The sequence below is a fragment of the Gymnogyps californianus genome, unplaced genomic scaffold (genome assembly GCF_018139145.2).
Source record: "Gymnogyps californianus isolate 813 unplaced genomic scaffold, ASM1813914v2 HiC_scaffold_36, whole genome shotgun sequence".
Taxonomy (NCBI): domain Eukaryota; kingdom Metazoa; phylum Chordata; class Aves; order Accipitriformes; family Cathartidae; genus Gymnogyps; species Gymnogyps californianus.
The window spans coordinates 837,447-909,535 of NW_026114246.1; the positions used below are offsets into that span (position 1 = coordinate 837,447).

Here is a 72,089-nt window from a genome sequence, read left to right on the forward strand (position 1 = left end):
GATTTAGTGTGAGAATAATGTTGATAACACACTGATGTTTTAGTTGTTGCTAAGTAGCGCTTATCTTAAGCCAAGGACTTTTCAGTCTCCCATGCTCTGCCAGCAAGCAGGTGTGCAAGAAGCTGGGAGGGAGCATAGCCGGGGCAGCTGACCCGAACTAGCCAAAGGGGTATTCCATACCATGGAACGTCATGACCAGTATATAAACAGGGGGGAGTTGGCCGGGAGGGGCGGATCGCTGCTTGGGCATCAGTCAGCGGGTGGTGAGCAATTGCATTGTGCATCACTGGGGTTTTTTTGGTTTTGTTTTTTTTTCCTTTTTTTCCCCTCTTCTTTTTTTTGTTATATTCCTTTTCATTACTATTATTATTATTATTATATTTCATTATTACTATTGTTAGTATTATATTTTACTTTAGTTATTAAACTGTTCTTATCTCAACCCACGAGTTTTACCTTCTTTCCTGATTGTCCTCCCCACCCCACTGGGAGTGGGGGGGGAGTGAGGGAGCGGCTGCGTGGTGCTTAGCTGCTGGCTGGGGTTAAACCACGACAATAGGCAACTGCGAATGGAAATTGATGCCTTCTCTATGTTTTAGCTGTTAATACATAAAAGAGCACAAACATTCATGTCCTAACATCTGGATGAGGAACTTTCATGCTCTCTCACTTCTTTCTTTCAGTTTGGAACTTGTGGGGTTTTTTGTTCACACTACCTCAAAATATCATAACAAAGAGAAGGAAGAAAAATACATTTAGACAGTGAATTTAATATAAAAGATCTTCTTTCACACCTTTTGACATACAAAATGTATGCAGGGCCAAATTCTAAGCCTTGTTAAATGTGAAGGCATGTTGAAAAATAATTTTAATTTTTAAAAAAATGTGAATAATTTATATGCAGATAAATTGCCAAATTGGTCAGATGAATTACTCACAATGAATAATTCATCCAACTCCAATAAATAATTTTAAATTATTGAATTTTTATGCCAGGCTACCCAGATGTCTCTTCTAAAATCATAATCACTCTAAAATGATTTGATCATCTGTAATATTAGTTCTGAGTATTTAAAACATACTTTTAACCTTTTGTCCCCAGTATGGGATTAGGAACTGCATGTATATAAATCAGGCTCTTTCCACTAAAGTGAAATAAACTGAATTCCCCAGGAAGTGCAGAACTGTCTTATGTTCTTCATTTTTAAATGTGGGTCCTCATTTGTATCACCAGAACTGCTAGATCATACTACAGATGTACTTGGTCATTCAGTTCAGTCATGTACAGCTAAAAGAGCAACCTTTCCTTGTTTCTTCAGGAGCTCACCCTACCTGTTCTCTTCTAATTGAGCAAAATTACCCTGGGAAAAGTATTTAATACTCTGTCTGGCAGGTTAACGGGCACCTTGCTGAAAAGCTGAATTTAGTGTAGAAAGCCTCAGCGGCACTTGTGATGTGTGGCAACTGGTAGGATCAGGCCTTTATTTTGTCAGGACACCATCTAACCCCGAGCATTACAACATTTAATTTAAAAATATATCAGAGCTAAGCCAGTTCCTGTTTGCTAGCAAGAGTCTTTTCAAACTTACTCAGCATTTTGTGTCAGATGCTGAATGTCTGTGGTCATAATCTCAAATTCCTGTTTATTTTCAGTGAGTCAGCTTTTTTTCCTTTTTCTGCCATAAAAACAGGTGGTTTCACAGGACTCGGTTTCCCTAGACATTGTACTTGTCACAAGCAACAGGGCATAAGTCACTTCTTGTCTTCCTTGATCCTCAGGTCATGAAAACCACTCTGATCACTCATTTCTCTCCTATTTCCTTCACACTGAATGTCCTTCAGAGCATATCTGAGTATTAATGGCTTATTTCACAAATATAAAAAGTGCAAAAGCCACTCCCTTCTTGTCTTGCAGAAGAATTCAGTGTGGAGGAAATAGGGAAGCTAAACAGTATATGGGAACACATGTATTTTTGAAAGGTTGGCTAGCACAACTCATTGAAGTAAACTCTATAGACTGTGAAGCCACTGGGATTATATATTCTCCTCTATCATCCTTTATCAGTTTAAGCATTTCGTCTGTGTCTTTTCTCTTTTTTGACAATAAACAGAATCCTGGCCTGATTTTATATGAGGAAATCTCCCTGGGGACTTCGTACACCCACAGAAGATGGGGCTATTGCTTGCTGTGACATGACAATATCAGACCAGTGGAATATACAGCTGCAAGCCACAGGGCACTACTGTTTCTGTGTTGTAATCTCTTCCAGTGGAGTCTTCCAGTGCACAGGGAAAAATCTCTCTTTTTAAAAAGGCTTAAGGTTTTGGAGCTTATGTACTTAAACATAGGGTCCAAGAACTCAAAAAAGTTATGTGAAGTGGTCCTGTCTCGTGTTGTACCAGCTGTGTACTGAGGGTTAGCATTGCACTGAAGTACGAGGCATACAGGTCATGCTAGCTAGACCAATACTAATGAATTAAATAGTGCTGTGGGATGTGCCTAGGCAGTGGCACTCAATGCTGTTAGATCATTAGAATAATCCTCAGCAAGGTTTTGGTCCAAGACAACAAACTGACTCCCAAAATTTCCTAGACATGGTAATTTCTAGTTGTGGCCATCATGTTTGGGAAGGCAAGGGGGGTTAATAGATAGGCTGTGAGCTCTCCTAAGAGGGTCAGCCTCTATGCCGGGAAAAGATCTGTTATGCTTAATTTATCAGCATAGATGTAATCACTAAGTTGAGCTCTTACCTCGATGATTTCTATAATTGTGATCTTCAGATTTTATGATTACAATAGCTGGTATCTACAAATGATACTATGGACCCTAAACTTACTCCAGAGGATGCACAGCACAGCAGGTTAGAACCCATCACTGTAATGCCTTGCTGTCTGCAAGTCTCCTGACCTAACATTGGGTTAAATTCAACTTTTCTGTCTTCCTTCTGAAGTTGATGCAAATGATGTGAGACCTTCTTACTCCACCAGCACCTTCCACTGGAACACCGGAACACCGGAACTGATAACTGCACAGGTGGGACTTGGGAGCCCCAGCACACGGCTTTCTGGACAGCTAACACAGGAAAATGGAACTTGCCTTTGGAAAAAAATTGAAGCAATGACAAGTTCTTGTGCTTTTGGAATGAAATTTAAAACTAATTTTTCCTGGATGGGAAGACAGAACAAATACAGTCAACAGCAGCTCAATCCAATGAAGCCAATAGGAGTTCTGTTGTTGATATTTTTATGAGCAGACTGCATATATGAAATAAATCATTCTTATAAAAATTGGTTGGATGGTTGCTGTTTTTTCAAATTTTGCTGTTCAGCTTTTCAGATACAATTGTAGCAAACACTCTTTTAATGACCTGTCTTATGTCAGAATACAGCAAAGGGGTGCAAGTTTCAGAAAAAGTGAATAGCATGTAGACAGTCATCATTAGTCATTGCATCATTCACCTAAATCAACAAGGGTCCTATAGAAATAAATAACTTTTAAAAATTAATAGAAAAGGACTACCTTATTCTTTGTGCACTTTGAGAGTGCCTTATTATTTAAGCAGTTAGACAATGATCTTTTCCACTTTCATTTCCCCCCTGTGTTTCCCTTCCATTCTTTAACCCTACATCAGATCACGGAAAAATAAAATTGAAAAGGAGAGGTGCCTGTGGAACAAAAGGGAAAACAAAACACCATGGGTGGGGAAGACGGAGGGAATCTGCAACAGTGGATTCAGCTGTAATTTAGTGCAGTTTCTCATCTTTCCAGACTGTCCAGCAAGAGGCCACATTGCCCAACTCAGCATGTTTCAATGAAAGAGAAACCCATAACTACTGCAAACAGGAAATGTTGACATAATTGAGTTACTAGGAAAACCTGAATGTTAGTCATTCTCCATACTAGACACATTGCAGGCAAGGTTGCATAAGCATTATTCATACTAATACCACTGCTTTTTTGTCTTGACAATGGTCTATGACAATCAGGCAAAATGCTTTTTTTTGTCATTGCATGAAATGAAACAGCATTTTTCACAAATACATTGAAAAGAAACATGTTGGGCCTGTAGCATGGTTGTATCCTGTGAATAGAGAACAGGGTTATTGCAAGGAATTGGGACGTTGCAGAGAATCGCCAGAAGGACAGATTCAGACACGTGTGGGTATCTTCCTCCTCCAGTTGCTATCATTATTACACTTCTAATAGAATTTAAATGCCCATGAAGAAACGTTAATCCTGTATTCAAGAATTCTATCTTAACATTGAAAAGTCTGAACAATGAACTGCCTATGAGACTACATCAAGACTACATCACACTTTGAAAAAGAAAATGTCATTACTAGAAGTCACAGTAGCTGGATATATGGAAGACTGAACCACTTAAATTCAATTAAAGAGAGTTACTGTTGTAGGCAAGGGCTCTGTGGCATGAACCAAGGAGGTGAAAGGGAGAGATAGCTGTATAATTTGAGCAGGATGAACAAGGCAAGGAGAGGGATGGAAAAAGGCATGAGCAGGTGTGGGACCTGATAGAGTTTTGGTGGTACAGGTGGGTTCTTCCCCCTGTGGTGGGAAAGGAGGGGGTGGGTGCCATTGCAGGCCATGGGACTGTCTGCATGCTGCACATCAGGGCGGTTTGCATGAGAGGCAGTGAGGATGCAAGTTGCGAATGCAGTACAGTTGAGCCTGTACACCTGCCTTTGCATCCCAGTTCACTGCTAAATCTCTTGCAGGGACCTTTGCTTTCAGACCAGTTTTTATTCTTACTCATATGTTCCCCTATTAGCAGCAATTCACTTTCTATGATCTCCCACTTTCCCAAGACAGGAATATGGCTGAATTCCATTGCTTTATTCAAAATAAAGAAAGATCTCAAAAATCCTTTAAAAAAATGTTAATATATAAATCTTTGTGTCAGTTCGGTGAAGATGAAGATTCTTGCTCGGTGTCAAGAAATTTGGGGCAAACAAAAGATAAGGCATAGGTGTTTATTTAGCCATTGTTTTTTTGATACCTTCATTTTTAGGCCCTGAAGATGTGTGCAAATGGTCCCCCCACTAAAGCACTTCATCTAAAGACCTTGACTAAATCAGTGCCAGTTAGGATTAGAAGCCAGGATTTCTAAAATCTTGATCTCCATATTTAACTACCTCTAATTATCTATTTCCTCCTTTTCAGAGCAAGTGATCACAGAGGAACCATAGATCTACACATTTTGCACATGATGTTAAAATTGTGAATTGTGTTGGGTTTGTGTAGCGGGGGAGGGGCTACAGGGGTGGCTCCTGTGAGAAGCTACTAGAAGCTTCCCCGGCTCCAACCCGGACCCGCCTCTGGCCAAGGCTAAGCTAACCAGCAACAGTGGCTGCGCCTCTGTGATAACATATTTAAGAAGGGGAAAAGAGTGCTGAGGTAAGGGGGAGAGGAAGAAGAGGAGTTGTAGTGGAGAGGGATGTGAGAGAAACAATTATGCAGACACCGAGGTTAGTGAAGAAGGAGGGGGAGGAGGTGTGCCTGAGCAGAGGTTCCCCTGCAGCCTGTGGTGAGACGGCAGGCTGTCCCCCTGCAGCCCATGGAGGTTAATGGTGGAGCAGAGATTCCCCTGCAGGCTGTGGAGGACCTCATGCCGGAGCAGGTGGCTGGGCCTGGAGAAGGTTGTGACTCCGTGGGAAAGCTTATGCTGGAGCAGTTCGTGGAGGACTGCAGCCCGTGGGAAGGACTCGCGTTGGAGAAGCTCATGGAGGGCTGATTCCCGTGAGAGGGACCCCACGCTGGAGCAGGGGAAGAGTGTGAGGAGTCCTCCCCCTGAGGAGGAAGGAGTGGCAGAGACAACGTGGGACGAACTGACCGCAACCCCCATTCCCCGTTCCCCTGTGCCGCTGCGGGGGGAGGAGGTAGAGGAATTGGAAGCAAAGCTGAGCCCGGGAAGAAGGGAGGGGTGGGGGGAAGGTGTGTTTTTAAGATATGGTTCTCTTTCTCATCATCCTACTCTGATTTGGTTGTTAACAAATTAAATTGGTTTATTTTTCCCCAAAATCGAGTCTGTTTTGCCTGTGACCATAATTGGTGAGTGATCCCTCCCTGTCCTTGTCTCGACCCACGAGCTTTCGTTGTATTTTCTCCTCCCCATCCTGCCGAGGGGGAGGAGTGAGCGAGCGGCTGCGTGGTGCTTTGTTGCCGGCTGGGCTTAAACCACGACAGAGTATATTTGGGTTTTATATTGAACTGATATGTGAAGAACGTAAGGACAAAAATTGAGTTGCTTCCCTTCTATTCCTGCACGCTGTTAAGCTTGAATCCTCTACTCTCTAGTTGATCCTAGAATAAGAAACGTCCCTTTTGTTTAAAAAGGACATTAGTACATCAACTTCAACTGAAATAAGCATGAATGAAACAGAAGCTTATATTTTCTTGTGAAGCAAGTGACCATCAGTAATTTCTGGGTAATGAAAGGGGTAAGTTTCACGATGGAGAGATCTCAGGCAGAACTAACCACAAGTATGTGTCATTCATTGTTCACTGTGAAGTTGAGAGGGGAAAGCTAGTTTGTCTTTAATATTTGAAAGCTAAAGGTCACATTCAAAATATTTTCAAGTTATTAGTAAAATTAAGGTTCTTACATCTGCTATAAGCCCCAAACATAAATACTCTGCTTTGAATATGTCAAAATATACAGTTCTTGCCATTATCAATGTAATCTAAGTGTTTCAGGATGTTGAAAAACACCCCATTTGGAGTCTCTTATCTTTCTAACTGAACTGCAAACAGGTTTGTGTTGGGATTGTATTATCTAATGACTCTCAAAAGCATAATACTACTGAATCTAATTTAAATTCCACTCAGAACAGGTAGATAACCCACTACAAATCTGTTCTTGCTCAAAATAATTTTTGTTGTTAATTTGTGGTTTAAAAGAATTTCTTTCTCAAATGTGATTTTATTTTGCTGACATACCATGTTTGTTAAGATACTGCATATTTTTATCCTGGAAAGGCTCGCCCTTTTTACTACTTAGGCTGCAACCTAACAGTATTCTTCTCCTGTTATTTCCCCTATTGCAATAGTTTGCATTGTTTTCACCCTAACAGTTCAACACTGCTATTTTGAATTGTGATAGTTAAAGGATAAGTAAGCTTTATAAAAAGGTATCAGCTTGTCTTTATTTGTATTTTGTCTCACTTAATTTGACAAGTGCATTTAGGAATCTCAGGACAGGCATACAGCACCCATCATGGGGGGCTTAATATTAGAAATACAGCAATACTGAAAACTTGACATTAGGGACTCTCACAACACTTTTGTCTGAAGAAAAAAAAAAAATAAACAGAAACCCTCCAGGTTGGTTGGATGGGGCTTTGAGCAACCTGATCTAGTGGAAGGTGTCCCTGCCCATGGCAGGGGGGGTTGGAACTAGATGATCTTTAAGGTCCCTTCCAACCCAAACCATTCTATGATAACTCATTAAAACTTGAAAACAAAGTAAGCATTGTTGCAAAAGCAATGGGGAAAATGTGTCTGCCAGGTAACTGCTGTGTGACAGTAAAATGGCAGAAAAATTGCTTTGCCTGAGACTGCAAAGACAGACATGATATGATTTCTGTGGGACTTTATCTGAAAACAGAAAACAAAAAAATAAAAGAAGTTGTAAAACAATGGGGGGGGAAAAAATCCTGTCATTAACATCTAAGGGCAGTTCTCTGGAGAAGAAAATTTATGCAATGCCTTTATCCTAGAGGATTTGAATGCTTAGACAACACCACACTGGGAGTCAGTGGCTTTATATAAAAAAATTAAAAATAAAAATTGCAAGCTAGTGAGACACACAAACACATCCACACAGTACTAAGAAGCATTAGATATCTGAAAAAGGTTTTTCCTAGTAGCTAGTGAAATGTGCCTGGAGCTGCCTGAGACAACCAGTAGGAAGGAGTAAGGTTTGGATTGTGAAAGAGAGGTTGCTTCCCAGCCTCAGGCTGCAGGACAGGGCCAGTGCCCACTCAGCATGGTCTCCCAGTGCTCCTTGGTCAGTGACTCAGGTAACAGCTAAACCAGCTCAGCTGTTTTCCCCAGAAAGCCTGGAAGGTTCCCCTATAGGGGAACATACTTTTCCCTTGCTCTTTACACACAGTAGTGGAAAGGTCAGAGCACTCATCTAATTTACTGTAGTGTTGACTCCAGTTCTCTGGAAAACACCCTAAATGATGGTTTAGCCTCTGTCTCCTTGCTCATTTGATATTTTTGCAAAGAGCACCTATGGCTCACAGCTTTGTGCTCTCTCCAGGGAGGGGAGCAGGGACACCTTTCTCAGTCAGAGAGGAAGAAGGTTTAAACCTGGATTTCCCCAATATTATATGAATGCCCCAATCACTGAATGTATGGAAACCATCCCTACCTGCCACCACCAACTCTTTCCCAGAGTGTGTGGGGTTTGTAAACACAGTGGCAAGGAAGTATGTAGTTTAGTTTATTAATCCAGCCAAGGTGTAGGCTAGAGCAAGGTGCCAAGACTTTGCTTACTCTTTAGCAGCTGTACATATATGCCCAGTGGCAGAAACAGGACTATTAATGGATTTTGGGCCATACTACAGCTGTCTAGCTTAATTGTCACAGCTGCACTGGGGGTTAAATTTGGCAGAATGATGAAAAATTCAGATCATTTGCTACCCTGATTTGCCAGCCCTGGGCTCCCTATCCTGTCACTGAGGGGAGTATAAGTCTAAGGCAAGTCCAAAGAACAACCAGTCTGATTTCAGCCTCTCCCAGCCAAACCAGGCACTGCCAGGACTCTGGCTAATAGAAGTGTTGAAGGTTTTGTAAATGGTGATGTATGTCACTCTCTATTGGAGGTGCAGTGATACCCAGGTGCTTTTTGTGATTTACCTCGGAGTGAAAGAGCTCACTAGATGTTCTTCCTTTTTATCAGTGGCTATGACCAGCACACTGGATTTCACATGCTGAGCAAAATCCTGGTGCCAACAGTGTTCACTCCCATTACATCCCCCCCCCACACCCCCATCTCCCATGAGAGACCTCTCAGAGCTAGGTTTGAAGGAGAAAATTGGCACAGAGAAGTCACTTCCAACCAGCCAGGCTACAGATCCACTGTGTAACTGTGTGCATTTCCAACACTTTTACATTATTTTCAAAGGATGTAGGTGTCCTGTGTGTCTGCCCTGAAAGCATGAGAGACCATACCGTTTCCTGTGTCTGGGGAATCTTCAAAGGCAGATTGCAGAGACTTTGAGTCAGGCATCTCCTTCACTCCTAATCACATGCTTGTGTAGAAGCTATTAGTCACTTGTGTCACCCATTCTAGCAGGGGACAAAAAGTTGAGCTCAGTGGAGTACTTTGTAAATATAAATATCTCCTAATAGAAAAACAACAACTTCTGTTCCTCTATGGAAACTTTAAGCAAGAAAATAGTTTCTTGAGATACTTGCTAGATCCACCTTTGGTGTTTCTTAAGCACATGCTGTCAGTATAACCAGTTGGATATTTCCCCATACAGTATCCAAAGCACATTTCCAGCTACAGCTTCTCTTCAATTTCTACAGAAAGGCAGTCATAGTCTCAGTGGACTCTGCACAGGCCGCACAAACAACCAGCTTCATCATTTTTGCTATCTTTCATTTATTATATCAGTAGTTAAGAAAGAAACAGATCCATGTCTCACATCATCAGCAAAGAGTGTGAAGAAGGTAGGGCAAAATATATTTTGCTACTTATTTTAAACTATTCTACTGGAAAAAAGTTACCCATATGTAGCAGGGTTGGTTTGTTTTTTCCCAAAGCAATAAAAGTTGGAGAAATTGCCAACAGCAGCCATGGTATTCTTTGAAATACACTTATCAGCTCCAGAATGTACTTCAACATAACATCACAAGGACTGACTTGAAAAAAATGGTGCAAGCAGAAAGGATGCCTGTAGCTCAGGACATGTAAATAGATTCACTGCTGAATTTGGCCTTGCAGGTCTTAACAGGCTACTGCAGCAAAAGTTGTAGCTGGCCCTTACTAATATTTTAATAAAAGGAAAAACATAAAATGTTTATGAACATTTCTGTCCTATTTTCTTTTCTTCCCAAACCAACATTTTCTGAGTTGTACGGGGGAGGGGGACATGACCCCGAGACCGAGTGTCGCTACTCCTGACAGTCAGGATGCTGCATCATGGCACGGGGGAAGCTGCTCCCTGGGCCACCAGCATTTCTGACATCTCAAGAAAAAAGTTCCTTATCTCAAGTTACAGGAACAACTACAAACCAGCTAAGTTCTGATTAAAGAAAAATCAAAATCAAGTCAAACAATGCATTTGGTGAGGCTAGAGTGAGTGCACATTTTTGATCAAGAATAAAAGATAATCTGACAAACTTTAGAGATGAAAAAAATCAAAAGATTTTTTTATGACAAAACAGCACTAATGTATTAACATTTAAGAATTTGATATTTTAAAATCTTCTAAGTATGTGTAGTGAAATAATGGAAAAACTTACTGAAATAAACCCATTGCAGTCCTGTTTGAGGAAGTTCAAATCAATGCATTTATTTTGATGTTACATGCATGCAAGTGCTGAACACAGCCAGGTAGACACATGAAGAGGTGTCTCTCCTTTTCCAGCCATATGCATTATGTTAGAGGCACAATGCTGGGCACAGCACAACAGTGATCTTAGCACATGTGTGATTTAAAAAATAAACATCAGAAAACTTGGAAGAACACTGTTACTGGCAATGGGATCCTGTTGTGTTTCTGCACCGACCACAGTACTTTATAGATCTTTAAAGAAAGCACAAAAACATAAGTGTGTGGATTATAAACAAAACAATTTATTGATTTTATATATGTTTTCAAGGCACTTTCATGCTGCAGTCTAGAATTCCATTTGGTAAGAAAGGGAATCCTTCATAAAATCCAAACCCCATCTTCACTAAATAAAACACACAACTTCAGGGTTAAGTGAAACAACCAAAAAATTCAAACCAGATCCTGACCATAAACTGCTTGTTCCTGGAATCACAAAAAGAATCCATAAGTACAAAATGTTTGTTTTCTTGGGAATTTTCTAGATTGATTGTTATTTGGGAAACCCAGGATGAGATTCATCCCAGTGAGTTTTTACCATCTCAAAGCTGGACTTCTAGTCTAAGCCAGTGACCTCAGCTCATCTAGAGTTGACTCCTCTCACCTATATTAAATATCTATGTAAGAACAAGATGAACTGTCCTCTGCCAGAGACTATTCTGTATTGTTCATAGGGAAAGCTTACATTAAGGCAATCAATCAGATTTATTTTTTTTTACTGTGGATTTAGGATAGGATATTAAAGCAAAATCTATATGTAGTTATCAGTTACAATATTACCTCTGCATTTTATATAAAACCCAGTAATCACTGATACAATATACTTATACCACAAGATACTTATATCCATATAAAATTTTTATCTAAACATTCCATAATATGGCAGGTATTTTGGCACAGCTGTATCACAGCAGTACCATCTGAGGGAGAAGACTGAATGCTGGCACACTTCACTAATGAATTAGGCATTTAGGCTGTTTTTGTTAAAAATAATAATAATAAAAAAATTTAAAAAATACCTCAATGCTTTAAAAATTGAGCCCAATGCTCAAAATACAATTCCATAATGTCTGATCTTCTTGAAATGAACATCTGTTGTCAGCCGAAAGCATTTTGGAAACAGAGAACAAGAGTTCAGCCCATTATGCTTAAGCCAAAAAAGCCAGCACAAATTCTACCACCTTTTCTGTATTTTTCATGTATGATTTCTTGCTCAGAGCGTACAAATACTGACACTCAAGAGTGCCCATTCAATTGTGGAGTTCTAATTGCATTACTGTTTTTTTGACTCACTCGATATCATGTCATGGTCTCATTTTTTACCATCACCAACATTACAGCAGCCCTATGTTCCATCTCCACTGCACACTGAGCACTGCAACTTTGGGCTCACCTGTCTTTACAATGATACATGTTTAGGAAAGTCTCATTAAGCACACATTTCACTTCCATATTTCTATTCAACCTATCAGGTGTCCACAGTGTGGATTTTGTCACCAGACTCCAGCAGCTTTCAGCATTGCAATATTTTGGTACCAAATTGAAGGCATATCGCTTGGTCTCCCGATAGGTATTGGAGTATGACGCCTCTTTTGCTGTTGACAGGAAGGTCTCAGTGGTAGGGAAATGTGAGACAGGCTTCTTTAAGTGTCAGGAAAGTGTTGGATTATAATTCTTTGTTCCTCCTTGGAGTGAGGCCTTGGAGAAGGTGTAAAGGGATCAGGTTCCTGCTACCGGCTAAAAGGCATCGGGAGGCAGGCTTAGCAAATACTCTGCTGACAGCTGGGATCTGGAGGAAGCTGCTGTCTGCTTGGTGTTAGCAGAAGAGGTCTCAGGAAATAGTAAGAGACGTACAGCTGCACTTCCACAAAGGATGCTGGGGTGTCCCTGCGATGGCTGGCAACACCACCTCTCTGGCTGAGAGTTTCTAAAAACAGTCCCAAAGATTTTCTTTGGAAAAGCAGAAAAGGTCTATAATGCAGGTCTGCAGCAGTCCATCTGGGACACCTGAACACCCCAGCCTTTTACACTGATGGCACTGCATGAGTTCAAACCTGCTCACGCTGGCATCAGGGAAAATGGTAATGACAGAAATAAAAACTGTGTATCAGGGTTCAAATACATTTTAGTTTGAGCATCTTTAGTCACTAGTGCTCCACTAACTTGACCAGTGTCATGGTTTAACCCCAGCTGGCAACTAAGCACCACACAGCCGCTCACTCACTCCCCCCACCCAGTGGGATGGGGGAGAGAATCGAAAAAAAAAATAAAACTCATGGTTTGTGATAGGACAGAAAGGAAGAAAATATTATTATTAATAATAAAATGACAATAATAATACTAAAAGAATTAGAATATACAAAACAAGTGATGCACAATGCAATTGCTCACCACTCATCGACTGAACCAGGACAACCAGCTGAAGATGTGGCCTGCATATTTTTGTGCTGGTTTTGGCTGGGACAGAGTTAATTTTCTTCATAGTAGCTAGCATGGGGCTATGTTTTGGATTTGTGCTGGAAACAGTGTTGATAATACAGGGATGTTGTAGTTACTGCTGAGCAGTGCTTACACAGGGTCAAGGCCTTTTCTGCTTCTCACACCACCCCACCAGCGAGTAGGCTGGGGATGCACAAGAAGTTGGGAGGGGACACAGCTGGGACAGCTGACCCCAACTGACCAAAGGGATATTCCATACCATATGATGTCATGCTCAGCAATATAAAGCTGGGGGAAGAAGAAGGAAGGGGGGGACATTTGGAGTTATGGCGTTTGTCTTCCCAAGTAACCGTTACGCATGATGGAGCCCTGCTTTCCTGGGGATGGCTGAACACCTGCCTGCCGATGGGAAGTAGTGAATGAATTCCTTGTTTTGCTTTGCTTGTGTGCATGGCTTTTGCTTTACCTATTAAACTGTCTTTATCTCAACCCATGAGTTTTCTCACTTTTACCCTTCCGAGTCTCTCCCCCATCCCACTGGGGGGAAGTGAGCGAGTGGCTGTGTGGTGCTTAGTTGCTGGCTGAGGTTAAACCACGACAATTTTCCACTGACACAGACTTCTCTCCTGGAAGTGGGCTCTGAAGAATGCATTGCTTCAAAATGCACCACAATCAAGGCTGACCATGGCAGAGGTGGTAAAGATGAGAAAGACTGTCCCCACTGCTCCTGTGTTTAGTTCCTGGAACGCAGCAGTAAGCAGAGACTTAGTCTGGCCCTCCTCATGGGAGAAAATTTCCTGTAATTGAAATATATAAATGGCAGAAACACATATAATCATCAACAATAACAAAAAAAAAATCACCCAAAACAAAGTAGTGTGAAATTAATAGCACCAAGGATGTTCAGGCCCATACATCCGTTCTATAAAAGCAAAAACTGCAGTACCTGGGCTCAAACAAAAATGTTATTCCAGTGTTAACTGAGTGCAGCACTGAGACATCCTGACACTGAGCACAGTGTTTTTACAGAGAAGCTAACTGGAAGCTGTAAAAGCAAAGTACAAAAATAGATGAGAAGTTCAGCGGTTAGTAAGAGACTGGTTATGATCACAGCAGCATTCCCTTGAAGTCAATTTGTTCTCTGAAGTCAACAAGAATTTTGCTGTTGTCCTCAGTGGAAGAAACACTGGACCTTAACAGGAGACTGCACATCACTATTGAGCTTGGATTTCCATAAATACAAAAACATTCCCTTTGCAGAGAAATTATTGCACATTTTACCAACAGAGCAAAATTAGAGTAGGTTGTACTTGCCATAGTGTGTAAGGCACATGTGGTCAGCGTTCTGGGAGATGAAGGGTAAATTGTGAAACTTCAGAAGGGGATACGTACTTCCTCTACTTCCTCACAGGATTGTTTCTGTCAGTAGTTCCTCAACACATGCTAACATGCAGCAGAGGACTTGATTCTACTGTTGTCTGGTTGAACTCCCAGACACCAGAGAGAGTTGTGCTTGCTTCACTGAAGGCAGAATTTAGCCCTTAGTCAGGAGTAGGAAATTTGACACACACTTCCGGACATAACCTAAGCCTAAAGATAATTCAGCAGACAGGCTGACTGGCAGATACACAGTTTTTGCCGTATGGATTAGAGGTCATGGATGCATTTTACCAGTCTGCAGACATTAAAGGCTAGAGTTTGGTATCAAGTGAGGAAAAAGAAAAACAAAAAAACCAAACAACACCTCGCAGTAAGAGCATTTTATCAGAATCCTTATCTACTGTCGCTGCTGTACTATCGTTGCTGAGATGAATTCTAGATTTCCAGTTCAGCGACCCAGATGAACACCTGTCAAAATAATCACAGCTTTGTTTCTTTAGTACTGGCCTCTGAACAGCCTTTGGGTCAAAATGACATTATTGACATTAGCACCTTGGCAATTACTTATAGAAACAGTTGCAAGTTCTTTAAATAGAAGTGGTGGTTCAGGAAAGAATACAAGACCTTTATAGCAAATTTGGTTCTTCAAAAAAAGTAATTATATTAAAAATATATAATCCATGACAGAACATTCTATTTTACCCATCATGGGAAATAAAAAAATATTGCATACACAGGGTGCACTCAAAATCTATGGGACCAAATTCTGCACTGAATTAAGTGGGAATTTTGCTGAAGTACCAACTGGAAATCTTATTTTATGGCCACTGTAATCAGTAAGATTTTTTTAAATTATTTCACAGGTATTTGGATTTGACCTATAATAAATAAGTGCAATAAAGAACAAATTATATGTCAACAATGTATACTCTCTTTTCCATACTACATCAATTAGCATGACCAAAACTGGCCATCAACTACATCCAGTACTGATTGCGCTTCAAAGTTGGGTTTGTTTTTCGACAATACTGGATCATTTCAGGATCAAGGTTTAACCAGCTGTTTTGCAGACTGCTCTACAGTCAGAGAAACCACTGTAGGAAGCAGCTGTTCACATCTTACTGCCATGAATGTTGTTGTACTTCTCTCAACCCCCTTCAGGAGAGAGGTCACTGTAACAGTGGGTACAGTCAAGCTCTGTTCCAGACATCGACCTGGACTACTGAGGACTGCATCTGTTTGATTTTTGATGAGCAGTTTTGCCTTCTCTTTCTTCTGACACATTAGCAAAATGCACACAGAAATAACAGCAACAATGAGTAGCACAGACACCAGGACCAGGGGGATAATGATGTACCAAGGGTTGCTGCTTTCACCTGCCTGCTCTCTGGGACTCCTGGCATTAACCTGGGTTGTGGTCTCAGTCCCTGCAGATCCACTTGTTCCCATTGCCAGATTTAGCAATGGACCTTCCTCATGCAGATTTTCCCAGCGATTCTGACCTGGCCATATGGTTGGTCCAGTCTTCTGTGGCACTACTGTAGGTTCTTCATTCTGAGAAGAAACTGGTGCCTCATCCTTTGAGGTAGTGTGAATCTGTAAAGTGGTCGTGTTGGTTATGGAAGGCACTTCGGTTGTAAAATCCTGCACAAGTGGAGGACTGTATGGCACAATGGAATACTGAAAACAGCCTACAGCAGGCTGCACAGCATCTGCCCTGAGTATAAATTTGAATGAGTCATTTAACAGATCAATGCCCATCATATTTGTATCTATTTGTCTAGAAGCACAACACTGCTATCAATGTCAGCCTGGGTGAATGTCTGAATGTCCGTCAAACACTACATCATTCACAAACCTTTTCTTTACAATCCTTCTATGAGACGGAGGCACTAACACTTAAAATCTAGGATTACTGTTTGTCAAATTAGCTAGCTCAGAAGCATCCAGGTCACTGCTGAATTTATAAACTGCTTGATTTGAAATTGGCGTGTCAGATAGATACAACTTGTACTAAAGGCTTCACTGTGATGTTCAGCACTTGTCTTGTTAGATTACCTTCTGCAGTGAAGAGCATAAACTCCAGTACTTCTTTGAATGCAGTGAGATTTGTCAGGTGGTAAGACAGCCTTCCTGAGTACAAATCTGCCTGCTCAAATTTAGTAACCTGCTCATTTCCAATCATCAGGTGCCCGTATTTGAGCAGTTGAGTTATTTCATACATGATATTAGTGCTTTTTCCATTTGTGACAGCTGAAAGCTGCATGTTAGTAATAGTGACAGATGTCTGGCCCTGTGGAAGTGCAACACTGGTAAGGTTGACCAAGATAAGAGTGATTGGTATGACTTCATGACTGAAAAGCTTGTATAAAGGGCAATGTTTACCATCAGTCACGCTGAAATAAAACATCCCAGAAGGTGAACTTCCATCCTGTACAAACCAAACTCTACCAATGTCGACATCAGCTTGTGTGAAATCCTGCATAGAGACACTGAGATTGCTCTTCATTGCTAAATAACCATTATTGGGGTTGCTAACAATGGTGTATTTGAGCTCGGCTGGTGCGTTATCTAGGTCTTCAACTTGCAGATTCTCTGACCCCAGCACTGACACATCTCCCTGCAAGACTTTCAAGTGCAGCCTTTTAGTCTTCAATTCTGGAGCTTGGTCATTCACTGGAACAACAGTGATATTAAACATCTCCTCTAAAACTTCGCTATGGGGCTTTGTTGCAGACTTGCTCTTTAGGTTTAACCAGACAGCAAAAGTGAAATTGTTGTTAAGTGATTCAGAATTATCATGCATGTACACAATTCCAAAAATTTGTTCAGTACATATTGGGAGAAGTTAGGTTTTTTTCTCCAACAACAATCATGCCATGTTGGGGTAAAGATACAACTTGATACCAGACGTCATACATGGAGTGCTGTATTAAGCTCAGGTAGCTTAATAAATAGATTTGAAGCATCTAAATTTGTTTTGTTGATTAATACTCTACTTCCTTCCTAGACTATGGCACCTAGCAGAAAGGAAAAGAGAATCTTAGAAACTATTTTATAGTTGCAATGTTTCAGAAATTAGTTATCAAACAATGATGATGCTCAGAAAAGTTTCTCCTTCATGATATCTTTGATTTCCATATGTTATGGCTAGAAATATATTATCACTATTTTTAAAATACAGACACATATAAGAGACTAGATTTTCTATTGATGCTTACAGCAGGATTAAAGAAATATCAATATCTCAAAACTTCAGATGGTGTTTTCACCTACCATTATAGCAAAATGGAGAATACCCACTACAGCAGTAGGAAGGATCAAATATAGGTAGTTAATCTCATTTTTAAAGATGCAGTGATGCAGTTTTCCAAGCTATTATCTACACTACACTGTGACAAAAGTATTCTGGTCATTTGTTACTGAAGAGAAAGTATCCTTTGTTTTTTCACATTTGTTCATTGGAACCCTGACAGATCCAAAACAATTTGGAGGCCCAAACAGCACAGCATCTTTACCTGTATTTGCCAGAAGATGACTGTTCCGATCATGCCTGGTAATTTCATACAGAATGACAATATGGAACACCTGGAGGTCCAGAGCTGATGGTGGAGAGGAGACCATAAACATAAAGAAATATTCTGCACTCCAGTCAGCTGACTCAGCATGTAAGTGCTCATACATGATCACACCTTCATCCACCTGTTTAGGGTAAAAAAAGCCATAGGTATAAGAGGAGAATAATTTTAAATACAGAAGTGTAAGGCAAGAAAAAATCATAAGAACATTGTTCAAGAGAGGCCTTTGCACCTTAGTCCATGCACAATGACTGTATATGTAAATTATACTGAGAGATTATCTTGCATTTCTGAAGATGGGCTCTGTGTTGCCAGACAAGCATACTTGAAGGTAGGTGAAATATCACCGGGCATGAATGCTTAGTAAAGACCTTATGTGAAGAACAGAGATATAAAACATTGAGAAACTTATCTCAAACTAGCAATGGTAATGGTGAACAGGAGCTCAGCTGGACTATATCTTTAGTGAATCAGAGTATCATATGTCTAGGGTTTTTCCTTTATAAGGATACCAGTGGGATTGGACTCATTGTCCTGAAAAACCATATGAAAGGCTGAAGGCTTGAAAAAGACTTCGATGCAGGTGTTTCATGGTGAATAGCAAAAGATACTTGGTAAGAGACTACTGAAACCTGAAGGAGGGGCAATGACCATTGATATATACTCTCTTTTATAACCAAAGAGCTGATGATAGTGGAAAATTTCTACATCATAGCAAGAAGGGGGATTCCTATGAGACAGGAAGGAACCTGGCTTGCCCTATACCTGCTTTCACTGACCTTGCAGATCATCATACTCAAGAGAATTCTATCAGTCCCACCGTGAGGATTTAAGCTTCAAAGCAGAATACTGCAGTAAATCTTCAGAGAAACACATATTTGTACAAGATACAACCATTTATCTCTTTAGGCCCAAAAGCAAAAAGCAGTATTTTCAGACTAGGATTCTCATCAGCTGGAACTATACTCGAACTTTAAGATAAATACCATAATACATTGAAACTACAATAATACCTAATAACCACAAGACTAGAACACTTACTAAATCTCATTTAGTAGATTCAGTATCTGCTTGATAATTCATTCACTGACCTGGAGAGAAGACAGCTATACCTATTAAATTCTTGGCAACTTCCCAGGCAACTACTGACCTGGCTTGCATGTGTTAGTTTATAATTACCAAAGAGATCTCTGTCTGAGATGGTGTCAGTTTTAAGTTTACTACTTATAACATACTTTACACAGCTTGCAAACACCCTGAAGGAACTCATTAGCACACGTTCCCATCACATATGATTGAAAGGTGTGAAAAAGAAAACCAAAATAATCCTGCTGCTATCATGGATGGAGCACTTTAGCACTACAGAATCTGAACTGTAGCTACAGATAGAGCTAATTCTGAAACACCCCCCACTGAGATCACTAGGGCAACAGGGCTTTCAGGGTCAGTTTTCTCAGGAGCCTCAAAACCATCCCATCTTATTGTCTAAAAAATTCAGACTGATGTGATAAAATCCTATATGCACGTCTCCAGGTTTATGCTTTCCATATACTGATTTAATTCTTAATGGCTATTATAGGACAAAACAAACAAAAGTGATATTAAAAGGATATGTTGGTTCAGGATAACTTTCCAAAGCATGCTTCTAGGACTTCAAGTTGGAGAAAGCAAAGTTTTGTAACAAGAACAGGCACAATATACATCCTGTATACGTGGTGTTTCGTATCAATCTTCCTAGGTTTATCTTTTTTTTAATTGCAAACCCATACTAATATCTGGGCTAAGAAGAGAATGTAATTGGTGAGGATTTCTTTGTTTACCTCTGCAATGACTTTAAATATAATGAAGAAATTGTAGCTTGCTGCAAGATGAAAATACTTCTAAGATGCCATAGAAAGTACTGGCAGAGAAGAAAAAACAAACTTTTCAAAAAAATGTTGAAAACTACTGTGTTATTCAAGTGTGTTTAATGCGCAATTAACTTTCTTATATTGGCTGCAAAACAACTGTCCTTGAAAAAATTTCTTGGAATGCAATAGTGATTTCAATTATTTATTTTTTTTTCAATGAGGCAATAAACCACAGGGCACAGGGAAGAGTTCAGCACCATAGCAAAAGTACTAACTTCTTTTATAAGCTAGCTGCATACTACTTTTCAGAAGTGAATTTTCAAGTTCCACAATACAGAATGAAGTCAATGAAAATCCAAAGAACTAAACTAACTCAAAATACTTTTCAATTCAAATCAGATTTACAAGCTTCTTATTACCAAACAGAAACTGAATGTCTTATTCTCCATGTTATGGAGAATATACAATGTTTGTAATATCAATGTCATTTTCTCACTGATACTTAACTTCACGTGGCTATAACATGCTAGACAGTGAAAGCTTATTTCAGATCTCTCTTCTCCCCCTTATACCTCATTCTCTACCAGAATAAATAGCAAGCTGGTTAGGATACCTTAATTTTACTTGCAATAAGTAAGTCACTTAGCTCTACTTGTTTGAAGTGAAAATGGCCAATACAAATACCTCCGACAGAGAAGAAAAGCATACACGTTATTACAGCTCAATTCCTTACACAATTTACAAAGTTCAAAGGGAAGTTAGCTATACATTAATAAGAACTAAAGCTATAGAGAAAAAGTGGCATGTTCTGACATGACACTGTCTGATAAACATATATAAAGATCATATCCATAGGCAAAGAGAGTAAAACTTCAAAACCTTAGCTGAAAGATTTTGTCTGACATGCTTAACTGTTTCATCTAATGCTCATAAAAATCACACATTTTAGAAATAGAAGGGAACAGTATCATTATACAGTTCATCTCCCTCATAATGCAAGACAAAACTCATCAACTATTGCAACAAGATCAATAACATAATTGGATTAGAACATAGTTTTAAGAGAAACATCCTGTCTTTATCTTGATTTATAAAGTGGAGATTCATTTCACCACAGTCTTTGGTCAGGTTGTTTCAAAGTTTGATGATAACTAATAAAAATTTCAATCTTTTTTCCAGATTTTATTGGTCAAGTTTCAATTTCCGGCCAATAGATTTTCTCATTCCTTCATATACTAGATCAAACGGCCACTTTTTAAATCTGTAAGTGTAGATTAAGACCAAATTATCTTTTAATTTTTCCTCCAGTCAAGTCAGATGATTGAGCTCCTTTTATCTCCCCCACTTAGATTTTATGAAAATAGCTTACTGCACACAGAGCAGACAGTTATATTCAGATTCTGCACACAGACATAACTCATTTCAGTTGCAAAAGAATGTTTTCTATCAAGTTACATGAGCTGCCATGTTTTAGTCATTCAAGTATGAGACCCTGTATCACAGTTAAGATTCTTTAAGCACTTAATATCACAACCAATCAAATCAATAAAAGTCTTCTTGGAGACACCCATGAGGACTGTGTACAGCTGAAATTAATCTGATACTTGGAGTTTTCATAGAGCAAAAGGCTACTCCTTCTGCCAAAAACTAAAGGCTTCCAACCTCGGACTGCTGGTTAATGGCACCAGAACAGCTCTTCTTGAAAAATACTGTTACAAGCAAAACAGTGAAAATTACCAAGACTCTGCTAGTATTCAAGCAGAGGGGAACAAAGGCTCCTCTTGAGTTCATTGGTAGATGCCAGATATTTAATGACACAGCAAATCTGGATGATTGCATTGATGGGTTACATATGCCTGGTTACTTAACAGATATAAATGGATCAGACAAAGAACAAGCAACTGAGATGCCCTTTGAAGTAACAATCTACCCCTGAACTAGTTATTATAAAGTAAATGCTTACCATAGACTGTGTAAAACTGAGGATTTCCTGAGTGGTATTATCAGAATTTACTCTGATCAGCCTTCCAAGTTTTGGGGAAGTTACAATCACAAAAGTTATAGTTCTGTTTCCTGCATTGGTCACATCATTGGTTACAGCTTTCAGATCATGTCATGAAATAGGTTTCCTGGAACCTAAAAAACATCAATTAAAAGTAACATAAATTTGCAACAGCAATTTTTCCCAAAGGGTGAGTTTTATACGTATAACTCGCCCTCTCATCTAGTTATTCTACTTAGCATTTTAATAACATTTTATAAGATCAGCAGGTTTGCCCTTTTTCTAGTTATCTTCTAGTTACAGCTCTTCCACAGCTTTTTCAATCAAAAAGTACATCAGTAGGAAGTATCTTTGTTTTACAGAAATGAAAAAAAGTACAGTTCTCTTCAGCACATGTAATTGCTAAATACTAGCTTCTGCAAAAACAACCCAAAGTATGGAATAGAGCATGTATAAGAAGCCTTGTCCCTACATTACATGTCTAGAATTGAATTCAAACTCCAGCTGAAGTCACCATCATTAATGTTTTTGGAAATCCCAGCTGCCCACAGAAGGCAGGGTGATTTGGCTGGGAGAAGCCTTAACACAGCAAAGTTTCTAGTGAACACACACAAACCAAAATCGATTATTACCAGAAGCCTGAACCACACTTTATCGATATGAAAGATGATTTTCATTAAATGAAATTAAAAAATAAATACTGAACAAATTAGGAAGAACATCACAAAACAGAAATAACGGCCTCAACTGAAAAAATGTATTAAGATGAATGGAGACTGAGGGGTAACAAAATTCTTTTAATACATAGCACTGCACTAACCAGTACCTTCTGTCTTAAAGATTATAAAGAGCTTTCTGGAATTTAGCCAAACCAAGACAATTTTTGACATAGCTGTAACAAAACCAAACCTAATAATTTCCTAAAAGAAAAAAAAACAGTTTTATTTGGCTTCTTTATGATGCACTGTTTCGTGGCATACACTCAGCAAACTAAATCTGATGTTTACTGATACTTTTGGAAGAGCAATAGGTCCCCATAATCCTGTTCCTCCTGCCTCCATTTTTACATTTTGTTTTTTCTTGAGCAACAAGCTTTTATAGGTATCAATACATAACTTCAGATACTAGCAGTATATATCCTTGAAGTCTGAATTATCAATCCATCTTCACTAAAGCATAATGTTTATAGAGGAATAACAAAAAGTAACATGTTCCTGCTATAATATTCAGAAGAAAAAAATATGGTAAGCAAACTGAAGAATGGGAATGTTTTGCAAGTGTCGTGGTTTAACCCCAGCCAGCAGCTAAGCACCACGCAGCTGCTCCCTCACTCCCCCTCCCCCGCTCCCAGTGGGATGGGGAGGAGAATCAGGAAAGAAGGTAAAACTCGTGGGTTGAGATAAGAACAGTTTAATAACTAAAGTAAAATATAATACTAACAATAGTAATAATGAAATATAATAATAATAGTTGTAATGAAAAGGAATATAACAAAAAAAAGAAGAGGGAAAAAAAAAGGAAAAAAAACCCCAGTGATGCACAATGCAATTGCTCACCACCCGCTGACTGATGCCAGAGCAGCGATCCGCCCCTCCCAGCCAACTCCCCCCTGTTTATATACTGGGCATGATGTTCCATGGTATGGAATACCCCTTTGGCTAGTTCAGGTCAGCTGCCCCAGCTATGCCCCCTCCCAGCTTCTTGCACACCTGCTTGCTGGCAGAGCATGGGAAACTGAAAAGTCCTTGGCTTAAGATAAGCGCTACTTAGCAACAACTAAACCATCAGAGTGTTATCAACATCATTCTCACACGAAATCCAAAACCCAGCACTGTACCAGCTACTAAGAAGAGAGTTAACTCTATCCCAGCTGAAACCAGGACAGCAAGCCATTAGTAACGTCAGGATTCTGCCTGTTTACATGTAGTTGTGCCCTGGCTCAAACCACATCTACTTTGAAACAGAGTTGTTATAATCAAATGAGATCTTCTGGCTCTGTTTTCCCCTTTTCACCTGCCCATGCCTCTCTGTATCCATATTGCTTTGAAAAGCAAAGCAGTCCCTCAGGTCTAGAAAAATTCTCCCACACTATATCTAATTCAAGAAGTCTCCCTCCTCTTCCTCTCTCTTCTTTTCCCTTTTCTGTGTGACAGGCAGAGAGGGAAGCACAACCTTGTGTTGTGTGTACAGCAGATGTGGTCAGGAATGTAAAACTGAGAGCAACAGTTAATCAGACCATGTGTATCTGCAAACACAGTTATTTCTCAATAACCTCCTATTTATGCAAATCAGGCCCCAGTGTCATAACAAAGACACAATAACTCTCAAACATGGTCACACTGTAGTGATGGATGTTACCGCTTCAATTTTTCATAACCATACCAGGTTATCGCACCACCACCATCACAGTGCAGGGACATGGGGATGGAGGAGGTGTGTATTTCTGTGCCACAAAGCCCCAGTTTGTTCTTAATAGACCTGATCTTACTCATGAGCCAGGACTTGATCACAAGGGACTTCACTGCACAGCAGAGGCCGAAATACAGTCTAGGGCCACAGACAATAAAGTCTCCCATGCTTTCCTGTGAAATGGGATCCTCATCCAAACATAACCTTCTCTTTCACCCACTTTTGTCCTGAGACCCGAAAACCTTTTCCAGCCCCTGCAGCAGTTCAGCTCTGGTCTGACACCTCAACAAGGAGAGGAGGGTTATTTGTCAGTCAACAGACTGGGTGAAGGAAAGTGAAGTGAGAACACCCTCTGCCTGTTCCCAAACATGGGAACAGAGTGATCACAAAAGCAATGCCACCTAAACACTGGGGAAAGGAACAGAGAGAGAGGGGAGGAAGACACACAACAGGGATGGGTGATGCAGAGTAGGGCCAAGCTAACCCATACAAGCAGAATGCAACAGCATAAGGCCATCATCAGTACCTAATAATTTTGATATCTATTTTACTGCCTACATTTAAGATTTGGAAACTGCTCTGGCATGAGCATTCTGCCTATCACTGCTAAACAGTTATGGATCATCTCATCTACTGACTGCTCAGACAGCTCTGCTTCTGAATACCTACAAGTCAGGCTGCCTCTTCTTCTCAAAGAGCAACTCAGCTCATTCCTTCTTTAAGCGATTGCTTCCCTAAGAGAGCAAATCCTCACATTCTAGATATCTAGCATATGTAAGAAAAAACTCATATATCTATCAGTCAATTTACTGAGCACACTGAATAAAACAAGCTTCTATTGAACAGAAAAAAATCCATAAATTGTATAAACAAATCTGGTATATCCAACACAAAAGAAGACAGCAGTACATGCTCTTATAAAATTGCAGAACAATATGCTTGAGAGAATAGTTTATACCCAGTCATGAAGACATGGCAAATTCTTCACAATAAATTCAAGTTTTACTTCCCTACAGAGAAGTTTCTTCAAGTTGTCTCAAAATTAAAATTTCCTGCAGTGCTATAAAATATAACAGGACATTGTTTTTATGTGTATTAAGCATTTGGCATCATCATTGTTATAATAGTCATTTCATGATGAGCAAGTACAACTGAAACCCATACAGCTCCAGAATGTCTTTAAAAAGTATCATAAAGAGAACAGGTGAAAAAGCTAGTAATACTTTTTAACATCAAAAAGGAATTTTGCTAACTCAAAGTAAGCAAGAATTCAGGAAAAACTGTAGGCTTAGATTAATACAGCTTGCAGTGCTGAAAGAAATATTGTATTTTGCAAACCAGAGAACTGATAGATAGCCTAGAGACTTTGCCTTCTACGGAAGTATCATCAGGCATACTTTTCTTACAATTATCTTTGGCTTAAGACAGAATTCCTGTAAATCCCTGTGCCTGAGGCAACCTTACACACCAAAATCACAGATTAATAAGCCTTGGAAGTGGATTTATGTGAATCCCATTTATATCGGCTGAATTAGAAGATCATGCTGCTACAATCTCATTTTTTGTTGCCTGTGTTTAATTGGCTTTTGTTGCAAGCCTTTGTTTATGCAGCTTATATTCAGGAAGTTTAAGAAACTAAAGTGCTCCTCTTCTGTATCGAATTAATAAATCAAGGTACAGATTAATACCTATAGAGCTTTCCCAATTCTCAGTCTCTCTCTGGCTGTACGGTTCATGTTCAGAGAAAAAAGAAGGTAGTACAAACAAGAAATATGATGCGAGATGTTGCTGAGAGAAGACTAATCTTTATTTCTCCTTTAATCCTGCAATTAATGTTGGATTGCTAACTCAGTGAGGGATTACTCTTGCCAATGCAAAGCAGTAAATGGCTCTGGTGAGACTCTCAACTCATCGACTCCTGCAGGAGTAGGATTTCATTAAAAAAATACTCAGCTGCTGATCCAACTAGTTCCAAATGCACAAATATGAATCAAAGTTGTTCAGTCCTGATTCATCAGTGAGTCTGCGCTGCTCTCCGTAACTCTGCTCAAACAATAAGAAAGTGAACTAGCAATCTGGTGAGTTTAAGTGTGCTATTCATAGTCCCATGGACACAAGCTTCACTCTCCTTTTACCAGGCAAAAATCACAACCAGCTAAATTCTATGAACATAATATAGAGCTTTTAAACTAATCTGAATGGGGAACGTTCAGAGCTTAGGCAGACAGTGTTATTGTCACACTGTGCTTATATATTTCACTGCCAATTTCCATGACTGAGCATATACGCATATCAAAAAGTTAAAGACTATAAAACAATAAAACAATATGTTGTTTGAGAAAACATAACTGTTCTTTTAAAAATCAGACAGATAGATGTTCCCAGGTACAGTTATCTATAGTTTAGTCAGCTAGCTATCTGACAAATAACCGTATATTATGCAATTTTTTCAAATGGACGAAATCATGATAATCTGTTAAAAACAGACCTGGAAAGACTCCGAGTCCTTTGTTCACTTCAAGGCTAATGGCTAGCGTCTGAGCTGTGATGCTAAAAATCTGTCGAGGTGCAAAGTTCAAACCATCTGTTACCTGAAAGTTGAAGCCTCCAGACATTGCTCCTGTAGAAAACAAAAACATAAATTTATTCTTGTATTATTCTGTTTGTCATCCAAAACATACAAACATACGCTGGACACCTTTTGCTCTTGGCTACAGTGAAATATATCCAAAGTCATTCTGAAGCAATTTTTGATCAGTACCTTTGTATCTTAATTAGAATTAAATAAATTCATAATGCAGAGAACACCTTCCCAAGGAAAAACTACTGGCTGTTGCTTACACTGAAGGCCAGACATCCCACAGATGTAAATCAGCAGAGTGCCCCTTCCTTTCTTCCTTCACTGACCCCAGTGGAGCTGAAACCAAGTTAAACTTGGGGAAACAATGGCTCCCAAATTTTCTACTCCATTTATATCTTAGGAAGGACCCAAGCCCCAAAGCAGTCACATTTTGGCACAGAAGTAATTTGGGGAGAAAAACAACTAGAATGTTCTTTCATTTTGATTTACATTTAAAGGACTGAATCAACTCACAGGTTGTTTCCTTTGCCTCTTCACTCCACTTCAGCTTTGCTGAAGAGGATATGTTGTCACAGCTTAAATTATTTCAGAGGTTATGTGTACTTATAATAAATGCACATTTTTTTCTTTAATCTTAGGACCTGTATGTACTTTGGCACAAGTGATAGCAAAATACCTCCAGGAGACTGAGAGGATTCATGTAAAAATACATCTCTCAGAAATGACTTATTGAGGTGTATAGAGCTTCCTAAGTCTTGCTTTAAGCAGAGGGTCCCCAGATTGTTTAATTACATAGAAAGAGAGAATGAAAAATTAAAGCATTAACTGTTACAAACAGTTACCATTGCTCTTCTACTTGCTTTGCCTAATTTAGCCATGAGATATTGCTACATGAATTTATATCCTGAAAGTGAGAGGTTGCCATGTACTTTTGCTTAAAGATCAGCACTCCTTGCCTAACTATAAATTAACATATCAGAAGAATCAAATGTGGGTTCTGAGATTATAGTTAACAACTCCCCTAGGTGATGCTCTTATATCCAGCCAGGCACTGAAGCAGCTCTGGAAGACCAGGTCATATTGTTTTTATTTTAAAAGCTTTTATGCTCTGATGTTTTCTCTTGATAAAAATGCACAAGTAGTTGCGCATTTAAAAAGGCATTGAGGAGTCTACCATTTGCCTCAGGTTGGGAGAAAAAGGCTTCCTTAGCTTCACTTGCTTTTTTGGCTAATGCAGGGCAACTGTCTGAATGACACTATCAGACATTTTGTCATTGGCAGAGTCAGGAACAGAACTAAATCCTGAAGTGCTGCTTGGGTGGAGCATGTATTATTTTATCACAATTAATTTTTAAAAGCACATCTGATCAGAGGTGAGAAAAAGGACACCAGAAAGAGGACTGTAAAAACTGCACTGAAAAGACACTGAGACTTCAGAACCGACAGGAGTTCAATTCAGTACTGCCCTAAGGAAAACACTGGCAGGGTTTAAAGGCAGAACCCATACTGCGAAAGCGGGATGGGAGCACCCTGGAGTGAAGAGAGGGTGGAAAAGGGAAGGAATTCTCACACTGAAAGAGGAGTACAGAAAAGGAAAGTTATGTTCTGGTTCTGTGTTTATGCTGGTGACAGAACAATCAGGGATTATAGAGAAAACAAACACAAAATTTAAGGGGAAAACATGAGAACAGAGAGGCAGATTTGCAACTCACAGCACAGAATAAACAACATAATGTAACTCACAAGACTGAGAAAAGATGAAGGGAAAATTTTATGAGGTCTAATGTTAGAGGCATAAAAGCAAAGTATGGTAGTGCTTTCTTTGGCAGTACAAAAGACCCTGAGGATGGAGAGTCGCTACCTTGTACAGGCGCAAAAGATCTGTGGTACCATGAGGAGTAGCCAGGGGATGGAAGAGCTGCCTCAACCAAGAAGATGCTGCTCTTCCCCTTGGAAAGGGCTAGAATGAGTAGGAAGAGTAGAAGTCAGGCTGTGGAGAACATGAAATGGGGGTACTTCCCAGGAGGATCCAAAGAAGCTAGCATACACTAGAAGACTGAAGATGAAGGGCAGAACCACTGAAGAGGATGGGTAAGAAGCCTAATGACAGCAACCAGATAAGGAAAGGCCCCAGGACAAGGCTGGGAGTGAGAAGATGAGAGTAACAAGTACACTTCCAGCAACAGTCCAAGATGAAGGAGGAAAGAAAATCACAGACCAAGAAAGGAAAATAAGTGAAATGTCAAAAGTACTTTCTGAAACACTAGAGGCCATGAGACTGAGCGGATGGCAGAGCCAGAGCAGCTGCATGATCTGACACATGACCTGGGCAATTTTACATTTCAAATTTACTGTACAACCCACACTCCCACTCACTGGAAAATGAAATTTGCTATTCTTTTTACTTTTATTAATCAAGATTCACTTCCTAAAGCTACAGATGTGCATTTGCCCTTTCTGGAACACAGAGTGGATTCATTTCCTCACACTCAGACTACCACCTGCCTACCACCACGGGGGTTTTTACATGTCAAAGTCTCCCTCAGAACAATTTAAACAGCTTGGCTCACTTTTGCCATGCTCTTGACCTTTCATTTCCTGACCAAATTATTTGAGCAGGATACTTACAGCTCACCAACAGCTGCTTGTATAGCAATTTCAGCAACACATATGCACTCTGCATTGGAAGTCAGAGCATTTTAACCTACACCAAGCCTCATGAAGTCACAGCACAGATCTGGAGTGACTGCTGCACCCAAGGGAGCACTGGAAATAATTCCAGCCTGCCTCGGGGCCAGTGAGAGTGCTGTACCTCTTCCATCTCCTTCCCCTTCTTTAGCGCCTCCTTTCTTCTTTCAGCTGATGTAACATGATAATAGAGCTGGAGCAGGAGAAAAGCAGCTATTGCCCTGTAAAGCCCCACCTCTTCCTCAGGCTGGAACCCCGCTGGGATCATTCCTGCGGCTTCCCGGCGCTGCCACTTAAGGATGCATGAAGCTGCCCTGACTTCTTTTTTTATTGCCCACACATTCTCTCTGTAGCTACAGCACAAATAACCCAGTCTCTAGCTCTGGCCACTGGCAGAAGAGAGTCAATGGTTAAAGTTGAATTCCTTCACAGCCTGAAAGGGAGGTTGACATCACCCACATGAACCATAACTTCATTGCCCAGAGCTGCTCAGGAACATGACTACACTGTAGCAGGTATCTGAGAGACTGTTGGTCCATGAATAGCTCTGCACTGTATCAAGACAGAAAGGCTTCAGGAGATTCTCAGTGACAATGGTCAAAAAAATGGATTTCATATCTCTGAAAGCTGCATGGCAACGTTCCCCTACTGCAAACCTGGGTTCAGAAAGAAGGCTGCTACCAACTGAACCACTAATATACCAAGTGTTGTGGTTTAACCCCAGCCAGCAGCCAAGCACCACGCAGCTGCTCCCTCACTCCCCTCCCCCGCTCCCAGTGGGATGGGGAGGAGAATCGGGAAAGAAGGTAGAACTCATGGGTTGAGATAAGAACAGTTTAATAACTAAAGTAAAATATAATACTAACAATAATAATAATGAAATATAATAATAATAATAATAATAGTAATGAAAAGGAATATAACAAAAAAAAAGAAGAGGGGGAAAAAGGGAAAAAAACAGTGATGCACAATGCAATTGCTCACCACCCGCTGACCGATGCCCCAGCAGCGATCTGCCCCTCCTGGCCAACTCCCCCCAGTTTATATGCTGGGCATGACGTTCTATGGTATGGAATACCCCTTTGGCTAGTTCAGGTCAGCTGCCCCGGCTATGCCCCCTCCCAGCTTCTTGCACACCTGCTTGCTGGCAGAGCATGGGAAACTGAAAAGTCCTTGGCTTAAGATAAGCGCTACTTAGCAACAACTAAAACATCAGTGTGTTATCAACATTATTCTCACACTAAATCCAAAACCCAGCACTGTACCAGCTACTAAGAAGAGAGTTAACTCTGTCCCAGCTGAAACCAGGACACCAAGGTTTCTTGGTGAGCACACATTTAAGCAGTCATCAGACCCTTTCCTGTTTAGTTTGTGAGATCATGTATCACATAACCAGCACTCTGAGATTTTTGTGACATTACAAGGAGATCTTCAAAGGATTACAAACACAAATATACTGAATAGGAGCAGTATTTTGGTAACAGAGGTGGTATTTTTGAAACCACATACCATTGTGTACAAATACCAGCTGCCCTTCAATTATATGAGCCTGAATAAAACTAAGGATACTCTTGTTTGGAGAAGACTTCAGAGCCAAGTGCCCATTGCTAGGTGGAGTAATGGAATATATCAGTTCTGATGGTGAGGAGTCCTTGTCTTCTGCACAGACGTAATCAACAGTTATTTCTGTGACTGAACCCACCCAGACCTAGAAAAACAAAAATAAAAAATAAAAAAAAGGAAAATGCATGCAAAAGAAAAACAGAAAAAAACTCCTCAAAGAAAAAAGAAATAATAAAGATTTGTGATGTGTAACACTAGCAGCTATGACAGGTTTCCTTACTGTCCATCCACATTTCTGATCAGGAACTGGAATAGTTAATGTTGGCAAAATAGTTTTCAAAAAACAAGACCATGAAATAATACAAGCAAACACACCCTATACCAGTTTGAGTTTTAGATAGCTGCAGCACGAGTGCTCTATTTGTCAGGCACTATCCAAACTCTTACCAACATAGCAAAACTGTATTTTGATAACTGAGTCAAGGAGCTCCTTTCCAACACATACACATGAATATTAGTGTCGTACTTCACAGCAGGCAAGGCATTCAATATGCTCTACTTTCACTAGCAGAAAAGAAAAAAGGAAAACAGCCTGGGGACAGCACAGTCTCTAATACAAATGGAACGCTTCTTGTAGCTGTATTATTTCCTTCATACAACATGCACTAAAGGCCCTTTTTTAGTGCACCAAACAACCCACAGAGGTGCTCAGTCCAGTGGGAGATGAAGGAATCAACACCTCCAACAGCTGCTTAGCACTTTGCAAGGTCATGCTTCCAGACAAAATAAACAACTAGTATTTGGAAAGATGGTATAAAACCTATTACTTAATTCTAGTAAATCTAAATGGTGTGGGTTTTTTGTTTTTTTTAGCTTAAGATATGCACAAACTGCAAGATCCTTCTTTCAAGCAGAAAGGACTGCTGTCTGAGCTTCATCCACATCTCACTGGGTAATTTCTTGTTTGGAAATTATAAGCAACAGTTCATTTTACTCTTCATCTTTGCTGTATTTATTTAGAATTGCAGACAAAAGTACTAAGACTAACAAAGAACAATACAGATTTATCTCAACATGAAATGAAATTCCTAAATATTCAATACGTCAATGTCAATTCTTTCCATGCAGAATTTATATCATAGTGTATAATCTTAAAAGCCTCAGCTTGAGCTTCAAAACACATACTGCATCATCCCTTCCAGTCCTCCTAGGGCCTTAGTACACTTAACAAATATCTGGCAGTAACATCACACCAAATGGTTAAAGAGGAAATATGATTGTGGTGGGTTGACCCTGGCTGGATGCCAGGTGCCCACCAAAGCCGCTCCATCACTCCCCTCCTCAACTGGACAGGGGAGAGAAAAAAAACCGAAAGGCTCGTGGGTCGAGATAAGGACAGGGAGAGATCACTCACCACTTATGGTCACAGGCAAAACAGACTCGACTTGGGAAAATTAATTTAATTTATTACTAGTCAAATCAGAGCAGGATAATGAGAAATAAAACCAAATCTTAAAAACACCTTCCCCCCACCCCTCCCTTCTTCCTGGGCTTAACTTTACTCCCGAACTTTCTACCTCCTCCCCCCCTGAGCGGCGCAGAGGGACGGGGAATGGGGGTTTCGGTCAGTTCATCACACATTGTTTCTGCTGCTCCTTCCTCCTCAGGGGGAGGACTCCTCACACTCTTCCCCTGCTCCAGTGTGGGGTCCCTCCCACAGGAGACAGTCCTCCACGAACTTCTCCAATGTGAGTCCTTCCCATGGCCTACAGTTCTTCACGAACTGCTCCAGCATGGGTCCCTTCCACAGGGTGCAGTCCTTCAGGAACAGACTGCTTCCAGCGTGGGTCCCCCATGGGGTCACAAGTCCTGCCAGCAAACCTGCTCCAGCGTGGGCTCCTCTCTCCATGGGTCCACAGGTCCTGCCAGGAGCCTGCTCCAGCCTCCTTCGGGCATCCACCTGCTCCGGCGTGGGGTCCTCCACGGGCTGCAGGTGGATATCTGCTCCACTGTGGACCTCCATGGGCTGCAGGGGGACAGCCTGCCTCACCATGGTCTTCACCATGGGCTGCAGGGGAATCTCTGCTCCAGCGCCTGGAGCACCTCCTCCCCCTCCTTCTTCACTGACCTTGGTGTCTGCAGAGTTGTTCCTCTCACATCTTCTCACTCCTCTCTCTGGCTGCAATTGCTGTCACGCAGCAACTTTTCCCCCTTCTTAAATATGTTATCCCAGAGGTGCTACCACCATCTCTGATTGGCTCGGCCTTGGCCAGCGGCGGGTCCAACTTTGAGCCTGCTGGCATTGGCTCTGTCGGACACAGGGGAAGCTTCTAGCAGCTTCTCACAGAAGCCACCCCTGTAGCCCCCCCGCTACCAAAACCTTGCCACGCAAACCCAATACACTGATTGAGATGCCTTGCTGGCTGCAAAACAAGCCTTGCTGGCTGACTTTCTCTGCAAAACAATCCCTCCACCCCCAAAATGTAGTGTGTGTAGAGAATGCCATGCTCAACTACTAAGCTCATATTTGTATTTGGTTTGTGTGGGCTACCTTGCCACGCAAACCCAATACAATGATATTTGACAAAGGGCATTTTACCTCCATCTGCCAAAACCAAAAATCATCAGTCACAGATTTTTCCCTAAGTATTAATGTTACTTTTTAATAAAAACTATGGAAGAAAACCTGAGATTTTTTAAAGCCACTGGGATTTTTACCACAACACTTCAATAGAGGAAAGATTTCAGACTATATTGTGTCACAAAATATGTGCCATGGAAAAAGAGATACTAAGATGAAATTATATGTGTTTTCTAATTAGAAAAACAAGTTTGAAAAAGAAGTTGTGTTACATTTTATAACAGAAAATATCTTGCAATCAGGAAATAGCTATTTTGTCCTTGTGAAATATGTATTTCTCTGTAATGTAATTACTAGTATTGAAGTTTGATAAAAGATACCACCTATGAAAACACAGGATGATAACTAATAGCAAAGGCTGACTTACTGAGCAGCACCAATTAAGCACATCAGTGTCATTGGTTTTGTATTGAGACCCTTTAACTCATCACAGTAGCACTTGATTCAGATTATTCTACACAGAAAATAAAAGGTCACATACAGAATATGCAAAAACATAAGAAAGGACTATGCAAACATGTTATTACATATGACTCAGGTTAAATGTCCAAAAGTTTCAAAATTTTTTCACTTACTAAAGGAAAAATTGAACGTTTTGCTATAAAGCCAGTGTTTATTTCTATTGTTCCAGTACACTAACACACAATGCTTTTTAAAGTACTGTACATGCTGAGGTGCTTCATGACCTTCAACACGATCTTTGAGGAATGAAAGGAGATACAAGAGCTGAAAAGGGCTGTAGGGAAATGGACACTCAGAATACTGCAAATACTGTACAAGTGGCTTATTTTCCACATCTGGGATCAAGTCCTCCTTGAAGAGCACCATGAAAACTGTATCTGAACTTCCAGGATGTAGCATTACACTAATTTTGCATTTGCCTAACACATTCCATAGGCGTGGTCCAAAAAAAGGTTCATGACCCTGCCCACTGGGAAATAACCCATTCTGCTCTGCTTACAGCATTCAGCTTATCAGTATCTCCTTGCATGCTACATATCCTACCAGACACTCTAAATTCACAGCCATTTTAATACTCTGGTGAGTGATTTAAAGAAAAAAAATCAGTGTTTGAATTCAGCTTTAAAAAAAAATCTAATTCTAGGAAAATACGGCCCTCTTGTGGCAACAGGAGGATACAGTCATTTCACAGCATCACATTTAAACACATACATAAACGGAGCAAATAAGGCCAAGATACTGATTTTCCTAAAAATATCATATTTCCCTTCCCCATCCCCACCCCAGCAAAAAGAATGACCATAGAATCTGTGGAAATTTTAGGAAATTATACCTAAAATGCTGTATGGTTTCTAAATAAACGCACTTATTGTTCTAATGGAAAGGCTTTAAATTAAATGCAAGGATTACTATCATACATTACAGAAGCTCTCAGGACAGTAAAACTTTCTGTATCTCATATGTTATATTAATGTAAATACTTTAGCATGTCATAAATTTTCAGAAAAAAAAAAAAAATTTCTCCTAGAGAAAATCAAAAACAACCCCCAAAATGTTTGGTTGGTTGTCCTCCTGAAACTCCTCCCATGGTGTTCATAACCTTGATATAAACAACAGACACGGTGGTTTGAAGAAGGGATTTTATGGATGCCCCAGAAGTGAGGAAGCTGGAGTTGAAGGACTCGTTCAGTGTGTATGTACACACTCAACAGCTTCTTGCATTTGGCCAGAAGTCCCATGACAAAGGCCAAAAATTGACTTTCATATATCCACACCAACATCACTGGCCATGTAATGCAGCTCTTCACAAAAGCTATTTCTCAATAACAGGTGCCATATGCAAATCTATTTTTTTAATTGTTAAGCTGTTCTTTCTAGCTCTTTTTATATTGAGATCTGCAAAATTTCTGAGGTGCTAAACTTCAGTCAACTCAAATGGTCCTATTGGACCTCACTTTTCACAGTACTGGTCCCTGATTTTGTACTTTTGTACATTTCCAACCTTTCAAAACATACAGACTAAAACAGCTACTGCCTTTTAAAAAGCAACACACAGTTTATTACTCAACATTCACCACTAGCAATGTCCCTGAGGAGCACAGACTACTTGGCTAGAACATGGGGCCAGCAAGTATCATCCTACACAGGAATGCTCGGCTCCTCAATATTTAGCAGGACTAAGAAAAATCCATTTTCTCCCACCTATTTGCTTTGAAGAAGGATCATCTTAATGTGTTCCTCCCAGTATATATCTTGACTGCCAGCTTTGTTTTAGTATGCAGATGAATCCAACGTATGTGTGTATATTAGTACTCACTCATGACAAAAATAAAGCTTATTTCTCAGTAATAGCTTATGTATGACCAGCAAAACCACAGGCACAAAGGCAACATCCTGGTTCTGGGTATGCAAACAGCCTGCCCAGCTGAGAGGACCAACTTTGGCTAGGTTAAGCTGCGTTATCATTGTTCTTGGGAAGCCTAGACTTACCAGCCATTTTTAGAAAAATCCGTGTGCTGCACTGCAGTGCACTGCACGGCCTCAGTTCTGTTTAACAGACTGCAGTTCAATGCCAGCAATGCACCAGAAAGGAGACACAGAAAGATATCTGACTGAACATAGATCCCTCTTGTCTGCTACTAGACAAATATTACTGCGTGCTGTGCTGATGTCTATAGAGTTTCACTGTAATTAAACCAGGGAAGGTTTTACTCTGTACCACCCAGATGCTTGTGAAGTGAGACTGCCCTTCTGTCAGCAGTCTCTGCACAGGACAGGGTGTCCTGTGTTGTGGGCATCTGCAGATTATCATGGATTACCTGCCGTCACTGTGAAGCTGCACAATACTACCACTATCACTTTTAAAAAATTCTGTCTTTTCTCAAGTGAAAAGACTACATACACAACACAAGGTTATGATAATCTCTACAGTAATCCATTCTCCTTCTGCAACACACTACTAAATATGTAAAATTAAATGTATGTTTTAGGTGCCACCAATTCGTAAACTGTATCATACAGCACTGGGGATGATGTAGCCTCAAAATATCCTCCTTATCTTCTTTCAAATCTATTCCTAAATATCTTCTCTGTCTTGATGCCTCTCAACTGGTTTACTGTGACCGCAGGTTCATTAGCTGACCCATACCCATTTCATTCTGCTTTTCAGAGTCACCTAATTTGGTTTTACTCATCAGATCTCAGAGTGGAAGCCTTTACACGTGGGGGGCTTTTTGGTTTACATGGGCACAGTGTCCATAATAAATCGGTTCTGGTTACTGGGTGCTTACTATAACGCAAACAAATAATCCTCTTCTAAATAAAGAAATAAATCTGAAAAAGCACTGAAACTGAAGTGACAGTAGTGTCTTTTTTCAAGATTGAAAGATTAAACAGCCAGATATGGTTATTAAGAGCAAAAAGTATCATCAGTCAACAATTTTAAAATTTTCTTCAGGAATTGGAGGGGGGAGTTATAAACAAGTTAGCACATCTTTTTTTTTAGCTCACAGTATCACATAGTAATAGCTTCAGTGTCTGCACTAATATTTTGATGACCTCTAACAGCCTAGATTTTCACAGGCTGCATTGTATTATTTTTATTAGGAACTTTAAAAATGTCTGTAAAAGTCTTCTGAAGGGAACATTCCTGTTTTGTATCAGAAATACCCAACACATAATCGATTCTCTAATGAAGTGCCAGTGAGAATGCTGCTCTCTTCTCTTGTCCCATCACACTGGGGATCCGGAGAAGAGCAGGTAGCAGAATGCACCTCAGCAGGTCTGACCCTTCGGTACACTTAATGGCAAGAGGCACAGGGTCTGAAGGCTGTGCAAAGGCAACAGTAAGATGTTTGCACTCTCAGCATCACTACTCTTGGTACTTTTCTAAGTTATGCTGTTCATTAACAGCCCTCAAGATACCCTAGCAAACCACACTAAAACACAACAATGATCCAGGTACAAGCCATCCACCCCTGCAAGCCCTATGTTAGTCCAAGAGACTTCATGTACCTTTAAGATTAAAAGAAAGCTCAGTCAGCCCTCTAGATAAACTTTACATTACAACAGCAGCAAACTTTCTTCATGATGACTAGAATCTCCCTAAATGAAAATTACTCATGTACTGCCTCCATTCATTAACACTAATCTATTTAAATCCCAGGACCACCATTTATTATATTGAATATCCTAACAGATACAAACTTAATAATCTGTAATGATGGTACATTAAATGGTATCAGGTTAGAAATCAACATTTTAAGATGATGACAAACATATCCAAAGAATTCTGTTAACTTTTATAACAGGAGCTTCATCATTTACTGCAGTAACTGTTACAAATACAGTTTGGGGCAAGCTTTGTTTCCACAATTCCGTGTTATTTGCTATCACAATAAAATTGTCTGTCAGTTCCTCGCTGTCATCATGAACATAGTAGATTAGTTCTTGTTCCACCTGAAAAATATAACAACCTGAAAAATTAAAGAGGCTAAAAGAAAATGAATGTCACATTAAAAAACCAAAAACATTCAAGTCTACTCATGCCCCTCTGGATTTATTGCCTCAACTTTTTATGACTTCTGATAATTTATTTATGCTTATATCTGATCTGTACCTCTATCTTTGTTCTGTCCACAACAGCAAATTTTACAGCTCATCTGTCCATTCCTCTAGCCAGCATATCTTAAGTTGCCAGTCTTGGCATTCCCCCTTCACCCTAAAAAGAAAATGGAAAATCCAATCCCACTATATTTACCACGACTTTTCTTGGAATCTATAAACTGAAAATAGTATTAGTAGATGGTGACTTATGATATAGTTTTGCTTCTTAAAGCTAAAAGACTGAAAATTAGCTTATTGTGCATATACTGTCTCTCTGTGAGCAAAGATATGACCTAAAAAGAAAAATTTGTTTCCACTTCTCTCCTTGTTCAGTCTACACACCATTTCCTCTGGTTAGCTCTTTTCAAGATGTACCCACAGTCTATCTGCCTTAGGTTTTCAGAGTACCAACAACTCTGCCTGACTGCGAATGGCCCATCAGTCTACCGTGATTATAGCACACTAGTTTGTGTGACCAGTAGCACACAAGGAAGTGATGTGGTTGGTTACAACAACCAGCCACCCTCCCTCCTCATCCCAAATGACCAGCTAGCAACTGCAGAAAGATCTTCGGTACAAGGCCAGAATAAAGCTCAAACTCATGCATCTCGCCACCTCCCACTAAATCATCCCACTGCAGACAAAAATTAGCTTTTAGCAATATAAAGAATTAATCATGACCACAGCAAAGCATATCTAAATGCATTACCTGTTTTCTGGTAAATGCTGTTAACTTTATTCCAGGAACATGAGAGTTTTCAACATACCCATGCTTTGGCTGCTCAAGTAAAATAAATTCACAGCTGAGTCCTGCAAAGTGTCTACTAAAAATTTTTAGATAGTCTTCCACCAGGGCTTTTGAGCCCCCTTCAATTACTGTGAAGTTATGTAATTCCAATGGAATCATTCTGGGGATGATGTCTACAGAGATCTCTGTTCCACTCACTGTTCGGACACCATTGGTCACATCCAGAGAAAAACAGTCATCTAGTTGGTCAGAAACTGTCTGCACATACTGAACTTTGCCCTCATCAACATCTTGCTGTGTGAAGGTCAAAACTGGCCTTCGGTCAGCACCAAGATAACTTTCTTCTGAGGAAAACTTCCAAATGTATCCATGTACTGGAAACTGTCTTACTGTGAACACAATCTCAGATGGAGATCTGTTTTCATGAACAACTTTCAATTTAAAAACATATCCCAAAATTATTTAAACAGAAACAGGAGAAATTCTTTCGTTCTCGTTGAATTTTTCACTTTTAACCCTGGGATTGTCTAATTAAATTGGCATTCCTTGTTTGGGTTACATGGTATATCTGCAAAGTCCTAATACAATACAATTCTTTAAGTAGACGTGTTAAATAACATGGCATGGGAGTGTTTTGTAACCCTGAATATGTTTTATAAATTTTTAAAAGGAATTAACTAATAGCCTAAGAATTGTAGACCCCTGCCTGAAACAAGGATTTCAGCAGCACAGCAATGTGCTGCAGGAGCCCCCTCGCGGTGGTTATTGAAAGGCTACACACAAACAATGGGGAGGAAATTATTAACCAAAGAGAAACGACCTCAGGTTTGTGACTTGAACTTTTTAAAATTTTGGATCCAATCCTCAGACAGTGTTAATTGGGCTAGCTCCAAACTGAATGAAACAAAATCCTTTCTTCCTTGGTATTTTCCCACCAGCTCAACTAAGAATGATACATGAACATTAAGTACAAACAATTGTCACAACTAAAACAAATATACAAGTGCAGCATCTCCAAATCTTAACTTTCACAAGCACCAATATGTAATGGAGTCAAAGACTATGGGCAGTCTTTTTCTTTAACATAACCGGTTTTCCTTCCTAGCAATGGAAGCTTGCTAGTGTCAGTCTCTCCAGAATTAAGCATCCAGAATGCAGTCATATTAGTGAAAACCAAAAGGAGTTAAAGAAGAGAAGACAGAGAGACTAAAGACACTGCAATGGCTGAGAAAGCAGTGAAGAAAACTTGCTACAAGATTGGAGAAATGGACACCACAGTTGTTAACTTACTTGCAGTTTTCCTTTACTGATTTTAACTGGTTTTCCTTCTTCAACTAAGAGATTGTTTTTGTTCACAATCCTTGGTGGCCACTGATGACTTTCCAAATATATGTGAACGTGCACTCCAGCATCCAGATGGACATCTTTAGCATGGACTATAAAGTTAAATGTGTCAATAAGGTTGTTGCTGTCATTATGCCTGTAGGTCACATACCCCTTTATCAGATCAAGTTGAGTAAAGGAAACCATCAATAGATTATTTACATATATTCTTCCATAGTTTGGGAAAGAGAATATCTCATATGTAATCTCATGATCATTTCTGATGTCTTGGTTTGTAATAGCACTTAGGTTAGCTGTTGTAAGTTTCCTCTTTTCCTTTTTGAACCAACAAGCCTGTATTATTTGCCAACCTAACATAAGAATCAGTGGCACTAACTTCTAGAAGCAAAGATGTATAGTGCTTGCCATCTGTCACCAAGAGCACAAAATACCCAAAATCTGCACCACGGTGTATAAACAGGACTTGCTTTTGCTCTAGGTCTGCTTGTTTGAATTGGTAGAGTCTGTGCAAAGTATCATTTGTTAGCATCGAGACCTGATTGGAAATGCCACGTCTAGTATACAGCAACTGCCCATCATCAAAATCAGAATCAGGATCATGATAGCAAAGATCTGCCAAAGTTAATAATCACTGCCCATTTCTCACTATGTTAAATATCTTATCAATTACACGTACTGGTTTCTCATCATTCTTCAGCTGGACAGAAATGTTGAATATAATTTCTACTAAAAAAGGTCCTACTTCTGGATCAAAGTTTGCCCACTCTCCTGATGCTTCACTGGAAGCTCTGACAAGAAATTCATCAAATGCTGTCTCAGAATCGTCATGCACATACATAAGGTGCTTATCAATTATATCTTTGTTAGTGAAAGTGGTGAGATTGTCATTACTCTCGAATGAGCCTGAAAAATTAATGAGTTTTAATTTCCCATGCTTAGGAAACTGTATAACTTTATATTGGAAAGTTTTATTATCCAGTGTTTGCACAAACAATTTTGTGCTTGTTATTAACTCTCTTTCACCTTCAATAACAGTCAGGCCATTGTTAGTCAAAATAATGTTTCTGAAATCTGACTTGATGTAGACTTCAAAGTCGTATAAATTTGATTCCAGATACTTTGTAGAAATGAGGAATCTAAATGAATCACAGTTGTCTTCATCGTATCTCCTGATTAATTCATATGCCACTTTTTGATCACTAATATCTTTCTGGCTAAAGACTGAATCTTTTTTCAAAGGCTGGTCACCAAGCCGTATTTGTACATTCTTTGGTAGGGACAGCATTTTAAAATGAAGCTCATCTTCAGGTATTTCTAGATCCACAATCACAGCAAAAAGATTATCTGAATTCAAGTATTTCTTTTTTTATTTTTCAATTTCTAGAGGAGCATGTTTCAATAAACTGTACCTCAACCATTTCACTGATTGGAAACACGTGCTCTTCACTGATTCCGTTTCCTATGCTAACTTTGAATTTAAATTGGTCAGTAACATTTTCCAGCTGAATTTCTTTAGAAGTGCTACAGTATCTCACACGGCTGCGCTGAACAGAGTGTTGAGAAAAAGAGTTGACTTGCTTCCATTTTCCCCTTCAATGCTGCCTTTGGACTTCCCCAAACTGAGGTGGCTCTGTGATGTCGTACTGTATCTCCAGCTCCTGGAGGTTGGCATTTGTTTCAACTGCCAGATGCCTAGGTGTGATCAGAGCTGTAACACCTTGGAGTAGTTTTATTCCTGAGTTGTTGACAACTTTGTAATCCAAAGGAACTGCCATGACACGTAACACAACAGTGTTGCTCACTTTCTCACCATCACTTGCTCTCAGAACAATCCTTGAGTTCTTGAAGCCTGTGTGGACAAAGAAAACAGTGCTTTCTCTTAGGTCCTCATTAGAAAAAGTAGTAATAGCTTTTCCAGGATGCTTTGAATTTTCTAAAAATCCTGCATCTGCATTCAGATTTGCAAACACTGAAAGACTAAGACCCACAGGAACGATACCCTTATCTAAAACTTTTATCAGATCACTAGTCAAACATTTCTTTGAGTTCTCTAGTTCTTGCTCTAGCAGCAAGTTTCCCTCAGGAAGTGTGATCTCAGGAGCATCATTTACTGGAGTGACAGTAATGCTAAACACATGCTGCTCATTTCCTTGCAAATACGGAGGCACAATCTTCTCACTGCTGGTAGAAATGGAGAAATTAAAATAATCATAAGTGTCCTCAGAGCCATCATGGACATAAAGAATCTTCCCTCACCACAGGTCCTGCATAGTAAATGTATTTATCTCCTGCACTGGTTCAACATTGTGGTGGGTTGACCTTGGCTAGACACCAGGTGCCCACCAAGCCGCTCTATCACTCCCCCTTCTCAACTGGACAGGGGGAGAAAAATACGACGAAAGGCTTGTGGGTCAAGATAAGGACAGGGAGAGATCACTCACCAATTATCGTCACAGGCAAAACAGACTCGACTTGGGGAAATTAATTTAATTTATTGCCAATCAAATCAGAGTAGGGTGATAAGAAATAAAACCAAATCTTAAAAACACCTTCCCCCCACCCCTCCCTTCTTCCCGGGCTTAACTTTACTCCCAAATTCTCTACCTCCTCCTCCCGAGCGGCGCAGGGGGACAGGGAATGGGGTTTGTGGTCAGTTCATCACACATTGTCTCTGCTACTCCAACCCCCGCGACAGGCACTGTGGCTGAACCAGAGAACCAACCTGTGCCAGTATCAGTCGCCCCTATACAGAAGAAGAAATATACAAAAAAATCAGTTCGTTTAGCAAAGGATGAAGATGAACCAGGGTCATCACGAGAACAGGAGGAAGAGGCAGAACCAGAGGTAATCACCCGATCTCTATCCCTGAGTGAGCTGCGGGATATGCGAAAAGATTTCAGCCGTCGTCCAGGTGAGCACATTATCACCTGGCTGCTCCGATGCTGGGACAATGGGGCTAGTAGCCTGGAATTAAAGGGTAGGGAAGCCAAGCAGTTGGGATCCCTTTCTAGGGAAGGGGGCATTGACAAGGCAATTGGAAAAAGGGACACAAGCCCTCAGCCTCTGGAGGCGACTCCTGTCAAGCGTGAAGGAAAGGTATCCCTTCAAGGAAGATGTTATCTGTCAACCAGGCAAGTGGACCACCATGGAAAGAGGTATTCAGTACCTGAGGGAATTAGCCGTGCTAGAGATGATTTATTATGACCCGGACGGTTCACAATTACCCAGAGATCCAGACGAAGTCCAATGCACACGACCCATGTGGCGGAAGTTTGTATGGAGCGCATCATCATCGTATGCCAACCCACTGGCAGTACTAACCTGGAAAGATGAAGAGGCACCGATGGTGGATGAAATGGCTCGCTAACTCGGGCAATATGAAGAAAATCTCTCTTCCTCCCTACGAGCCCGTGTCTCGGCTGTGGAAAAACTGTCTGAAAAGTCCGAAAAACTGATTGAACTGATCGAAAAGTCCTACTCCCCACCTGTACGGACCAGTATCTCAGCTATTAGGAGTGAGCATTCCTCTGCTCAAGAGAGAGAATATAGAAAGTACACACCACGGGGTACCCTGTGGTTTTACCTGCGTGACCATGGAGAGGACATGAGGAAATGGGATGGAATACCTACCTCGACCCTAGATGCACGGGTATGTGAATTGAAAGGAAAAACAACCACAAAAGGGGATTCTTCCAGGAAAGATGCCGCTCCAGTTTCCAGCGGGCAGTTCCCCAGACAGAGTAGAAGGACTTCTGACCCTCTTGAAGGGACCTCTAAGTCATTTTTACAAGAAGTGAGTAACGAATACTCTGACCAGGATGAGAGGGGCCCTGCCTCCAGCCAGGTGGAGGAAAGGGACAACCGGGTTTACTGGACTGTGTGGATTCGATGGCCTGGCGCATCAGACCCACAGGAGTATAAGGCTCTAGTGGACACCGGTGCACAGTGTACTCTAATGCCATCAAGCCATAAAGGGGTAGAACTCATCTGTATCTCTGGTGTGACAGGGGGATCCCAACAGCTAACTGTATTGGAGGCTGAAATAAGCCTAACTGGGAATGAGTGGCAGAAACACCCCATTGTGACTGGCCCAGAGGCCCCATGCATCCTTGGCATAGATTATCTCAGGAGGGGGTATTTCAAGGACCCGAAAGGGTACCGGTGGGCCTTTGGTATAGCTGCCTTGGAGACAGAGGGAATTGAACAGTTGTCCACCTTGCCTGGAGGACCCTTCGGGTGTGGGGTTGCTGAGGGTTGAAGAACAACAGGTGCCAATCGCTACCACAAGGGTGCACCGGCGGCAATATCGCACCAACCGAGACTCCCTGATTCCCATCCATAAGCTGATTCATCGACTGGAGATCCAAGGAGTGATCAGCAGGACTCGCTCACCCTTTAACAGCCCCATATGGCCAGTGCGAAAGACTAATGGAGAATGGAGACTAACAGTAGACTATCGTGGCCTGAATGAAGTCATGTCGTCGCTGAGTGCTGCTGTGCCAGACATGCTAGAACTTCAATATGAACTGGAGTCAAAAGCAGCCGAGTGGTATGCCACAATTGATATCGCTAATGCATTTTTCTCAATCCCTTTGGCAGCAGAGTGCCGGCCACAGTTTGCTTTCACTTGGAGGGGTGTCCAGTACACCTGGAATCGACTGCCCCAGGGGTGGAAACACAGCACCACCATTTGCCATGGACTAATCCAGACTGCACCAGAACAGGGTGAAGCTCCAGAACACCTGCAATACATTGATGACATCATCATATGGGGCAACACAACAGAAGAAGTTTTCGAGAAAGGGAAGGAAATAATCCAAATCCTTCTGAAAGCCGGTTTTGCCATAAAACAGAGTAAGGTGAAGGGACCCGCACAGGAGATTCAGTTTTTAGGAATAAAATGGCAAGATGGACGTCGTCATATCCCAATGGATGTGATCAACAAAATAGCAGCTATGTCTCCACCGACTAGTAAACAGGAAACGCAAGCTTTCTTAGGTGTTGTAGGTTTTTGGAGAATGCATATTCCAAATTACAGTCTGATTGTAAGCCCTCTCTATCAAGTGACCCGGAAGAGGAACGATTTTAAATGGGGCCCTGAGCAACAACAAGCCTTTGAACAGATTAAACGGGAGATAGTTCATGCAGTAGCCCTTGGGCCAGTCTGGGCAGGACCAGATGTTAAAAATGTGCTCTACACCACAGCCGGGGAGAATGGCCCTACCTGGAGTCTCTGGCAGAAAGCACCCAGGGGAGACCCGAGGTCGACCTCTAGGGTTTTGGAGTCGGGGATATCGAGGATCTGAGGCCCGCTCTACTCCAACTGAAAAGGAGATATTAGCAGCATATGAAGGAGTTCGAGCTGCTTCAGAAGTGGTTGGTACTGAAACACAGCTCCTATTAGCACCCCGACTGCCGGTGCTGGGCTGGATGTTCAAAGGGAAGGTCCCTTCTACACATCATGCAACTGATGCTACGTGGAGTAAGTGGGTTGCACTGATCACACAATGAAGTCGAATAGGAAACCCCAGTCGCCCAGGAATTTTGGAAGTGATCACAGACTGGCCAGAAGGCAAAGATTTTGGAATATCACCAGAGGAGGAGGTGACAGGTGCTGAAGAGGCCCCACTGTATAATAAACTGCCAGAAAATGAGAGGCAATATGCCCTGTTCACTGATGGGTCCTGTCGCATTGTAGGAAAGCATCAGAGGTGGAAGGCGGCTGTATGGAGTCCTATTCGACAAGTTGCAGAAACTGCAGAAGGAGAAGGTGAATCGAGTCAGTTTGCAGAGGTGAAAGCCATCCAGCTGGCTTTAGACATTGCTGAACGAGAAAAATGGCCAATACTTTATCTCTATACTGACTCATGGATGGTGGCAAATGCTCTGTGGGGGTGGTTGCAGCAATGGAAGCAGAGTAACTGGCAACGCAGAGGTAAACCCATCTGGGCTGCCCCATTGTGGCAAGATATTGCTGCCTGGCTAGAGAACCTGGTTGTGGAAGTATGTCACGTAGATGCCCACGTACCCAAGAGCCAGGCCACTGAAGAACATCAAAACAATCAACAGGTAGACAAGGCTGCTAGGATTGAAGTAGCTCAGGTGGATGTGGACTGGCAGCATAAAGGTGAATTATTCATGGCTCGGTGGGCCCATGACACCTCAGGCCATCAAGGAAGAGATGCAACATATAGATGGGCTCGTGATCGAGGGGTGGACCTGACCATGGACACTATTGCACAGGTCATCCATGAATGTGAAACATGCGCTGCAATTAAGCAAGCCAAGCGGTTAAAGCCTCTTTGGTATGGAGGACGATGGCTGAAATATAAATATGGGGAGGCAAGCGCCATGTGCTTACCATGGTGGAAGCAACCACTGGCTGGCTGGAAACATATCCCGTGCCCCATGCCACTGCCCGGAACACTATCCTGGGCCTTGAGAAGCAAATCTTATGGCGACACGGTACCCCAGAAAGAATGGAGTCAGACAACGGGACACATTTCCGAAACAATCTCATAGACACCTGGGCCAAAGAGCATGGCAGTGAGTGGGTATATCACATCCCCTATCATGCACCAGCCTCTGGAAAAATCGAGCGATACAATGGACTATTAAAGACTACATTGAGAGCAATGGGTGGTGGGACCTTTAAACATTGGGATACACATCTAGCAAAGGCCACCTGGTTAGTCAACACTAGAGGATCTGTCAATCGGGCTGGCCCTGCCCAATCAGAACTTTTACGTACTGTAGAAGGGGATAAAGTCCCTGTAGTGCACATGAAAAGTATGCTAGGAAAAACAGTCTGGGTTATTCCTGCCTCAGGCAAAGGCAAACCCATTCATGGGATTGCTTTTGCTCAAGGACCTGGGTGCACTTGGTGGGTGATGCGGAAGGATGAGGCAGTCTGATGTGTGCCTCAAGGAGATTTGATTTTAGGTGAGAACAGCCAATAGATTAAATTGTATTATGTTGATTGCTATGTAATCTTGCCACTGTATGTCATCATTATTGTAATTGTTATATGCTATATTAACGGTATTACAGTAAGAATTACTTAGATTAATGAAGAATGAACTTTGATAAAACCGAGCAAAGCGCAATAGTGATGGAACCAGGACTGACTGCAGCATGCAACAATCCAACACCACACACCATCCTCCTGTTGTGCCCAAAGCCACCCGCCTGCTGCACCGCACCAAAGCCCAATCCTGTTCTGCCGACTCAGCAAACTTTGTACCATCCCTCCTGCCCAGACAGACTGTTATGACAGATGGAGTCCAAAGTCATGGACTGAATGAACTCAACAGACATTTTAAAGGGACATTTAAATGGACATTTTAAAGGCCTATAGATTAAGGGAATGATATCTGTGCGTATATATCAAAAGACAGGAAATGTGGTGGTGATTAATTGAAAATGCATTGGAAAGTGTGGGACCTGGACATGATGTAGATGGTATAGAATAAGGGGTGGATACTGTCCTGGTTTCAGCTAGGACAGAGTTAATTTTCTTCCTAGTAGCTGGTATAGCGCTGTGTTTTGGATTTAGTAGGAAAATAATGTTGATAACACACTGATGGTTTTAGTATAAACACTACTTAGCAACAACTAAGTCAAGGATTTTTCAGCTTCTCATGCCCAGCCAGCAAGAAGGCTGGAGGGGCACAAGAAGCTGGGAGGGGACACAGCCAGGACAGCTGACCCAAACTGGCCAAAGGGCTATTCCATACCATATGACCTCATGCCCAGTATATAAACTGGGGGGAGTTGGCCGGGAGGGGCAGATCACTGCTCGGGAACTAACTGGGCATCGGTCAGTGAGTGGTGAGCAATTGCATTGTGCATCACTTGTTTTGTATAGTCTAATTCTTTTAGTATTATTATTGTCATATTATTATTATCATTATCATTATCATTATTTTCCCTTCCTTTCTGTCCTATTAAATTGTCTTTATCTCAACCCACGAGGTTTTTTTTTCTATTCTCCCTCATCCCACTGGGTGGGGGGAGTGATCGAACGGCTGCATGGTGCTTAGTTGCCAGCTGGGGTTAAACCATGACACTTGCCATCACAAATTTGACTTGAATAACTGCAGAGGAGGGAATGGACTACTCTGCAGTTCTGCCAGGACCAACAACTCCTGAGAACCCAAGTGACAATGATGTTTCAGGAACTTACCTTGCAGAAAAAGTATTATTTGGATCCAAATGTTTTCTATGATGCTAACATCATCAAATCTGAAATTTTGCCTTTACTGAACCTCATGCTTTGAACACAATGATCTTGATTTTAAGATCTAGAGCTCTCAAAGGCTTCTAGAGGCCAATTTTAATAACTATCATTGTAAGAAATAAATACCACATTTTGAAATTATCAGTTATGTGAATTTTCCTTTTTTTTAAACATAAACTTTGAGAATTGTTATAGACAATAGCTTAAAGAAAAACACTAAACAATACAGGCTACACATCTTTTTAGCTATAGTTATAAACTGTACCTGTAAATTTCCTGAGCGTAGCTCCTTTAAACAATAATCCTTCTTCCTAGCTGCAAGAAAAAGCAGTCCATGTGGCTTGATTGTTCGAAACCACAACTGTAAGGATGTCTGAGAGGATGCTGCCATGTTCAACGCCACAGTTATCACCATAAAATAATCCTAAAAGAAAAAAAGGAAAACAAACAGCAGATTTAGTCACACACACAAAAAAATCTCTTTTTCTTATCTACAGCTAAATATATATTAAAAAAACCCTTATATTAACTCTCTATATACTTATTTATATATGTATAAAAATAAATTTCAGATAGCAACTGGATAAGAGCCCAATGGCCATACCAGTTTGGACAAGGAGTGAATATAGCCCAGTATTCTACCTCCAACAGTGACGACAGGGAATCGTAAGAACAGTGCAATCATTTTTAATATTTTCCTTCAAATACTCTCCCAGTTTCCAATTATTTTTTTGTTTCAGGTGTTTTCCTGAGCTTGTGACAGTCTGTCTATTTTGTAACTGCAAAAGGATTTCTCTCTGAAGTACTCCTCTAGTTTCTCTTTGGGCACGTGTAAACATCTTCATCTACAACATGCTCTTACGTCTCCATCAGAGACATCCTCTGTCATCTCTGATGAGAAGACCCACAGGTCTCCTGCCACCCGCGTGATTCTTTCATATGTTCTCATCCATCTCTTTTCCATGCTGAAGTGTCCCAGCCTGCTCTCTTGTTTCCTGTATGCAGCCTCCAACCACCCCTGCTGCCCTGTTGCCCAGTCACTCAGTTCTGTACGGGCCTCCTGCAATCCTTCACTCTCTTCTCCTCTGTTTATCGCCTTGAAGAACAGCAACACCAGCAAACTTTCTCATTTGACTACTCACTGCCATTACCATAGTTATTACTATACTGAACAGCACAGATCCCAAGACCAGCTCCTGAAAAACTCTGCTGGTAACTTCCCTCCTACACAAAAAAATCAATCATTTACCTCTCCTCCTATCTTTTAATCCATTACTTAATATACAAAGCCCTGCATTCCTACCCAATGGCTGCTCAAAAGCCTTTGATGTCAAACTTTACCAAAAGCCTTTTGGGAATCTAAATCTTAGCCACCTTTCCTGCCCCCCATCAAGAAAACTCCAAGAGGTTTGTAATGCAGAACTTATCTTTAAAGAAACCCTACTGACTCTTCCCAAGTTGATCCTACTTACCTCTGTGTCTATTATCCTTTGTTACAATATCTATAAATTTGAATGGTATGGATATCAGGCTTGCAGTCCTCTGGTCATTCTTGTTTTAAACACTGGCATAACAATTGCAACCCTCCAGGCTTCAGGTATCCAAGAAGTTTAAAGCATGAGATCAGACATCACCCTTAGCAAGTAAGCTATTTCATCCCTGAGATTTTTTAGGACAACCCCTCTCGTCCCCCCCAAAAAAAAAATTTCAGTTTGGGAATCTTCCCAATTAGCAGCAAACACCATTTCGTTTAGCTTCTCTGCAGTAGCCATACCCTTTCTGAGTGCTTTTTTTATACTGATAACTTAATCAACTGGCTGCACAGACCCTCTGCAGGGTTTTTGTTCTTAAAGTATTTAATAAGGATTTAGTAATAGCTTTGATTCATTCCAAGCTGATCCATGACCTTTTTTTTTTTTCAGGTCTGTCTTTTTTCACATTACATCTGCCAGGGTTTATGATGTTTTCAGTTGTGTTTGGACACAACCCTTTAAGGACACCACCAGTTAAATATTTATTCTGCACCTTTTAGCTTCATTCTGAGACAACTTTCTCATTTTAATACAGTTCTTTTTAAAATTAAGCACAACTGCAGAGGACTTTTGAAGTTTAATTGTTCCTGTCTCTACATTAGCTGTCTCTGCCCTGGTTTCGGTTGGGATAGAGTTAATTCTCTTCTTAGTAGCTGGTACAGTGCTGTGTTTTGGATTTAGTGTGAGAATACTGTTGATAACACTCTGATGTTTTAGTTGTTGCTAAGTAGCGCTTATCCTAAGTTAAGGATTTTTCAGTTTCCCATCCTCTGCTAGCAAGCAGGTGTGCAAGAAGCTGGAGGGGACACAGCCAGGACAGCTGACCCGAACTAGCCAAAGGGATATTCCATACCATAGAACATCATGCTCAGTATATAAACAGGGGGGAGTTGGCCAGGAGGGGGGATCGCTGCTCAGGCATCAGTCAGCGGGTGGTGAGCAATTGCATTGTGCATCACTGTTTTTTTTTCCTTGAGTTTTTTCTTTTTTTTTCCTTTTCTTTGTTATATTCCTTTTCATTACAACTATTATTATTATATTTCATTATTATTATTGTTAGTATTATATTTTACTTTAGTTATTAAACTGTTCTTATCTCAACCCACGAGTTTTACTTCTTTTTTCCCTGATTCTCCTCCCCATCCCATTGGGAGGGGGGAGGAGTGAGTGAGCGGCTGTGTGGTGCTTAGTTGCTGGCTGGGGTTAAACCACAACAGTCTCTAACACATTCTGGTGACTCTTACAAAGTGTGGCTTCAACTCAGACTCTGAACTGGATTCTGCACATTACAGAGTACCAAATCAAAGGTCTCGTTAACCATTTGTTTCATGAAACAATCGCTAATAGTATCTAAAAATTTGCTGTAGTATACATAAAAATTCTAGATGGCTTTCCCAAGAATAAGATTTCAGCAAACCCCATAGCTAAAAGCCATCTAATAGTGTGTTATATTAAGTAAGTACCCAGAGAAACACAGGAAAGATTTTTAGATTACTGAGGTACACTTATTTCTTGCAAAGGAAGAGGAGTCACCACTGTGCATAGAAAAATTGGTTCCAAGTTGAACAAAAAGGAATTCTTCCCCACCAGTTTACTTCTAGCATAAAAGCAGCTTTCATCAAATAGCTCTAATATACCTTACAGGTCTTCCATAAAATCTATACAGCAAAAGAACAAATGCTGTTTCTTGTATATAGAAATGTTATTTCTGTGGGGTTAATAGAGACAGACAGACCTCCCTTTTAAAGCAAGTATTGAAATAACAGAACTAGAGACAAACCCCCAATATAAGTGAGGACTAAATTTTACTGATAAGCCAGGAAATAGGTTAAATGTTTATAATTTTTATATTATGGTAAATTCATATTATGGCAGTGGCTAGGAATGTCACTGTTCTACCTACTGTACAGATGGACTGTAGGAGATTGTCCCCACCCTATAGTGCTTTGGACCTAATAACACAGGTAAGGGAGAGGAGTCCCCTGACCTCCATCTTAACAACTGAGGCACTGAGATACCATCTTCCTGAAAGTCACAGGAAGCATAACCTAGCTGTCTGAAATAATCTGTCTTAATCAAACAATTACTCCATTTCCTTTAGCCATTGTGGTAACATCAAAACAGCAACATGTTATGGGTACAAGAAGGTTCCACCTCGAGAAGACAGACCCTTCCACTCACCCTACTGAGACTCTGAGCAGCAGTTATGTTCATTTTGCTACATTACATCCTAGCACTCCTACGGAACTGGGAAGTAAGAGATTTCACTATAATTTTATCAGTGAAGTTCCTTGAAAATTAACAAATGAAATCCAAAGCTTTCATAGATTTTAATGTCGTGAAAGTTTCATTATGATCACAGTAATGCAGCTCACAAATTTCATCGGGGAATTTCTGAATCAAAACTAATGACCGCTGATGGAACTTGAAAATAACTTCCAAAGACATCAAATTTTCATTAGACTCAAGTATGCGAGGAAAAAACATTGGATTTTTGGGGAAGCAATTGAGCAGAAAGATAAACTTACCTATGGATTACTAAGTGCAATTTAGAATAACTAGAAATGAAGCTGCAGAGTCAATATTTTGCAGTCATGGAAAAGAAAAAAGAAACATAAGCTAAAGTTTTTGCCTTCCATAAAACACTTCAGAGTCAGAATCCATCACTGAAGGTGGGGCAGGAAACTCAACATCAGCCTAGGCACTGATTCAGCACTAAATGAGATCTTGGGCCAAGACTACCTATGGTGCCTTGGCATGATTTCTGCTTCAGTACCCACCAAATTAAGATTCATGTTATTATAGTATAGAAATCAAGTTCCTCTAGAGCAGACCCTTTTAGAATGATTTCTGGCTGAAACCATATTATGAGTGACCTCAAAATGACTCTGGTGCCACAGCTTTTGAAAAGGGGACGTTTTGTCCTGGACCACCTGTCATGGTTTAACCCCAGCCGGCAACTAAGCACCACGCAGCCACTCGCTCACTCCCCCCACCCAGTGGGATGGGGGAGAGAATCAGAAGAGTAAAAGTGAGAAAACTCATGGGTTGAGATGAAGACAGTTTAATAGGGAAAGCAAAAGTCACGCACACAAGCAAAGCAAAACAAGGAATTCATTCACTACTTCCCATCGGCAGGCAGGTGTTCAGCCATCCCCAGGAAAGCAGGGCTCCATCATGCGTAACGGTTACTTGGAAGACAAAACACCATAACTCCAAATGTCCCCCCCTTCCTTCTTCTTCCCCCAGCTTTATATGCTGAGCATGATGTCATATGGTATGGAATATCCCTTTGGTCAGTTGGGGTCAGCTGTCCCAGCTGTGTCCCCTCCCAACTTCTTGTGCACCCCCAGCCTACTCGCTGGTGGGGTGGGTGAGAAGCAGAAAAGGCCTTGACTCTGTGTAAGCACTGCTCAGCAGTAACTACAACATCCCTGTATTATCAACACTGTTTCCAGCACAAATCCAAAACATAGCCCCATACTAGCTACTATGAAGAAAATTAACTCTATCCCAGCCAAAACCAGCACACCACCTCATGTCAATCATATCATTATGGAAAGTAAGTGGAGTTCAACCAACAATACAGGCCTTGAAGCTCCCTTGCTACTGGAACAGGTGAATTCAGCATATCATATAGGGAACTATTCCTTTGGATTGCCTGGGCAGACAATCTATTCTGTAACAGCTCTATGCCTCAAAGGGAAAAGATGGCTGGAAGCAGCTGAGAATAAGAGTCAGATCTATGTCAGCTATAACATATAATATATACATATAGATATCATTCCCGCGGTCTATGGGCCATCTCTATCAAATGTCTGTTGAATTCATTCAGTCCATGACTTTGGGCTCCATCTGTCATAACAGTCTGTCTGGGCAGGAGGGATGATGCAAAGTCTACTCAGTCGGCAGAACAGGATTGGGCTTCGGTGTGATGTGGCAGGCAGGTGACATTGGGTGCAGCAGGAGGATGGTGTGTGGTGTCGGATTGTTGCATGCTGAAGTCAGTCCTGGTTCCATCACTACTGCACTTCACTCGGTTTTGTCAAAGTTCATTCTTCATTAATCTAAGTAATTCTTACTGTAATACCATTAATATAGCACATAACAATTACAATAATGATGACATACAGTGGCAGGGTTATATAGCAATTAATAGCATACAATTTAATTCACTGGCTGTTCTCACCTAAAATCAAATCCCCTTGAGGCACACATCGGACTTCCCCATACTTCCGCATCACCCACCAAGTGCACCCAGGTCCTTGAGCAAAAGCAATCCCATGAATGGGTTTGCCTTTGCCTGAGGCAGGACTAACCCAGACTGTTTTTCCTAGCATATTTTTCATGTGCACTACAGGGACCTTATCCCCTCCTACAGTATGTAAAAGTTCTGATTGGGCAGGGCCAGCCCGATTGACAGATCCTCTAGTGTTGACTAACCAGGTGGCCTTTGCTAGATGTGTATCCCAATGTTTGAAAGTCCCACCACCCATTGCTCTCAATGTAGTCTTTAACAGTCCATTGTATCGCTCGATTTTCCCGGAGGCTGGTGCATGATAGGGGATGTGATACACCCACTCAATGCCATGCTCTTTGGCCCAGGTGTCTATAAGATTGTCCCGGAAATGAGTCCCGTTGTCTGACTCCATTCTTTCTGGGGTTCCATGTCGCCATAAGATTTGCTTCTCAAGGCCCAGGATAGTGTTCCGGGCGGTGGTATGGGGCACGGGATATGTTTCCAGCCAGCCGGTGGTTGCTTCCACCATTGTAAGCACATGGCGCTTGCCTTGGCAGGTTTGTGGGAGTGTGATATAGTCAATCTGCCAGGCCTCTCCATATTTGTATTTCAGCCATCGTCCTCCATACCAAAGAGGCTTTAACCGCTTGGCTTGCTTAATTGCAGCGCATGTTTCACATTCATGGATAACCTGTGTAATAGTGTCCATGGTCAGGTCCACCCCTCGATCACGAGCCCATCTATATGTTGCATCTCTTCCTTGATGGCCTGAGGTGTCATGGGCCCACCGAGCCATGAATAATTCACCTTTATGCTGCCAGTCCACATCCACCTGAGCTACTTCAATCCTAGCAGCCTTGTCTACCTGTTGATTGTTTTGATGTTCTTCAGTGGCCCGGCTCTTGGGTACATGAGCATCTACGTGACATACTTTCACAACCAGGTTCTCTAGCCGGGCAGCAATATCTTGCCACAATGGGGCAGCCCAGATGGGTTTACCTCTGCGTTGCCAGTTACTCTGCTTCCATTGCTGCAACCACCCCCACAGAGCATTTGCCACCATCCATGAGTCAGTATAGAGATAAAGTATTGGCCATTTTTCTCGTTCAGCAATGTCTAAAGCCAGCTGGATGGCTTTCACCTCTGCAAACTGACTTGATTCACCTTTTCCTTCTGCAGTTTCTGCAACTTGTCGTATAGGACTCCATACAGCCGCCTTCCACCTCCGATGCTTTCCTACAATGCGACAGGACCCATCAGTGAACAGGGCATATTGCCTCTCATTTTCTGGCAGTTTATTATACAATGGTGCCTCTTCAGCACCTGTCACCTCCTCCTCTGGCGATATTCCAAAATCTTTGCCTTCCAGCCAGTCTGTGATCACTTCCAGAATTCCTGGGCAACTGGGGTTTCCTACTCGACTTCATTGTGTGATCAGTGCAACCCACTTACTCCACGTAGCATCAGTTGCATGATGTGTAGAAGGGACCTTCCCTTTGAACATCCAGCCCAGCACCGGCAGTCGGGGTGCTAATAGGAGCTGTGTTTCAGTACCAACCACTTCTGAAGCAGCTTGAACTCCTTCATATGCTGCTAATATCTCCTTTTCAGTTGGAGTATAGCGGGCCTCAGATCCTCGATATCCCCGACTCCAAAACCCTAGAGGTCGACCTCGGGTCTCCCCAGGTGCTTTCTGCCAGAGGCTCCAGGTAGGGCCATTCTCCCCGGCTGCGGTGTAGAGCACATTTTTAACATCTTGTCCTGCCCGGACTGGCCCAAGGGCTACTGCATGAACTATCTCCCGTTTAATCTGTTCAAAGGCTTGTTGTTGCTCAGGGCCCCATTTAAAATCGTTCCTCTTCCGGGTCACTTGATAGAGAGGGCTTACAATCAGACTGTAATTTGGAATATGCATTCTCCAAAAACCTACAACACCTAAGAAAGCTTGCGTTTCCTGTTTACTAGTTGGTGGAGACATAGCTGCTATTTTGTTGATCACATCCATTGGGATGTGACGATGTCCGTCTTGCCATTTTATTCCTAAAAACTGAATCTCCTGTGCGGGTCCCTTCACCTTACTCTGTTTTATGGCAAAACCGGCTTTCAGAAGGATTTGGATTATTTTCTCCCCTTTCTCAAAAACTTCTTCTGCTGTGTTGCCCCATATGATGATGTCATCAATGTATTGCAGGTGTTCTGGAGCTTCACCCTGTTCCGGTGCAGTCTGGATCAGTCCATGGCAAATGGTGGGGCTGTGTTTCCACCCCTGGGGCAGTCGATTCCAGGTGTACTGGACGCCCCTCCAAGTGAAAGCAAACTGTGGCCGGCACTCTGCTGCCAAAGGGATTGAGAAAAATGCATTAGCGATATCACTTGTGGCATACCACTCGGCTGCTTTTGACTCCAGTTCATATTGAAGTTCTAGCATGTCTGGCACGGCAGCACTCAGCGGTGGTGTGACTTCATTCAGGCCACGATAGTCTACTGTTAGTCTCCATTCTCCATTAGACTTTCGCACTGGCCATATGGGGCTGTTAAAGGGTGAGCGAGTCCTGCTGATCACCCCTTGGCTCTCCAGTCAACGAATCAGCTTATGGATGGGAATCAGGGAGTCTCGGTTGGTGCGATATTGCCGCCGGTGCACCCTTGTGGTAGCGATTGGCACCTGTTGTTCTTCAACCCTCAGCAACCCCACAACCGAAGGGTCCTCAGAGAGACCGGGCAAGGTGGACAACTGTTCCATTTCCTCCGTCTCCAAGGCAGCTATACCAAAGGCCCACTGATACCCCTTTTGGGTCCTTGAAATAATACCCTCTCCTGAGATAATCTATGCCAAGAATGCATGGGGCCTCTGGGCCAGTCACAATGGGGTGTTTCTGCCACTCATTCCCAGTTAGGCTTATTTCAGCCTCCAATACAGTTAGCTGTTGAGATCCCCCTGTCACCCCAGAAATACAAATAGGTTCTGCCCCTTTATAGCTTGATGGCATTAGAGTACACTGTGCACCGGTGTCCACTAGAGCCTTATACTCCTGTGGGTCTGATGCGCCAGGCCATCGAATCCACACAGTCCAGTAAACCCGGTTGTCCCTTTCCTCCACCTGGCTGGAGGAAGGGCCCCTCTAGTCCTGGTCATAAGATTCTCCACTCACTCTTTGTAAAAATGGATTAGAATTCCTTCTCATAGGATCAGGAGTAAGATCAGCCCTTCCACTCTGTCTGCCACACCACTCACAGTGCTCACTGGAGCCTGAAGCAGCAATTTTCCTGGAAGAATCCTCATTTGTGTTTGTTTTTCCTTGCAATTCCCGTACCCGTGCATCTAGGACCGAGGTAGGTTTTCTATCCCACTTCATCATATCCTCTCCGTGCTCACGCAGGTAAGACCACAGGATACCCCGTGAGGTGTACCTTCTACCTTCTCTCTCTTGAGCAGAGGGACACTTATTCCTAATAGCTGAGATATTGGTCTGTGCAGGTAGGAGGCAGAACTTATCCTCAAATCGCTGGAACTCTTGGGACCATTTCTCGGCTAGTATGTCTGGCAGTTTCTCCACAGCCGAGATGAGGGAGGAAGAGAGACTTTCTTGGTATTGCCAAAGTCAGCAAGCCAATTCATCTACTGTTGGTCCCTCTTCATCTTTCCAGTCCATTACTGCCAATGCATTGGCATACGACGATGGTGCGCTTCGTACAAACTTCCACCACGTGGGTCGTGCACATTGGACTTCATCTGGATCTGTGGGTAACTGCCCATCATCTGGGTCATAATAAACCATCTCCCGCACAGCTAATTCCCTCAGGTACTGGATACCTCTCTCCATGGTGGTCCACTTGCCTGGTTGACATACAACATCTTCCTTGAAGGGGTACCTTTCCCTCACACCTGATAGAAGTCGCCTCCAGAGGCTGAGGGCTTGTGGTTTTTTTCCAATTGCCTTGTCAATGCCCCCTTCCCTAGAAAGGGATCCCAACTGCTTGGCCTCCTTACCCTCTAATTCCAAGCTACCGGCCCCGTTATCCCAGCATCGGAGCAACCAGGTGATGATGTGCTCGCCTGGACAACGGCTGAAATCTTTTCACATATCTCGCAGCTCACTCGGGGATAGGGATCAGGTGATTATCTCCGGTTCTGCCTCTTCCTCCTGTTCTTGTGATGGCCCTGCTTCACCTTCATCCTTCGCTAAGCGAGCTGTCTTTTTTGAGTATTTCTTCTTCTGTACAGGGGCAACTGATACCGGCATGGGTTGGTTCTCTGGTTCAGCTGCAGTGCCCGTCACAGGCGTTGCAGTAACCATAGTACCTGTTGCTGGGGTCGGAGGGGCTGCAGTGCCTGTCACGGGGGTCGAAGTGGCTGCAGTGTCTGTCACGGGGGTCGGAGTGGCTGCAGTGCCTGTCGCCGGGGCTGGAGGGGCTGCAGTGGCTGTCATTTTGTTGTCAGATCCAGAGACCTTCGCTTCCCCTTGAATAATGTTAAACAGAGCTCGGTAGGCATGAGCCAGGCCCCAGCACATTGCAGTGATTTGTGTCTCCCTGGAATTGTCGGGGTGACAGCATACTTTTTCCAAATGTTCTCCTAGTTTTTCAGGATTCTGCACTTGTTCAAGGGTGAAGTTCCAAAACACTGGAGGTCCCCACCGTCCTAGGCATTTACTCATGCTACCCCACACACCCTGCCACTCATAACTCTGCAGCTTTGGGGCAGATCTCTTTGGGGCAGATCTCCTAAATAGTTGTTTAACCCTAAACAAGACCTGAACCACATTCAGGAACAAGCTAGTTCCTAGCAATAGAACCATGTTAGTTTCAACATTCCAAGGATATTCAAAGTTTTCAAAATTCTCAAACACTGCTGTAATTAGCCTGGAGGAGGAGGGGAAGGTGAAGGAAGGTGTCTCCCCCATAGATTGGCTCTCCGAGGAGAAAAGGTAAAGGGTGTAATTATTAACAGTTTCCGCTAGATAGCTCCCGAAGTACGGAGATAACGGCAATGCTGAGTAGAAATACCAGATTAGTCCCACGACCGATAATTTTATCGTACCATAAACCAGTGTTACATAGTAAAGCAAAGCGAAAACCTGAATCCACCTCACCTTATGGGTGATAAGCAGCAGCACAGGGACTATATACGGCAAGTGAGGTGATACATAACACAACTCTAAGAACGAGCGCCACAACTCTAAGAGCCAATAACCCAACATTGTGACCGGCGACCACTAAACTAATACAATACAACAAATAACAAATTTGTTTTAACACACTCTGGTCAGATCTGTTGTTATCTCAACCCTTTACGCCCCACATTGGGCGCCAAAAGGCTGTCGTGGTTTAACCCCAGTCAGTAACTAAGCACCACGCAGCCGCTTCCCCCTTCCCCCTCCCAGTGGGGTGAGGAGGAGGAAAGAGGGGGAAAAAAAGTAAAACTCGTGGGTTGAGATAAGAACAGTTTAATAACTAAAGTAAAATATAATACTAACAATAGTAATAATGAAATATAATAATAATAATAGTAATGAAAAGGAATATAACAAAAAAGGAGGGGGAGGAAGGAAAAAAAAACAAACAAAGAAACAAAAACCACCAGCGATGCACAATGCAATTGCTCACCACCCACTGACCGATGCCCAGTTAGTTCCTGAGCCACGATCCGCGCCGCCCGGCCAACTCCCCCCTGTTTATATACTGGAAATTTGGGGATCGAACCCGCGACCTTTTTGCATTATTAGCACCATGCTCTAACCAACTGAGCTAATCACTGGGCATGACGTTCCATGGTATGGAATACCCCTTTGGCTAGTTCGGGTCAGCTGCCCCGGCTGTGCTCCCTCCCAGCTTCTTGCACACCTGCTTGCTGGCAGAGCATGGGAGACTGAAAAGTCCTTGGCTTAAGATAAGCGCTACTTAGCAACAGCTAAAACATCAGAGTGTTATCAACATCATTCTCACACTAAATCCAAAACCCAGCACTGTACCAGCTACTAAAAAGAAAGTTAACTCTGTCCCAGCCGAAACCAGGACACATCCCTTCACTGACATGGACATAGATACACAAAGGCTCAAAAAAATAGGGACATAATCACTTGGGATGCCAACTTAAAGATCTGTTCAACCTGAGTTACTGGCTAATTTGTGGTCCCCATCTCTCTTCCTTCTCCCCTAGAGCCCACTCTCAACTCTGAAATACCACATTGGGGCTATAAATTCTTCCTAATATTTCCATCATAACAGATAACATTTATATGGGAAGTGTAAGTTTTGAGCATTTTGTTTCAAGTAATTTTACTGAAGATTCCTGACCAGCTCTGTCCACATCTTTCTTAGAAGTAACCATGAGAAGCCAGACCAGACACAGCAAAAGCCTTCAGAATCACAGAGCAAAGAGTTCTTCACTCCATCATCTAGTGATGGCATAAGGCTGGCATTTTATCCTTTTGTTCAGCTTTCATTCTCTAGTGTTAAAAATATCACCAAATTCAACAAACAGCTACACCTCGAATAATTTTTCTCTTGGTTTCTCTACTCAAAGCGCAAAACAATAAAAGCCTTGTCTCTTCTCCATTGCCAAAACTAACAACCCCAGAAATGTATCTACAAGAAACCAAACTCGGACTCACTCCACAGTTATCACGAGCTACGCACATACATCCAACAACAAAATCAAGACTAAAGAGCTAACTGAAAGAAGGGATTTTTTCTTTTTCCCCATTTTTTCTGTCAGTATTTCTCATTTCAGACTAGATTACGTGTCTTCTCAGCAATGCATAGGGATCATAAAGAAGAACTGTGATCTTAGAATCACAATTCCACACTCACCTCTTAATTGGAAGTAATTTAACACAGACTTCATGTCTGCTCAACTCCTTTTGGTCTCCACTGTGGGCAGGAAACAGCCAAAGCTCCACGTATCCCAACCCTTCCCTTCCTTGGATCCCTTTTACATCTTCTTCCCAAAGAAAGTCATATGGACAGGCTTTCCCTACTGTGCCTGAATCTGTAACCCAGAAAGACTTTTATATTCATGTAATCCATAAAGGTTTTTACATTCATGCTAGATGAAAAAGAGGAGGGGCATTTTTCTAGATCCCTTCCCTGCCCCTAATATGAAAAACTTGAAATATATAATTTGATCTTCAAGCAGAAAAGAAAAAGATGTAGTTCCCATGTAAGAGAGTATTTGGACAATGTTTTTGTCTTCAAAATTTTCAGGAGGTATCAGTGCCAGGGCCCTTTAAAGACAATATTTTGGCCAGAAGCCTATAGTGCAAGTAAAAACAATGTAGGTAACACTTAAAGTACATTCAGACATCCTGAATCCTTCTGATGTAAACAAACCCATTTTAATACCCAATATATTGATCTTCTGTTTTCAACACTACAATAAATGTCATAATTAGGCCACAGAATTACTGCTGCTCAGACAAATTGTTCCCATGTAGCCTGCTAACTTTGTGTGAAAACAACTATATATGGCTTGTTTTACCGGGGGGGGGGAAGTCATGCAATCTATTACACTAACTAGTCATTAAAGATAAAATCGTAAAAGCAAAGGATTAAGTCTAACATAGCCCATGTATTTTTCAGTCAGGATCCTCTCCAAACTCCAAAACTGCCACACCAGGAGGTGTTGTTGGCTTGTTTGCTGTCTGCTACAAAGACAAGAGTCACTTCTGTGGCACAGTAACTCCTCAGCTGAGACCACAGTCCTTGCAGTGGCCTCACTAATAATCTGTATTAGTGAGCTCTACGGGCTGTCTGTATAAAAAGGAATTAAAAAGAAGGGCAAAAAACCCCATCACTTCGCACTGGTTTTGAACTTGCTGTCTTACCGTCTACTGCTGTCATGTGCTACACTGGTATCTAGGAGCCCCAAACACGAAGAAGGTCCTTATCTGCTAGATGTTTTAATCCACATCCCTCCCAAGATACTCCAACTGTAAAATGTCCCTTCAAGAAAATAAAGTTGCATATCTTTCTAAGTGAAAAATGCAAAGTCAAAAATGGAGGTTAATTCACCTGTCCTAACAGCACACTCAGACAAAGTGCAACAAGCACACACAACATCAGTTACAACTGGTGAGGTACTGGCTTCAATGCCTCTAATATATCTATGACACCTGTTTTAGATGTTTGGATGAATAAGCTTCCCACTGTCCAGCTGAGATTTGCACCGTGAAGATTTATTCCCTGCAGCTCATTCACAAAAATGTAACAGGAACAGAAATCAACCAGCACAGGTGGCTCAGATAAATATTAATCTTCTAGGATGGCAGTGTTTTTCTGTCTGTTGACAAATTCGGGTATGTTTTTGACTCTCTATTTGGGATGTTCAAGTAGAAGCTCTGCAGCCTGTTTCTCCCTGTTATTAGTGAAAAAGGTGTGGCCTCTCTTTTTGTAGAGCAGACCTTTTCACACTAATATTAGACTACTAAGCACATTCTGTGAGAGCTCACTTCAGGGCTGTAGAGAAATCAAAGTTGTATAACTTAGTCCCCCCTCTCCACCTTTGTCCCTCCATTCTCCAAACAGAGTAGTTGTGTTTTTCATACTGACACATTTCTTTTGTACTACAAAGTCTTTTAGGGTGCTCCAGTGAGAGGCGGAGGGGTTGTGGAATCTCGAGACGAAGGCAGATTTCCACATCATAGCAAAAATACTTTCAGGCTATATGAAAGTACAGCTTGAAGCCTCATGAAGCACCCCCATGCATTAGATGCTAGGCAAACAATGAGAGACACCTTGAGTCCCAAATAGCTTCTGCTTTAACTAAGATGAAATATGCAGGTCCCAACTTTGTTCCCCTAAACCACAGGAAAACCAGCATGCAACCTCCAACATAAATATAATAGGAAGATTCTCCCTTGGGATAGGATTTTGTTGTCCAAAAAAATCAGGATTCTTTCACCCGGTGTGCAAAAAAGCCGATTAACACACAGAGTCAAGATATTTGTTTATTTCATGTCTGCGCAGAGATGGGTGCTAGGTGGTAACTCCACAAAGCTAGCACACCTGGTTAACACACAGTAAAGCATTTTATACCTTTCGAGCAACAGTTATCAGTATTTTTACTGTTTTGCTGAGTTACCCTCATTCCTATTGGTTCTCGCAAGCCTCATCTCCACTTAAAGTCGCAGCATCCTCCTTTTTTACCGCGCATGTTCTGTGAGGAAGGGGTTTCTGTTGGTAGGGGGCTCTCCCTACCTAAGGGTGGGTTTTCTAGTATGTTAATTAGGATAGTTCACTCACAGTTCAAGTAGCTCTTTGGTTGCCCCTGTGCTTATCTTGGTATTTCTTTACCCACTGACTTATGGTGTCATCTTGTTTCTCTTCTCAAGGTCACGCCTCGTTAACTAAGTAGCATCCTTTGTTTTTGTTTCTCACATATCTCCAACAATTCCCCCCTTTGAGACTTAGATAAATAGTTCGTATTTTAAAAAAGTCTCACTTAGATATTTTCATTCTAAAACTTCAGTCTCTGGGAGGCTTCAAAATTTTCCAAAACTGCTCATAGGTTCCTTCCCATTGACATATGTCTCGCTGGAATTTTTTCCTGTCCTTTATAGGGAAGTTTTCAAGTTTGAGGGATTTATCTCCCTCTGTCGTGAGCGTGCATACCCTGGGTGATTGCATTAGAGCAATTTGCTTCATCATGAGCCAAACCTTAAAATATAGTATGATTATGTGTTGTGAATTAATCTGATAAAATGATAAAATAATCAAAATTTGATTCTACATATATAGAAGAGTTATAAAGCATAGGTTTGTTAAGTTTGAAACAATTAACTATAGAAACTTCACTAGAAATTAATGGCTTTTTGTTTTGTTTTGTTGCTGTGAAAGGCTGAAATCAAAGACTCAATAGTCTAGGGACTATTAAGTAGGTATTCTTTATTGCAGCGCTGGACACACAGGGGATATCTCCTCCTATTGTGTGTGTCCGGTCAGGTTAATTGCATAGCTTATATACAAGCTCTACATACATATTCATCAGATTTCCAGGAACTCATTATCATATGCAAATGTCTCTTGCGCATGTCTGTTTATGTCTCCGGGGGGTCGTCAGGGGTCTCTGGATGAAGGATATACTCTTCCTCACTGTGTCCGCTGGCTGACCTCTGCTTTTGCGCATACTCAGTTCTGGGATCATGTATATCATGTCCTTCAAGGGTAGTCTGTTTTGGTTGAGGCGCTTGTTTTGAAATTTCTTCATCTTTATGGTTTCGCGCAACTGTTTTCTCTAAGGTCGAACTGTCCTAGTGACATTATTTAGGAGCCTCTTCTCTTAGAGCCTTCCTGACTTCCCCAAAACAGTAAAAATCCAATTTGGTCCAGCCACAACAATTCTAGTAAGTGGAAAATTCCACATTTACAGGCATCAATCCCTCCTTTTCTTTTGAGGATTCGTAGCTAGGAAGCTACGAATCCTCACTACAGTATCTTGTTGTTATGTCTTAAGCAAAGTATTAATGATGATCATTACACTTACGTGCAAAACCACGGTAAAATGCCTGTAAAGTGGTATATATTGTATCATGCAACAGGTTACAATAATTAGTTAGTCATAGTATTGAATTGTCATGTATTACTCCCAAATTTCTTCAGACCTAGAGAAGTTATCTGTCGTGGTTTAACCCCAGCCGGCAGCTAAGCACCACGCAGCCGCTTGCTCGCTGCCCCCCCACCCCTGGGATGGGGGAGAGAATCAGAAAAAAAAACCTTGTGAGTTGAGATAAAGACAGTTTAATAGGACAGAAAGGAATGAAAAACAATGATAATGATAATAATAATATGACAATAGTAATACTAAAAGAATTAAACAATACAAAGCAAGTGGTGCACAATGCAATTGCTCACCACTCGTTGACCAATGCCCAGTTAGTTCCCGAGCCGCGATCCCCCCTCCCAGCCAACTCCCCCCAGTTTATATACTGGGCATGATGTCATATGGTATGGAATAACTCTTTGGCCAGTTGGGGTCAGCTGTCCTGGCGGTGTCCCCTCCCAACTTCTTGTGCCCCTCCAGCCTTCTTGCTGGCTGGGCATGAGAAGCTGAAAAATCCTTGACTTAGTATAAACACTACTTAGCAACAACTAAAAACATCAGTGTGTTATCAACATTATTTTCCTACTAAATCCAAAACACAGCACTATACCAGCTACTAGGAAGAAAATTAACTCTGTCCTAGCTGAAACCAGGACAGTATCCACCCCTTATTCTATACCATCTACATCATGTCCAGGTCCCACACTTTCCAATACATTTTCAATTAATCACCACCACTTTTGCTGCCTTTTAATACATATACACACAGATATCATTCCCTTAATGTATAAGCCTTTACAATGTCCCTTTAAAATGTTCGTTGAGTTCATTCAGTCCATGACTTTGGACTCCATCTATCATAACAGTCTGTCTGGGCAGGAGGGATGGTGTGAAGTCAGCTCACTCAGCAGAGCAGGATCCGGCTTTGGTGCAGTGCAGCGGGCAGATGACATTGGGCGCAGCAGGAGGATGGTGTGTGGTGTTGGATTGTTGCATGCTGAAGTCAGTCCTGGTTCCATCACTACTGCACTTCACTCAGTTTTGTCAAAGTTCATTCTTCATTAATCTAAGTAATTCTTACTGTAATACTGTTGATATAGCATATAACAACTATAGTAATGATGACATACAGTGGCAGGGTTATATAGCAATTAATAGCATACAATTTAATTCACTGGCTGTTCTCACCTAAAATCAAATCCCCTTGAGGCACACATCGGAATTCCCCGTCCTTCCGCATCACCCACCAAGTGCACCCAGGTCCTTGAGCAAAAGCAATCCCACAAATGGGTTTGCCTTTGCCTGAGGCAGGACTAACCCAGACTGTCTTCCCTAGCATATTTTTTATGTGCACTACAGGGACCTTATCCCCTTCTACAGTATGTAAAAGTTCTGATTGGGCAGGGCCAGCCCGATTGGCAGATCCTCTAGTGTTGACTAACCAGGTGGCCTTTGCTAGATGTGTATCCCAATGTTTAAAGGTCCCACCACCCATTGCTTTCAAAGTAGTCTTTAACAGTCCATTGTATCACTCGATTTTCCCGGAGGCTGGTGCATGATAGGGGATGTGATACACCCACTCAATGCCATGCTCTTTGGCCCAGGTGTCTATAAGATTGTTCCAGAAATGAGTCCCGTTGTCTGACTCCATTCTTTCTGGGGTTCCATGTCGCCATAAGATTTGCTTCTCAAGGCCCAGGATAGTGTTCCGGGCGGTGGCATGGGGCACGGGATATGTTTCCAGCCATCCAGTGGTTGCTTCCACCATGGTAAGCACATGGCGCTTGCCTTGGCAGGTTTGTGGGAGTGTGATATAGTCAATCTGCCAGGCCTCTCCATATTTATATTTCAGCCATCGTCCCCCATACCAAAGAGGCTTTAACCGCTTGGCTTGCTTAATTGCAGCGCATGTTTCACATTCATGAATAACCTGTGCGATAGTGTCCATGGTCAAATCCTCCCCTTGATCACGAGCCCATCTATATGTTGCATCTCTTCCTTGATGGCCTGAGGTGTCATGGGCCCACCAAGCCATGAATAATTCACCCTTATGCTGCCAATCCAGATCCACCTGAGCCACTTCAATCCTAGCAGCCTTGTCTACCTGTTGATTGTTTTGATGTTCTTCAGTGGCTCTTGGGTACGTGGGCATCTACATGACGTACTTCCACAACCAAGTTCTCTAGCCAGGCAGCAATATCTTGCCACAATGGGGCAGCCCAGATGGGTTTACCTCTGCGTTGCCAGTTACTCTGCTTCCATTGCTGCACCCACCCCCACAGAGCATTTGCCACCATCCATGAGTCAGTATAGAGATAAAGTATTGGCCATTTTTCTCATTCAGCAATGTCTAAAGCCAGCTGGATGGCTTTCACCTCTGCAAACTGACTCGATTCACCTTCTCCTTCTGCAGTTTCTGCAACTTGTCGTATAGGACTCCATACAGCCGCCTTCCACCTCCGATGCTTTCCTACAATGCGACAGGACCCATCAGTGAACAGGGCATATTGCCTCTCATTTTCTGGCAGTTTATTATACAGTGGGGCCTCTTCAGCACCCGTCACCTCCTCCTCTGGCGATATTCCAACATCTTTGCCTTCTGGCCAGTCCGTGATCACTTCCAGAATTCCTGGGCGACTAAGGTTTCCTATTCGACTTCATTGTGTGATCAGTGCAACCCACTTACTCCACGTAGCATCAGTTGCATGATGTGTAGAAGGGACCTTCCCTTTGAACATCCAGCCTAGCACTGGCAGTCGGGGTGCTAATAGGAGCTGTGTTTCAGTACCAACCACTTCTGAAGCAGTTCAAACTCCTTCATATGGTGCTAATATCTCCTTTTCAGTTGGAGTATAGCGGGCCTCAGATCCTCGATATCCCCGACTCCAAAACCCTAGAGGTCGACCTCGGGTCTCCCCAGGTGCTTTCTGCCAGAGACTCCAGGTAGGGCCATTCTCCCCGGCTGCGGTGTAGAGCACATTTTTAACATCTGGTCCTGCCCAGACTGGCCCAAGGGCTACTGCATGAACTATCTCCCGTTTAATCTGTTCAAAGGCTTGTTGTTGCTCAGGGCCCCATTTAAAATTGTTCCTCTTCCGGGTCACTTGATAGAGAGGGCTTACAATCAGACTATAATTTGGAATATGCATTCTCCAAAAACCTACAACACCTAAGAAAGCTTGCGTTTCCTGTTTACTAGTGGGTGGAGACATAGCTGCTATTTTGTTGATCACATCCATTGGGATATGACGATGTCCGTCTTGCCATTTTATTCCTAAAAACTGGATCTCCTGTGCGGGTCCCTTCACCTTACTCTGTTTTATGGCAAAACCGGCTTTCAGAAGGATTTGGATTATTTTCTCCCCTTTCTCAAAAACTTCTTCTGCTGTGTTGCCCCATACGATGATGTCATCAATGTACTGCAGGTGTTCTGGAGCTTCACCCTGTTCTGGTGCAGTCTGGATTAGTCCATGGCAAATGGTGGGGCTGTGTTTCCACCCCTGGGGCAGTCGATTCCAGGTGTACTGGACGCCCCTCCAAGTGAAAGCAAACTGTGGCCGGCACTCTGCTGCCAAAGGGATTGAGAAAAATGCATTAGCGATATCACTTGTGGCGTACCACTTGGCTGCCTTTGACTCCAGTTCATATTGAAGTTCTAGCATGTCTGGCACAGCAGCACTCAGCGGTGGTGTGACTTCATTCAGGCCACGATAGTCTACTGTTAGTCTCCATTCTCCATTAGACTTTCGCACTGGCCATATGGGGCTGTTAAAGGGTGAGCGAGTCCTGCTGATCACCCCTTGGATCTCCAGTTGACGAATCAGCTTATGGATGGGAATCAGGGAGTCTCGGTTGGTGCGATATTGCCGCCGGTGCACCCTTGTGGTAGCGATCGGCACCTGTTGTTCTTCAACCCTCAGCAACCCCACACCCGAAGGGTCCTCAGAGAGACCAGGTAAGGTGGACAACTGTTCAATTCCCTCCGTCTCCAAGGCAGCTATACCAAAGGCCCACCGATACCCCTTTGGGTCTTTAAAATACCCTCTCCTGAGATAGTCTATGCCAAGGATGCATGGAGCCTCTGGGCCAGTCACAATGGGGTGTTTCTGCCACTCATTCCCAGTTAGGCTTATTTCAGCCTCCAATACAGTTAGCTGTTGGGATCCCCCTGTCACACCAGAGATACAGATGGGTTCTGCCCCTTTAGCAACAACTAAAAACATCAGTGTGTTATCAACATTCTTTTCCTACTAAATCCAAAATACAGCACTATACCAGCTACTAGGAAGAAAATTAACTCTGTCCTAGCCGAAACCAGGACAGTATCCTTAAGTATTTCATGTTTACTAAATTTATAATAGCTCATCCTTTTCAAGGGTCCGAGTGAAATATTTTCCTGTTTCCACTTGATGTCTAACCTTGTTTCTTTTCCAATCACTGTACGTCTCAGCTGAATTCCAGCAACACCAAAGAAAACATTTGAGATATACAAACAAATATTCCTAAAACCATCAGAGTAATCAATCCAACAAATAATTTTTTCAACCATCCTAAATTAGGAAGCCAAGAGGTTAATTTATCCCAGGTCCCTACTTCCACCGTGGTTTTATCGATTCAATTATCATTCCATCCATCCCTGCAGGTACAATTTTTGTGTGTATGGGGGGGGGCAGGGGGCGGCACGAACAAGTGTTGGATCTTGCCTTCCATAGGCAACTATTATTGCTAACCAGAATCTGGGTGTTATTATCTAGTATTTGTAGGCCAAATCTCGATCCAGTCTCATAACTTGAATTGTCATAGTCACAGTATCCCCCATCTGGTCTTTTCCAAAACTCAGGCCAAGTATTATTGCTTCTTGACATATTTTCGCTATCTGTTGTTTTACCATGTGGTTCATTTTTTCTACTTGCCCACTGGCTTGCGGTCTGTAGGGTGTATGTAATCGCCAATTGATTCCTAATAGTTTGCTGAGCTGTTGCACTACTTCTGCACAAAAATGTGTACCTCTGTCTGATGAAATGATTGTTGGTACCCCAAATCAAGGTATTATTTCATTTAATAATACCTTAGTTACCTCTCTTGCTTTGTTAGTTCTACAAGAAAACGCTTCTGGCCATCCTGAAAAGGTGTCTGTAAATACCAATAAATACCTGTACCCTCCTTTTCTTGGAAGTTCAGAGAAATCAATCTGCCAATGGTCTCCTGGTACACTTCCTTTCCCAATACTTCCTAATTGTACCCAGTTACCTGTATTGGGGTTATTTTTTTTAAACATATTTCACATTGCTGGGTCACCTGCCAGACTGTAGTATACAAGTTTTTCCCTATTAACTTCTGATTTAAAATTTATACAGGGAGTCCGCTCCCCAATGTGTCCTATTGTGTTCTTCTTTAACTACTCCCCATATTTGTTTGGCAGGAATTATAATTCTGCCATCACTCGAGTGGGCCCATCCTCTGGAGGGAACCTGCCCTCCTATTTCCTCTATCAGTTCTTTATCAGCCTTAGAATATTCAATATTTTCTTGGTCATCTAGGTTCCTACTTCTATTATCTGGAATTAAGATTAAAATCTTTTGCATTCTCTCTGCTGCCTGTTTAGCCTCATAATCGGCCAACCTATTACCTTTTTCCTGGTCAGTGTTACCCTTCAGGTGTCCTCGGCAGTGCATGATGGCAACTTTGGCTGGTAGTCAGACTGCTTCTAATAGGCGAAGGATTTCCTCAGCATACTTAATCTGTCTCCCTTGTGCAGTTAGTAGTCCTCATTCCTTCCAAATTATTCCATGAGCGTGGACAACTCCAAAGGCATATTTGGAATCCATCCATATATTTATCTTTTTCCCTTTTCCTAACTCCAGGGCCCTAGTCAGGGTAATAATTTCAGCCTTTTGAGCTGATGTTCCAGCAGGTAGTGATTGAGATTCAATTACTCTGTTTACTGTTGTCACCGTGTATCCGGCCTTTCGAATACCTTGTCGGACGAAGCCGCTTCCATCCGTGAACCAGGAGTCCTGTGCATCTTCCAGGGGTTCTTCTTTCAAATCTGGTCTGCTGGAGTACACAGTCTCTATGGTTTCTAAGCAATCATGTGTCAACGGTTCAGAAGTCACCCCACTGAGAAAAGAAGCTGGGTTCATAACATTAGTTACTTCAATATTAACCTCATCTGGTTCAATCAGAATAGCCTAGTATTGCAGAAAATCGGGATGGGGAAAGCCAGTGATTCCCTTTCTGTTCCAGTACAGCTGATACTGTGTGTGAAACCAGCACTGTGATCTTTTGGCCCAAGGTAAATTTTCGGGCTGCCTGAATATTCAAGACCACAGCCGCCACAGCTCGCAGACATCCTGGCCATCCTTTGCTTACTTCGTCGAGCTGTTTAGAAAAATAGGCCACAGCTCTTTTGTAGGGTCCTAGTCGTTGAGCTAGGACTCCCAGAGCTATACCTTGTCTTTCATGGGAGAACAACCAGAAGGGTTTAGTAACATCAGGTAGACCCAGGGCCGGGGCCTTCATTAGTTCTTCCTTAAGTGTCTCAAATGTATTTTGAGCTTCTTTGGACCAAATCAATCGAGTGGGGTTGTTTTTCAAAAGCTCATACAAAGGTTTTACTATTATTCCGTAATTATAAATCCATAACTGGCACCAACCTGTCATTCCCAGAAAAGTCCTGAGTTCTTTTACCGTCTGAGGGAGGGGAGTCCTGCAGATGGCCTCTTTTCACTCTGTTCCTAATTCTCTTTGTCCTCCAGATAGTTCGTATCCAAGGTAGGTTACTCATTGCCACACCATCTGAGCTTTCTGTTGAGAGACTCGATACCCATTTAGTCCCAAAAAGTTCAACAAGCTGATAGTCCACTGTATACAGTCAGGTTTTGTTTCAGTTGCTATTAATAAGTCATCCACATACTGTAAAAGGATTCCATCTCCAGAGGGAGGATCCCATGTTTCAAGTTCTCGTGCTAATTGATTTCCAAAGATTGTTGGACTATTCTTAAAACCTTGGGGTAACACTGTCCAGGTAAGCTGGGTTTTCCTACCAGTGGTAGGACTTTCCCATTCAAATGCCAATAAATTTTTACTTTCTTTGGCTAAAGGCAAACAGAAGAATGCATCTTTCAAATCTAATACCATAAACCATACTTGATTATCTTGTAAT

At 41.8% G+C, this 72,089-nt stretch overlaps 1 pseudogene; it reads right to left on the reverse strand.

Moving 5' to 3' along the window:
- Positions 1-15,380: 15,380 nt before the first annotated feature.
- On the reverse strand, positions 15,381-49,576 carry LOC127028604 (chondroitin sulfate proteoglycan 4-like; annotated as a pseudogene).
- Between the last annotated feature and the right edge of the window lie 22,513 nt (positions 49,577-72,089).